The 72,089-nt window shown below is 37.4% G+C and overlaps 1 protein-coding gene across 3 annotated transcripts; it reads left to right on the top strand.

Annotated features, from left to right (window-relative positions):
* The first annotated feature begins 19,648 nt into the window (after positions 1 to 19,648).
* On the top strand, positions 19,649 to 52,663 carry LOC150104785 (uncharacterized). 3 transcript variants are annotated; one of them, XM_090395349.1, is made up of 3 exons: positions 19,649 to 19,943; positions 27,704 to 27,744; positions 47,520 to 52,663. In XM_090395349.1, the coding sequence occupies exon 3, from the start codon at positions 47,525 to 47,527 to the stop codon at positions 52,286 to 52,288; it is 4,764 nt and encodes a 1,587-aa protein (XP_090251475.1). In that variant the 5' UTR covers positions 19,649 to 19,943; positions 27,704 to 27,744; positions 47,520 to 47,524; the 3' UTR covers positions 52,289 to 52,663. The 3 variants fall into 3 exon arrangements, with proteins under 3 accessions (XP_090251475.1, XP_090251476.1, XP_090251477.1); XM_090395351.1 differs by lacking the exon at positions 19,649 to 19,943 and adding an exon at positions 20,070 to 20,138; XM_090395350.1 differs by lacking the exon at positions 27,704 to 27,744.
* Positions 52,664 to 72,089: the final 19,426 nt, after the last annotated feature.

Genomic DNA, 72,089 nt, shown 5'->3' with positions numbered 1-72,089 from the left:
CTTGAAAAATAAACATAGTGTTTTAATTTATTTCGCTATATTGTTTTGACTTTTTTGTAGTATTTTTAGTGTATTGAGAAGGGCGGTAAACTCAGGGACCGCCTCGGGCGGCAACAGCTCTAGCTACGCCACTGTGGTAAAGTACACAACAATAAAGAAGATACTGACATTAATATAATACTCTTATGTAACATGAAAAAATAATGTAATAAATTATTCTTATAATTAAAAAATTATATAAACAAAAAAAATTATTATACAAAAAATTCTGAATAATCTTCATTGTTAACACTAGAAGAAAATGTATTGTAAATGCATAATATAGAGGCAAAAAAATATTATTAAAAATTGTAGTTGAAATCAATGTAGAAAATGCAGCACTCAAGATGTTTATTTTATGTGTAAATATTTTAGCAATCAATGAAAAATATTATCATTATATAAAAAAAAATCATTATTATTATCAAGAAAGCCAATGGCAGAGCGGAATGGAGGAAATTGGAGGAAATTTTATATTTACTGAGCTACCAGTCCCAAGACTGATGCAACTGATTATTATTATTATTATTATTATTATTATTATTATTATTATTATACAGAAAGCACATCACACGTATAGGATCAGCACACAGCAAAGAGGTACATGTAACCTGTGGAGTACCACAAGGAGCTGTCCTATCTCCCATTCTATTTAACATATACACACACGACATAAGCCAACTCCCCCTAAAAAGTAAAATCTTCCAGTATGCAGACGACACTGCCATAGTATCCATTCACAACACTGCAAAAATCGCTTACAAAAATATGCAACACGACATCAATCAAATCACTAACTGGTTAACCGAAAACGGCATATATATAAACCCTGGAAAAACAAAGCTAATGATATTCAAAAACCCCCAAACCCTGCCCATAGAAACTAAATATCTCACTATCAAACATTCATCCTCCTATACACAAAGTGCAGAACCTAAAATCGCTACCTTGGACTTCACTTCGATGCAGATCAAAGTTGGAATAGCCATACAAACTACCTACATACCAAGCTTAGGATAATAGCAAGCAAACTATACAGATTATAAGACATTGCCCCAACCCACATAAAAATACTAATCTATAAAGCATTATGTGAAAACATTTTAAGATATGCAATCACATCATACGCATTCTGCGCAGACTACAGACTTAACAGGCTACAATGGTTGCAAGATAAAATGATAAAACTGATATTCTGGGAACATCCCACTCTCATGCAGGAAGCATGGACAAAACACAAAATATTTAAGGTGAAACACTTACGCCACTACACAGTCATGTTAAAACACTACTACAGCCCAACATATAGAGTAACCAGAACAACATATCAAATAACAAGACCACAGTCAACAAACTACATAACATATAAGTACAACAATCAGCACAGCAAAGCCACCCGAAACTTCTACGTAGCTGACATGATAAACAAACTGCCGTTCGACGACAGAAACCTAGGAACATACAGAGAGCTGAAACAGGCACTATATAAATATTATAGCGAGAATGAAAATTAGAGCAATTCCTGTTTCTCTCTCCCCAACTCACACACACACACACAAACCTACGACAACCCCCCCTCTCAAAAAACTATCACTACAAGAACACAAAGAAGCAAACACACCATGTCTAAATCCAATCCTATTTGCACACAAAAAAAAAGTTAAACTGTAATAGCAAACAGTAAAATCAACATCTGGCTTGTGACCACTATAGGAACACAACCATGAAACCACCACCCTCTGTCATCTATTATCTTCCTCAGATAAGCTCTGCTAAGCTTCGAGGAAGAAAATTACTAACTTGCAAGTATCTGTTATACACACTTGTAATGCGTTATAAATATTATATACATATAATTACTACAGCAACTATGTATGCAATTCATCTGAGACATAAAAAATAAAAATAAAAAATAAAAAATAATAAAAAATTCTGTATAATCCTTATTGTAAATACTGTAAATATTATTATTGTATGTAACTTATACTGAGACATAATAAAATGTAAAAAAAAAAAAAATAAATAAAAATAAAATATTATTATTATTATTGAATTGTGTGTGTATGTTGCATTACTGCATTGTATCGTGAATTGTGTGCACATTGGTGCCAATCCATATTTAGCTAGTTTAAAAAAATGTATATTTATAAAATGTACTCTGCATTTTGTATATCGAATTTTCGTACTGTACAGAAAAGATAATATGTTTTTCATTGTGTGTGTGCAGATACTCTGTGTGATAGTAAACCTTATCATTTTCATTGTAAAAATAAATAACTCATTTATAAAAAAAAATAAAAAAAAATTATTATTATTATTATAATTATATTCTAAATTCAAAAATTCTGTATAAACCTTATTGTAAATATGTAAATATTATTATTGTATGTAATTTATACTGAGACATAATAAAATGTTTAAAAAAAAAATTATTATTTTTATTATTATTATTATTATTAAAACTGCCTCGCCTACTCCCTATATAAGGGAATAAAAAGGCGTTAGCTAATTTATTATTATTATTATTATTATTATTATTATTATTATTATTATTATTATTATTATTATTTATATACCAATATAAAACACTAACTCTTCACATTCTTAAGAACAAGATTAGAAACTACATAATGGAGATCTCAAACATAGGCGAACATATCCAGTCAGACGATATGAACTTCAAAGTCTTTGACTCTTTGAAGAAATGGTCAGACAACATTTCCACCAATACCAACTTCACTATTGTACACAGAAACATAAGAAATATAAAAAAACATTGGCTTACATTGATAACACTGCTCAACTACACCATGACAAACATAGATGCGCTAATATTGACCGAAGTTGCAAATAAACGACACAGAAATCAACGCATACAGCATTAATAATTGCCAAACCTACAACTTATGTAGACAAAAAAAAAAAAAAAAAAGGAGGAGGCATCGCAGCATTTATCAAAGAAAAATACAATGTGACTGAAAAACAATCTCATTTCGAACATGCGGAAACACTAATTTTGGAAATTACAAATAGGCACAAACATAGTATCAAATACACAATAAACATAATATGCAGATCCCCAGATAATAATCCACTCAGCTTTCTTCACGAGTTAGAAGCATGGCTAAGCGGCATCGAACCTCGTACAACACATAAGCTCAATCCTAATAAGAGATTTTAATATAAATACTCTTGACCAAGCTTCTTCAACCCCAGCACATACCTTGATATACTAAGTCAGTACAACATAAACCCTACATTAACTCCCCAACAAGAGAACAAATACTCAATAACTCACTAACACAATCATGCATTGATCATATCAATATACGGGATCCCATCCATACATCTACATCATCAGTAATTAACGTCAAAATTGCCGATCACTAACGAACGACGAATAACATTTCTGGCCAAATGGGTGAAGCAAAATTGCTCTTCATGTTCCCCTTTGTCTGTAATGAAAGAACTTTGAATGGAGTGTTTCTGAGCTATATCCTTGCCCATTGAAATTAGCTATATTCAGCTGAACTTAAGATAGACTTTGGTCTTTTATATTTGTAACTTTACGCTTCATATTCTGAAGCTTCCTTGATTAACGGGTTTAGAAGGTTGCTTGTCTTGGTAAAGAACTTCTCAGGTAGATCTAAGAGAAGGGAAGAGATATAAGGGATATTAACTTCTCTATGGATCTGGGGGTTTCTAATGAACCAAGGGAAATTCAGAATCATCCTCAGTCACTTATTCTGTAATCTCTGACGTTTCAGAATGTTTGTATTCTCGGTGTGGCTCCATGCGGGGGTTGCGTAAGTGATGACCGGTCGAATTACCATCTTGTAAATTATTAATTTTGTTTTTCTGTCCAGTTTACTTTGTCTGTTGATCATAGGGTAGAGCTGTGCTAGGACTTTGGATGTCTTCAAGGTAATGTAACTTATATGTTTGCTGAATAGGAGTTTACTATCAAGAATCACTCCAAGATATTTAACTTCAGTCAGCCATGTAATCTTTACTCCCAATAAATAAATGTCCTCCATGCCATGGATTTTCTTTCTAGTAAACAGTATGGCTGAGCTATTCTGGGGGTTAACTTGGATCCTCCAGTCTGCCATTCACTTTTCTAAAATGTGTATGCTGGTTTGAAGACTTCTAGTTGCCAGTTTTAGGCTCAGAGATCTTGGCATCAGTTTAGTATCATCTGCATATAATGCAGTGAATGTTGTTCTTGGGTTCAGAAGGATGTTCGCTACATAGATTGAGAACAGGAGAGGGGGGGGGGCAGAAGAGATCCCTTAGGTATGCCTGCCGAGACCCAGTGTCTGGTCGAAACCGTTTCACTGACCCCGACCTGCATATATCTGTCTTTCAGGGAAGAGTGAATTATTTTTATTAACTTGATTGGCAAGTTAAATTTTATCAGTTTGTAGAGAAGTCCTTGATGCCATACTTTATCAAACGCCTTCTCTGAGTCGATAAAGATGGCAGCTGTATTGAGTTTCCAGTTAAAAACCTTTAGTAATGATTTCTACCAGCCAGTGCACTTGTTGAGCTGTACTATGGGCCTTACGGAAACCGAACTGTTCATTAGAACATGGTGAAGGTCGAGTGCCTTCCTGTGTTGCCGAATGTGAGGTATTGTGATCTGGGGGCGACCTGTTTCGTTGTTTATGTCATTGCTTGGAGGAGCATGGTTTGTTCTTGTTGATCCACGGTTTTTTGGTTCGGAAAGGCATCCCTTATAATTAGACAGATGTGGTCCTCTACAATTGGCACAGCAGGCAGGCGTGGATCTGGACTTGGTGCAGGAGTTAGTTTGGTGACCCTCACCGCATTTTTGGCATCTGTAGGCAGCTCTGCACAGTTTTTGGCATCTGTGGCACTACCCTGCCGATGCCTTCTTCCTTAGAGGTTCGCTTGTAATTTTTTGCTTACAAATGTGTAATTAACTTCATAGATTCTTTTTTGTGTGTTGGAGATTTCGACCAACACAAGTGGCATTGGTGTTTTATCTGATTTCAATATTCTACTGACTTTGATTGGGGTCAATCCTTGATTGATGAAATCAGTTGTGATCTCATCAGTTGTGATGCCCTCAGCCACTCCTCTTAGTACTACTTTTAAGTTCTTCTCGCTTGCTAGCGCAAAGGTGTGGAAGGGCAATTTAGAGTTGTTCAGCATTTTCGTAATCATGTGATAATCTGTCACAGTGGTAGGGTGAATCTTTACACCCTCTTCAGTATTTCTTGACTAGGAGAAATTGATATTTTTTTCTCCTAGGGATCTTGAGACTGAGGTCCATTTATCTTTATCTCGAAGGATAACTGGAGGGACCTTTTCTTTTCTATCTTGGGTGACCTGATTTTGGTGAGTTATTACATCATCTTCCATTCCACCTTCCGATGTTCTGCGTCTTTTATTAGATTGTTCCGCCTGTGAACAATAGAACTGTCGGGGAGTCTTTGTAGGTGAAACAGGTGTAATGTCCTCTGCGATGTTCAAATCATCATCTTCAGTGTCATTTACTTGAGTGAAGAGATTCAATCAACCAGGATAATCCGTTTCAAATTTCTTTAGGATGAATTTGAGAATGTCAAGTGACATATCTTTGTTTAGTTGTTGAATGGTGTCCTTGATATCTTTTACATTCTCCATCCTTGTGTACAATGAGGGATGATTCCGATGTCTGATTCCTGATGATCTAGGAGGGTGGTCTATTGACAAATCCCTCAGACTCACGCAAGAGTCTACCAGCTAAGCAATGTGTAATCACAAAAAATAGACAAAAGGAAGAAAGCTTACCTCTGAATGCATCATTCAGAAGTTCCAACCATTATAGCATAGAACGTTTACCTCTATATATCATTTCATCTTAACTATTAACTACTCTATAGCAACAAGTATCACTAACCCTAATCAATTTTCAGCATCGAAAAAACACGAAGGTTGACTCTTTATCCCTTCATCTGGATTTTAGATTGTGGGTAATTAATGAGATTATTGTGGGTAATTTACCCGCTCATTGTGATCATTGAGGCTGTATCAGCTATCTCATGCGATGGAGGATTTCGGTCTTTTATGTTTGAAACGATATGAGGACTTGTAGTCCGCTGCCTGTCGAACTAGCTGATTTGGGTGATTATCCGTGATTGTGAAGAATTTCTCCGCAATGCTTTCAGGTGACGTGTTTCAGTTATTGAATACAGATGTATTTTGAAAATGACTCCACTTTTCCTTCATAGGAAAGATATGTTGTACTCTGTTATCGTATACAGAGCTAGTTTAAGAACATAGGCGCACTTAGTGGCGCACTCAGAGGGGGGGGGGGGGGGCTTTGGCACCCCGAAAGAAAAAGGAAAAAAAAAAAAAACTAGAAAATTTTTCAAAAATCTTTTCCTAATTAAAATTCTTTTTTTTTTCTTTATGTTGTGTCATGTCTTCTATTTTTATACTACTTATGAATTAGCGGTCACATAAGGTGGGAATACCCTGTAACTCTCGGGAATCACGGCTGCTGCGAACACAAGGCGAACGAAGTAGTGCTCCTGCGGATAGATCGCTACTCCGTTTGCTCGAGCCCGGCCAGAGGAGATAACGTGTATCATTATCATTATTATTATTGTTATTACTTGATACCTCCAGGGAGTCCAAAGACTCATCGAGGGAGGGCACCTACTCTACAGCTCTGCTTCCATCACTCAATCTACTAACGAACCGTAACTATATCAACGCTATCTATCGCCCACCAGCTACACCACTGGTATTTTCACAGGCAATGACAAACATCCATGCCCACGGCGGGATTCGAACCCGCAGCCTTTTGGCTGGAGAGCGGATATGCTAACCACTCGGCCAGCCAGGTAGGAATGTATTGGCGATCCTAGATGCTCAGTCATGGGTCGTATGCGATGCGTAGTGTGTATTCTCAAATCATCCACTCAACTCGACCCTCCACCAAGATTAAATCCTGGGTGGCCACTGGGTGCATTCTTGAGTAACTAATATTCTTTCATCCTATCATCATTATGTAAATCCCACGATGATACATAAAATTAAATATAAAATATAAAATGTATTAAATAAATAAAACACAAAATAAAATACATAAAAATACATAAAAAACTATATTTTGTGAAATTTATCTGCATTTACATTTCATATATCGGTATCAATGCAATATCGTTTCAGTTTTCTAGCGAATGACATTTGCGGCGAATTTTTTTAAACATGAATCTTCCTGCAATCTCACCGCGATGAGTTTTCCTCGCGTTGAATTGTCCGTGAACACTCTTTAACATAAAAATACTATCGCTTTAACATAATAATACTAATACGTAAAAATACGTATTATAAGACGGTGACGGCTGAACTGAATAAGGGTAATGGGTTTACAATGATTCTACTGAACCTTGCTAAGGCCTTTGTCAGGATACCACATGGAATTCTAATCAGTAAATGCAGCATATGGGGATGGATATAGGGTTGGTGAGATGGATAGGAGGGTGGTTAATGGAGAGATACCAGAGAGTGGTTTATTCAGGAATGGAGTTCAAAAGACTGCTTGTGACTAGTGGTGTGCCTCAGAGTTTTTTTCTTGGACCATTACTTTTCAATTTCTTCATTAACGATATAGGAAAGGATCTGAGAGGAAGTGTTCACTTGTTCGCAGATGATGCAAAGGGTAGGGCAATAGCGAATGCAAATGATGTCAAAATTTTGTAGGATGATTTGTATAGATTGGAGGTGTGGGCTAAGGAGAATGGATGTCAATTTAATGTGGCACAATGTAAGGTTATACATTTTGGGGTAAAAAGATTAGCAGCAGTTTACAGCAGTTTACTACATTGGTGGAACTGTACTCCAGGAAATTCATGAGGCAAGAGATTTAGGAGTGTTTTTGGATAAGGAGTTGAAGTTTGGGGGGGGGGACACATTGCGAAAGTGGCAAAATCAGCTCTTCAAATCACTTAGTTGCTGAAGAATACGTTGACGAGCAGAGACAAGCATATTATTGTTCCTCTGTATCGAGCCTTGATAAGACCCCCATCTCGACTACTGTGCTCAGATTTGGTCACCTAGGTTTCTTCTTGATGGAGATGAGGTTGAGAGAATCCAGAGGCGAGTGACCAAGATGATAGCAGGCCTGTGGAATGAACTTTATGAGAACAGGTTGAGCGTTTATGGGTTGCAAAAATTGGTTGATAGGCAGAGGAGGGGAGATATGATTGAGACATCCAAATTACTGAAGGGTTTCTATAAAATTAATTCAGAAGATATTTTTGAGAACAGGACTGGTTGTAGGAGGACTAGGAGACATCCACGGAAGCTGGGCAAGAGTGTGGTTAGTAAGGGTGTAAGAGCTGGGTTCTTTACTTTTATAGTGGTGAATGAGTAGAATGGACTGCCAGAGTCTTTGGTGGGTGCTGTAACCGTGAATGAGTTTAAGGTGGGGTATGATAGATACTGTGTGAATGTCGAATACTTGTGATAATCATGATTTGGGGCCTAGATGAGTCTAAGGACTCCCTGGAGTTGCTCGTAATAATAATAATAATAATAATAATAATAATAATATCAAAAGACATTGTCAAAAGCTCAAACCATGCTGAACGAAATAATAGACAACGACCAAAGCTTACATATCACAGGACGATTCACCGACGAAAACCTACACCTCAAAGGAGATCTGATAAGCATGACTATCAACAATAGGGAAGCCACGAGTCATGTAACACTAGGCGAAGAAAAAGCTTTCGACTGCATTGAACATTCCTACCTATTCAACTGCCTAAAAGCCTTCGGTTTGGGACCAGGTATTATCAAGATATTAAAACGTTATGTGCTAACGTATTCTTTTGCATGAAGATAAACATCAAACTCACCATATTCATACCATGCAGTAGAGATAATAAACAAGGTTGTCGGCTTTCTGGTTCCCTTTGGATAATCTCCCAAGATCCTTTCCCGCAAGAGAGAACATGTTGCTTAGGGCATCTCGTCCTAGGCTTTCTTACTAGGTCATAACCCAGAACTTGAATACATTGACTAAATTTTTCAAGTAAGTATTAATACTAGGAATGCAGGCTACAATACGAATCGAAGCCTCTAATAAGGAGAACAATAATTGGTAATCAAATCACTGCCTAGCATACATTAAGGATTTTCGCAACACCACTGCAATTTATCAAACAAATACAGTTAACAATCCATCGTTTCGTATGGAACCAAACAAACAAATTGGCTTTCCTACTCCAAGCTAAGTACTTCTCAAATAAGCAGGACAAAACTTGATAGCCATTAACCACAGGCTAACGACATTGCACACTCAGTTTTTCCTTAATAACCAACAATAGAAATTGGCAGACAAACGGACCACTGAATATATTTTCAGTTTCTGCACTAGAGACATCTCTTTCTCGACACCCTTAGGAATGACAACAGCCCATGTGCTAATAAATCTAACAAATTTCTACACAGATACCCGTCGAAGATGGAAGAACTTAAACCACCAGAACACAGTGAAGAGAGCATCCCTTCCTAAAATCCTCTATCTGTAATGGACCCATTACAGATAGAGATTTTCTTTTCTCCATAGCACTGCCAAGGCATGAGGATTTAGGGAACATTCTTTCTTTGAACCTTACCTGCCGCTCTAGAAAATCGCTCATAGACAAGGAATATGGGAATCAGGCGGAGGGATAGATACTGTGAAATTTGCTTTTCAGGAAGCTGTGCATGATAGCATAAAGGAAGAGGGGGAAGCTCAGATCCCTCAAGAAAGAAGATCCATCATTTTGCTAAACACCAGCAATGCATGGTAGAGATTTACACTCCGCAATGTAAACAAAATCTACAGTTTCCTAATACAATAGCCCAACCAAAGCAACCTCATTGGGGAATCCTGTATCCTCCCAGCAAGCATAATTTCACTGGGATCCATCTTAAATCACTAGAGCCACCAAATACTACATCGACATTCATTGGAGAATGTGGCACAATGCCTTCTCCGTAACTGTCTCTTCTTGTACCGAGCAGTAACAGTCCAGCCAAGAATTCCCTGTTAATAGCACATAGTCTAGGGAAATAGCAGCCTTAACTTGTGGTTGTCTTCTTCAGTCAGAAGAGAAATATCTTAATGTTGTACATGCACAGTCAAAAAAATCAATTCGATTCACGACTGTGTCTTCATCTCTGCAAAAGCAGTGATATTCAACTTTTATCTTCAACACACAAAAATCGATAGCACTACACTTTCACTGAGAGAAGCAGATGACTATATGCTTGCTGTGTTTAAACAAAAGATGAGAAGCCGTCTCCTACACGAGCATCATCCCCATAGGTAGAACAACACCCTATGTGTTTTACAGCATGACTGGACCTTTCGGAATCAACTGCTGGCTGAGTAAGGGAGGGGATGCATCACATTCCATTTTTTAACTTAGATGTAATATCATTGCGCAATTCCCCCCCCCCCAAATGTAACAAAGTGATTTTCCTTCCATTTAACAGAGCAATGCGAACATTGATCATATTGTTACTTTCCCATAATTTGCAATATTATCTTATAACAACTGTTATTCTCATGAGACTTGTAATGTTTTCTTATTCAAAAATCAAGAAAGCTATTTCTTTGTAGAAGGAGAGCGGGTACTCTAGGTTCTCAAATGATTGGCTGAGAAGACTTCTCCCGTCCACTTCCAACAAGCTTCTAAACACCCAGCTAAAATATGTTCTGGAGTTGTTTTACATATGGAGGTCAAAGACCACTTCTGCCTGTTGACGGTATGATGAAAGTTACCAATACATCAAATTATTGGAGAAAAGAGTGGTTCTAGAGATTCAGAAAGAAAAAGAACTTATTTTCCAACAGGAGTTTCCTCCTTGACATACTTCAAAAAAAAAAGTGAAAGAGTTCCTCAAAAATCACAACATATACTTGCTTGTGGCCAGTTAACTATCCTGACATTAATCCCATAGAAACGTTATGGGCCATAGTCAAAAAGAAACTTGCTAATTACCATCCATTATAAAAGTATAGTTTCGAGATCCAAAAGCAAAAATATAAGAAAAATATGTTCCACGTTTATAGGATCCATGATTAAGCAAATTAATGAATTTATTAGGAACAGAGGAGTACATTTAATTATTAGATAAAGTTAGATTTTAAAATATGTCCTTATTTTCTTGCGAAATTAAACCATTTCTCTAAAATATGATTGTTCCGATTAACTCACCTTAAAAAAAGTTTATTATATACCTGGCAGAAGAAAAGCGTTTAAAGCGTTAAGAAACGGATAGTGAATGTTGGTATGGCAATTTCAGATATTTTAGAATTCGGTTGAAGAAAATCAGCATTTCAACTAAACAATCGTCGGCTTGCCTTGATGTTGAGTCATGCGAACTTTTGTTAATACCGCACCAATCATATTGGAGACAGGAAACATAGATAGCGAATAGCACATTCTTGGTGAGTGTTATCCATATTCATTTTTTTTAATCAGGTTGATCTTCTGATTTCGAAATAATAAAAGAACAAGCAATAATGAAACTTAATTTACTTACAGAAGCATTGTCCCTAAAGATTCAAATATGTTGTATGATGAAGATGAGCAGACGATTGCATAAATAATGTTGATAATTAAAATTTAAACGCGTTAATTTTATAAATAATGTGAGCAATTAAAGATCATAATGAATACTGAGAATTAAATTATAAAGGTCAATTTAATATTTTTTTCTGAGAAACTTTAGTTTCCGAAAATCTCTGCGTATATCTCGCACCATGATATTTTAACTTGAATTTGGGGGAAATAGGTGCAAATTATAATCGAGGTAATACGGTATATATACATATACACACACACATTTGGTAGTGGGTAGTGGCCCCCTTGCCTTTAATACATACCATCATAAATCTCAAGGAGATGGGCTGTGCATTAAGGGTAAATATAAAGGATAGTGATCAGCGCTTATTCTTCCTTTACCATGAGTTGCCTTGACTTCGAGAGTCAGCTAGACTAGCAATACGTGCAGGCGCAAACTTGACTTGTTTGTCTGTTTGCTTACTTGGGAAATGGAGTAAAACCAGGTTTTTAACCAGGAGTTTAAAATATCTTGGTATCTTTAACATTCATTATACCCATAGTAAAATACTTTCTACATTTATATCTCATCCTGAGAATTTTATTTAATAAGGTTAAAACAACTTATGGTAACTTGTTCTGGTAAAATACTTATAAGCTCTGTATTACTAAAATCTTGGTATTTCTGGCCTGGCTCCCACTGATGAGACGTCATTAAAGGACGAAACCGGTCTGCGCAGTGGCCCCCTTGCCTTTAATACATAGCACCATACATCTCCTCAAGGAGATGGGCTGTGCATTAAGGGTAAATATTAAGAATAGTGATCAGAGCTTCTTCTTCCTTTACCATGAGTTGCCCTGACTTGCACTACTTTGAGGCTCAGCTAGATTCGCAGTACGTGCAAGTGCAAAGTTGATTTGTTTGTCTGTTTACTTACTTGGGAAATGGAGTAAAAACTAGATTTAAAATATCTTGGTATCTTTAACATTTATTATACCCAAGGAAAAATGCTTTCTATATATATATATATATATATATATTAAAATTATATTTATATATATATTAATATATATATTAATTTTTATATATATTTATTTATTTATTTATTATTAGATATATTTATATTATATTTATATTTATATTATTATATATTTATTATTATATATATATATTTTATATATAATTATATATATTTTAATATATATATATATATTAAAATTAACAATCTTATGTACAAGATTAACCAGTTTTTGGTTCTCTGCAGTTAGTTATATGCTTATTGATTGTTCAAGTAAATTACATAACAATAACAGTTGTTATATGATGATATTACACTTTTCATACCAATGAAAATTATTTTGACATGACACTACACCATCCATGAAACCAACAGTTGCTATATACGACAATATTACATATTTACATGAAACTAACAGATGATCATTATTCACACTATTAAGCACAATAATCTCTTTCTTCTCCCTTTCTTTCGGAAGGAAGAGCAATGATGCCACTTCTGAGTTGGAAAGTGGATAGTGATGCAATTACCCTGCTCAGCCAGCAGTTGATTTCATGGATTCCAGTTTGGTGGAAAAGGTCTAGGGTATGAATGGGAAAGGGTATGATGATCGTTCAGGATACGACTTCTCACTTTTTGTTTAAAGGATGGAAGGAGATGGTCAACCGCCTCTTTCTGTGAGACTGTTGTGCTGTCTGGTCTTATCTGTCGAAGATATAAACTTCCCCGAGACGAACGGATTAATTGATGGGGAATTCTATGTAGATATTTCTGACTGTTCCTGCTCTGAAGCAGAACAGGCAGTTATCTGAAACATCCGGGTTGAATTTCCGTAATATGGTTGGAGTGGGTAGTGCATTGTGCCACATTCTCCACTGAATACCTGCATCGGGTTTCGTGGCTCTTGTGCAATATGATGGATCCAAGTGAAATATTATTTGCTGGAATGATACAGGATTTTCCAATGAATTACTTTGGTTTGACTGTTATATTAATGCTGTAGATTTTGTTTTTATCAAAAAGAGAGGACCGGATCTTCTATGTCAGGAAGACTGAACCCTCTTCCGTTATGCTATCGGGCATAGCAGCTTGAAAAGCAGATTTCACAGTGTGTATCTGCTCGACTGGTTCCCATATTTCAAGTTAGCGGGTGATTTGGAAATTACCACCTGAGGCTCGGAGAAAGAATGTCACCCAAGATCCTAGTACCTCGCCTGCTACATTGAGGAAAGGAAATCTCTCCCTGAGTAATGGGTTTCTTACTAATGTGTTGTGGAAGATGGGATCTATGAGGATTTCAGGAAGGGATGCTGTCTTCACTGTGTGCTGGAGATTTTCAGTTCTTCCATCTTCGAAAGGCATCTGTGTAGAAATTTGTTACATTTATTGGCACATGAACTTGTGTCATTCTTAAGAATGTCGATAAAGAGAGGTCTTTAATGCAGAATTGAAAATATATTCGGTGGTTCGTGTGTCTGCCAATTTCTATTGTTGGTTATTAAGGAAAAACTGAGTACGAAATGTCGTTATCCTGTGGTTAATGGCTATTAAGTTTTGTTCTCATTATTTTAGAGAAGTACTTATCTTTGAGTAGGAAAGCCAGTTTGTTTGGTTCCATATGAAACGATGGTTGTTTGACTGTATCAAAAAAAAAATCAGCTAACGCCTTTTTAATCCCTCATAGGGAGTAGGCGACTGTGTTTGTTTGATAAATTGCAGTGGTGGCGCGAAAATCCTTAATGTATGCCAAAGGACAATATTGTTCTCCCGGTTAATCAGGATTCGATTCTTATTGCAACTCACCTTCCCAGCACTTGTTTGAAATGAGAATTGAGTGTTTTCCAATTCTCATCCACGTAAGAGGGTGAGTTTCCCAGGCATTTGTTTCACTCTGCAGACAAGTGATTAGACAGTGGTGGAATCACTTCGGTTTTTACATTTGACACACCACAGTGCCACGATCAACAAGTGCCACGATCTCATGATCCCTAATCCTAACATATTATATTTAATGTCTGAAATAGTTTTGTGGAGAAAAAAATCCCCTTGCCCATGCCAGAGATTGACTAACTCGGAAACCAATTTGAAACCAAGTCTTCTGTCGTGCGGTCAAGCGCTATGGTATGCAAACGCCACATCCACTCAGCTATACATGCTCTCCCAGTTGAACAGTTCCAGAACTGTTTCCAGCAGTGGAAAAATCGTTGAGACAAGTGCATTGACTCACATGGAGAGTACTTTGAAGGAGACTAGAATATAATATTATAAACGTCCATAAAATTTTTACTTTTTTTCACCTGCTTTTTTATACGGGAATAAAAGGGCTAGCTGATAATTAAAAAAATAATTTCGGTTACTTTTGAGTGCCACCTCGTAAGTTATGAATCATTCGGGGTTAGCAAAGTATGGTGGAAGGTGTTATTGAATAAATAAAAAGTCACATGGAGACAGAGAGAGAGAGAGAGAGAGAGAGAGAGAGAGAGAGAGATCAGGCAAGTAGGAAGGATGGGGAACAGCCTATGTTTTTTATCATCAAGAACTGTTGTACAGACAGGGTCGTGTGGGCAGCAAACAGTCTCCATTTCTCTACATATCTGGCCGTTTTCGTCGTAGTCATCTCAAAACGCTGAGATAAAATGTTGGTTCACTGTCTGTCCAGGAGGAAGAAATTCTTTGTGTACAATTCCTTCACATCAGAAAAAATCAACATTGTCTTGAAGTATGATCAAACATTACTTGCTTACCTGGCTCTTGGTTTTTATTAGCTTGATGCTTGTTTTGTTTATGGATCATAACCGTAGCACCAAGACTCATCAACTTTTGAAAGAAAGTTCTGGTCATTAAGAACTTTCTCCATCAATTCTCAGAAAACCTTCATCCATCCATCCGTCTTCAAGGACCACCTTTCCTAATTGGGTTGTGGGGGCAGCAGCTGCAAGAAGGACTTCCAATAGTCATGATCCTCTGATACCAAGCTCAGGTGTTCTGGTGGGACTCCCACCAGATGTGTCCACCCAATGTTTTGGATATATTCTATGCAGCAAGTCCTTAGTCTTCTACATGGCCTCCTACACTGTAGCTTGGCAAAGAGAACCTACTTGGGAAGCCTCTCTTGTGGCATTCTGACCAGGTGCTGGTAGCATCGTAACTGAGATCTCTCAACACGGAAAAGCCCTACATCAGCCCTACATCTCCTCAAAGGACCTCATTTCAGCCACTTGGATTCGTGTCCACATTCTTTCAGTCATTACTCAGCTCTTATGACCATAGGTGAGGATGGGGCCATAGACTATATTGAAGACATACAGCTTTGCCTTCTGGCTTAACTCCTGCTTCAATACTACCAAACGGCCAAGCTCCCGCAATATTATGCTTGAAGAGCCAATTCGAGTATCTAGTTCTACGTCCCATTTTCCATCACTGATGAATATGGACCCAAGGTATTTAAATTTCTCCACCTGCCCCAGTGAACTCCGTGCACTTGGCACGGAGTTCATTGAGAGTGCATGGAGAGCAATCGGGGACTGAAAGGTTTAGACTCTGTGCTGTTTACCCTAACAAAACTCAGGGCATTTATACAGGGACTTGATGACACTAATAGTTGGCCATCCACTCCATACTCCTCTACTACTTTCCAAAGCTTATCCTGAGGAACTCGGTCATATGCCTTCTCCAAGTCCACAAAACATGTGTAGACATTCTTGGAATATTCCCAAGATTTCTCCAATACTTGCCTTAAAGTGAAGATGTGGTCAGTTGTGCTTCTACCAGGACAAACGCCACATTGTTCTACCTGGATCTTTGACTCAAATATGCTCTTGTATATTCTTTCCAAACACCTAGCATATACTTTTCCTAACAGGCTGAGCAGAGAGATGCCACGACCAGAGAGATTGCTGCAATCTCTCTCTCTCTCTCGTATTATTATGCCTGTCTGCCACTGCTTTGGTGCTTTGGTGCTCAGATATCCAAACAGTCTGACACACTCGAGTCAGCCAGAGAACACCGTCTCGATTTAAAGCTTTTAGCATTTCGGGCCTAATTTCATCATCACCACCATTCCTGCCCGATTTTACCGATTTTATTGCTAAATGGGCCACTTCTGCTGTGAGACTAGTCATAGCCCCAATCTGCATCTCTTGGATGTCCTCAGCTGCTGTGCCACCTGGGTTAAGAAGGCTCTCAACCAAGAAGGATATCCCTCCATCTGTGGAGGATATCCTTCTCTGTTGTTAAAAGTGCACCATCAGATGTCTTAATTGCCCTTGCTGCGCACGATTATCTCCCTCAAAGGAGGCGGATAGTCTGTCAGAATATTGTGTTTGCATTTGCATAGGATAAGTCTAATCTTTCTCCAAAGGATTCCCAAGCCTTCTGCTTTGCTGTCTTTACTGCCTCAGCAGCAGCTTTTCGGTCCTCAATGTACTGGAAATGCATCTCAGGTGACCTGACCCTAATCCATCTTAGGTAGACCTCCTTTTTTGCCCAGACAGCTTTCTGGACCTCTTGTTGGTTCCACCAAGGTGTTATTTTCTCACTGCCCGTAGCCACACCGAGCCGCTTTCTGCCACAGCATGAGAGTGCAGAGGCAGTGACAGCTATCTTGAATAGATCACACTCCTCCTCAATATCTGCAGTATGCCTGGAAATCTCTTTGAACCTGGAGGAGATGTTATCTGCAAAATTCTTCCTCACAGCCTCATTTAACCAATGCCTCCCATTTCACGTGGTATAGCTGCTTAAGTCTACCAGCGTTGATGGTAGCATTTGGCTCCTGTAGCCATAGAGTGCAGACAACATAGAGTGTAGTGGTCAGTTGACAGTTCTTCCCCTCTTATCATACACGAACGTCCAGCACTCAGGAAAATAGGTCTGCTTAGAGTATAAAGAAGTCAGTCAGAGACCTTTGCCCAGGTGTATCACTGTACCAGGTATACTTATGGACCTCTCGGTGCTGAAGAAGCTACTCATTTTAGACAAGCTTTTTGTACTGCAGAAGTCCAATAATTTCAACCGATTAGCTTTAAGGTCAGGGTCTTTGTTCCTCCCAACCACATCCCCTCCATGTCTGGTCATCTTTTCCAGCATGTGCATTGAAGTCACCCATTTGTAGGACTGATTGCATGTCTTCCAACCTCTCAAAAGCAGCATCCACTTCCTCTAAGAAGGCAGAATATTCTGACTCCAGATTAGATGCATAGGCTTGTACCACAGCCAAGTTGTGGTTTCTAATCGGAGCCTTAACACACATACCCATCTCCCCAGTGGTATCCACTCAGCAACACAGTGTAACAGCTGGGGGATTGCGAGTATCCCCACAACCGCCTGAGCAGATATTGTCGGCTCACACCAGAGTAGTAGAGCTTCCACCCCTCATCCAGATCGACAGTTCCATTGTCTCTCCTCTTGGTCGAAGAAAGCCCGACTAAATCTAATTGGTAGCGCTTGGCCTCTTCGCCAGGTCCTTCTCCTTCCCTGTCAGGGAAAAGATGTTCCAGTTGCCTTAAGCCATAGACTGGTGCCGTTGTTGTTGCCATTTCCGTCCTTTTACAGAACCGTTACTTTGCGCTTCCCCCTAAACATCTCCCCAAACGGGTAGCGGGTCCATTGATGAAGTTTCCTATAGCAGAATGCTGAGGAATGGTGTTTAACGGAGACTGTAACATATTTTTTGAACGAGTTTCTCTGCCTAAAACCCGAACGGGTTCTTTGGTAACCCGCGGAACGGACGATGGGTATGAACACTGAATGATGACTTGCCCATGTTACAGTGTTTGGTAATGCCCTATTAGCACTACGCCTCGATTTGGGGCTGCTCAGGTTTCCCCGTTTCACTGTCCACCACCTGCAGACCTGCTCAGTAGCTGAGCCTCACCCTAGGAGAAAACATTTATACAATATTTTCTCCATGGTACTCTATTCACCTGACGAGGTCGGCATTTTCGACTTCGGTAGTGAAACCTTATTAAATCTTGTATTTTTTTTTCTCGGTGTTTAAATCAGTTAATAATTATATATATATATATATATATATATATATATATATATTTCAAAAAATAGATGATTTAATGACTCCAAGACCGAGATAACATATAAAGATTTTAATGATAAATACTACTAGTTTCGGCATATAGCAGCCTTCTTCAGGTATTTATAAAGGAAAGGAATACTAATAAACATTGAATTATTTAAACAAACTGGAAATTACAGGTACAAATTGCCTCACATAATCGATACATAAAAACGTTGTATTTTTCAAGTTGTTCCAACTTGCGTGCCATTGTTTGTTGCAATTGTGCGTGCAAGTTTACGTGAACGCCAATATTGAATAACTGCAGCATGGCTATCTGGGATGTTATAACTTATAAATACCTTTATAACTTATAAATACCTTTATTCCTTTATAAATACCTGAAGAAGGCTGCTATATGCCGAAACTAGTAGTATTACCATTAGGTGCTTTGATCTTATTAAATAAAAATCTCAGGATGAAAGATAGATGTAGAAAGTTTTTTACCTTGGGAGTAATATATGTTAAAGATACCAAGCTATTTTAAACCTGGTTTTACTCCATTTCCCAAGTAAGCAAACAGACAAATAAGTCAAGTTTGCGCCTGCACGTAGTGTAAGTCTAAGTGACCCGCAAAGTAGTACAAGTCTAGGCAACTCGTGGTAAAAGGTCAAAGCACCTTATGGTAACTTGTTTTGGTAAAATACTTATAAGCTTTGTATACTTAACCTTGGTATCTCTAAGCCTGGCTCCTTTCTGACTAATTTCACCCTTATGGCTTATCGACAGTCCTCCGGTATGCATTTGTATGTTCATACTTGCTGGTTTATAAAGAAGTTGTTATATAATTCACGATAAAATATCCATTCGTAAGGCATTGAATATATATTTTTTTATTATTCAGTTGGTAGTTTGTACGTGTATTTTGACGAATACAGAGGGAGCTTCAGCTTAATCCTTGTTTATTTCCGCTCTGCTCAAAATGTCAACGAAAGCAAAGAGAACGTGTTTTAACATGACGATTATGGTTAAAGCTATTAAAGAGCTACCGATGAAGCTCTCTTCTGAAACTTGCTGAAAATGTTGTTTATAGTACAAATTTAAGTCATTATGACGTGAATAATGTTAATGGTTTGGTTTTCATTTCGAAGTTAAAAGAAAGTTTATTTTTTTGTTTTTTTTTAAAGTGACAAAAAAAAAAAAAGTACGTAGAAAGTATTGGATATTCGAAATAGAATAATTCGAAATGTACTGATAAGCCCAAATTTTCTTTGGTTGCGCTGTTATAAGTAAAAGGTAAGAGATTGCATGATAATTTGCGTGCAAATTTTAGGTATATTCAATTAATCTGATTCGGAATAGGTGGAGAGGATTCAGAGGCGGGTTACAAAGATTGTTGCAGGTCTGTGGGATGTTACCTATGAGGATAGATTGATGATCTGTGGGCTCCAAAAACTAGCTGATAGACGTAGGAGAGGAGATATGATAGAGGTATTTAAATTGTTAAAGGGATTTTACAGGATTGATACTGATGATATTCTTAAGACCAGTGCAGGATGTGAGAGAACGAGGGGCCATCCCTGGAGATTGTGTAAGAGTGTGGTTAACAAGGGTGTTAGGACTAGATTTTTTACTTGGAGGGTTGTGGATGGGTGGAATGCTTTGCCAGAGGTGGTTGTGAATGCTTTGCCAGAGGTGGTTGTGAATGCTTCAACTGCGAATGAATTTAAGGAGAGGTATGACAGGTATTGTGTAAATAATGGTTAGTGTGTCAATGTCGGGTCTCCCGCGATGAGTCATTTGACTCCATGGAGACACCGTTAAAATAATAATAATAATACTTTAGGGATATGACTGAGGCTGTAAAGTTGCAGAGAGAGAGAGAGATTATTGTAGTTGTAGGGACGAATGATCTAGGTAGTGAAAGATTTTCTTTGAGACAGGATTTGAAAGACTTAATGATAGCAATGAATGAAAAGAGCGAGAGTGGAAAGATCATGAGTGTGCTACTTAGATTTGACAGTAATGAATTAAACTGAAGAGCGATTATAGTAAATGGAATGATGTCAAGATTGTGTAAAAGCTTTTGCAAAGAAATCATTATTATTATATTTATGTGGTATTCCCCAGGGACTTCAATTCGTGTTGAAGGGGAGAAAGAAATAAGGTGATGAACGAATGGTCAACAACACGCGAAATCACTTGCTTTATAGGTAAAATTTTCCAACTATTATACAAGCAAAATAGTTACCACTTTAAAAACTACAATGAGTTAATTTTCCTACATGTAATAATTAACAACTCATCCTACAATACGGATTGATTACCCTATTATCAAAATGGATTCTCCTTCTGTTGACATGCGCAATAGTGTCAAAGCTCGTATCTGTGGGCATCTTCTATAACAACACCATCTACTGCCAACCACCACCATTAGTATTTTCACAGACAATCACAAACATCCATACCCACGGCAGGATTCAAACCCACAGCCTTTTGGCTGGAGAGCAGATACACTAACCACTCAGCCAACTGGCCAGCATGAAAATAAATATTCATTTTATGAATGTCTGGGATGAGTTTGATAAAAGGAAGGAATTTTTTAAAGAGTAATGATTTGCACTTAAATGGATTGGGTGCATGGTATTTAGAACATTTGTTGATAAAAAGATGATTTGATGATAAAAAGAGTAAATGGTCAAAAACAGAGAAATGGGATTTTTCCAGGAAGGCAAATGATAGTCATCTGTTATTAGAACTAAGGTCAATAATTGCTGTGAATATGTGATTAATTGTTTTCAGAAAATAAACTAAAACATAAGCTACAATACTCCCTTCCTCCCATAGATTATGCCTTATTCCAAATAAAGTATTTGGAATAAGTGTGAAGAATTTTTGTAATGCCAACAATTATAGGAATTAGTGAGACTTGTTAGCTAAGAATGATATAATTATAGGGATAGAATGTAAAGGATATAGTATTTTCAGACAAGCCAGAATGGAGAGGAGTTTTGCTAATGATAGACAAAGTATTGAAGCTAAAAAAAGGATAGAAGTGCCTCAAGATGAAAGACATTCAGAGGGTAGTTTATTTGAGGCTGTTTGGTGTGAGATAAAGATCAGTAGGATGAAATATGTGATTGGTTGCTGCTATAATCCAGGGAATATAAGGGAGAATGTAGATAGTATGCATTGGCAAATTTAGCATGAGTGAAGGTCGAGTAATTATTAAGGGGAATTTTAACTATGTACGCATAGATTGGGAGAAGGAATAGGTCACAAGGAAGGAAGGAAATGGAGCTCACACAGTTGTTAAGAGACAACTACCTGAGACAGCATGTAATAGAAGGGACGAGGTTCAAGAGTGTTAGATCTGGTCATAGCATCAGAGAACGTATCAATAACTAAACCAGTTTAGTTACACTGTCTCCACTTGGGGAAAGCAGTCGCGTGGTCTTGACCTGGGAGATTGTAAAATGTGCTGAATATTCTGTTAAGAAGGGGGTATATGTTGAATTACAATTCTGGTGATTATAACAATCTAAGAAGTCAGTTCTCAGCAGTGCTATAGCATGAGAATTTGAAGGTGGAGTGATGGTGTGTGGGAGATTGTTAAAGAATGTTTAAGGAATGCAGTATCAGACTGTATTCTCAGAGTCAGGAGGAGAAATGAAGTAGGAGTAACATGGATGAATAACTGTTGACATGTCTGCAAGAAGATGTGCTCTGCATTATGGGAGATACTAAGACAAGTGATGAGAGCTTAGTCCACCTTTACCACGAGTTGCCTCAGTCCTGAAGATATTTCAGGTGCAAACTTTGTTTGCTTATACTTGCATAAAGGATTAAAGTAAATTTATTACTGTACCATCATGGCTGTGATGTTGCAGTGTCAAACATGTCACTGACTGATGAGAGAGTCTACAGATAAGAAATAGAGGTGCTTAGTATATTAGACAGGTGACTAGTAGTGTACCTTAATGCTAACACTTCCATTGAGTTTGATGGCATATCGGCCCATGTGTTACGAGAATGTGCAAGAGAATTAGCACTGCCTCTAACCATGCTGTTTAGTTTAAGCCTTACTTCTGGTAAAGTTCCAGTAGAGTGGAAAGAGGAGGGAAATAATTCCACTGCCTAAGGGAGGCCCCAAAATAGAAGTCTTGGGGTCTCCCTTAGGCAGCGGAGTCTTGGAGCAAATTATAGACCAATCAGTATATCAGGAGCGGTGGTTGAGGTTTTGGAGAAATTGATAAAAATTAGAATTCAGGACTCGGTTGACAGCAATGCGATACATTATAAAGGGCAACATGGTTTTGTGAAGGATAGGTCTTGCCTTATTTACTTACTTTCTGTAATAAAGTAATGATAGAGTTGGATAAAGGAAATCCTTAGTGATTAAGGATTTCTTTAATCATTACTGATTCTGCTGGACTTTGCAAAGGCATTTGACAGGATTTCATGTGGAACTCTGTTGCATAAATTAGACCAAAGTGTATAGATTAGAGGGTGGCTGATGGACAGATATCAAAGAGTGGTTTATGGAGAAGCTGAGTCCAGGAGAGGGCAAGTGACTAGTGGTGTACCTCAGGGTTCAGTAGTTTGTCCTCTATTGTTTAATTTGTACATTAATGATATTGGAAATAATTTGAAAGGAAATATCCAGTTGTTTACTGATGATGTAAAATTGGGAAGAGTGGTAATCAGTTCAGGTGATGTAAATATCTTGCAGGATGACTTAAATAGGCTGTCAGTATGGGCTATAGTAAATGGCTGTCGATTTAATGTGGCTAAGTGTTAGGTGATGCACTTTGGGAAGATGAGACCTCATGCAGTGTACTATATTAATGGAACTGAACTGGAGGTGGGGAGGGCATAAGGTGTAACTGTGCTCTCTTGCCAGGATCTTGGCTGAGTAGCCATCAATCAGTAGCATGTAGAGCACAGGTAAGCTTGGGATGGATTTCCGTGGTAAGTTGGCAACCCACAGCACGGTCAAAAATTCTAATGGAACTGATATACATGGCAATGCCAGTATTTTGGTGAAATCCGGAGGGCCTTACCCAGGAAGTCTTAGTATCATGCCTCCACGTGGGAAACATGGTATTGTAATGAGCCATGGCTGAGTTGATACTGAGCAAAGAGCTAGCAGAAAGCTATAAAATGCATCTCCCAAGATGTTTAGTGGCTGACATGGGAGATTAAGCCACAACTCCTCCACTACAATGCCTGGAAGAAGAAGAAGAAAGAAAGGCCGTAAAGCCCATGACCAAAGCAAGCAAACACGGAATGTGGCTCAATTTCCCCAACAATATGACTACTCCAATAGAAACAATTTATGGAGGTCAGAGCATGATGCAGTAGAGAATATTTCTCAAATATTAATCAACAGAACAGCCCTTAGAAATCATAAATAGAATACTAATCAAAGCAAACCTCTTTTCCTCTATATAGGAACATTTAATTGTAGAGCACTTAAAGAAGAGCAAGACCTTACCATCTTGCAGCAAGAACTAAAACATATTAAATGAATATCATAGGCTTAAGTGAAGTACGCAGACAAGATGAACATTTAATGAACCTAAAAAATGGAGACTACTTATACTATCATGGAAAAACCAAGGGACAGCTTGGAGTAGGATTTCTGATTAAGAACATAATTACACACCTTATTGAAGAATTTAATTATACAGATGAAAGAATAATAGAAATCACACTTAAAATAAACTCTATCCAAATATATGCTCCTACCCCATCTCACTCTGATGAAGAGATTGAAACCTGTTATGATTCACTGCAGCACACTAGACCAAGAGAGAAATAGCAATCAAAACTTGACTATAGTAATGGGTGATTTTAATGCCAAAGTAGGTTACTCCTCTCACCAGATAGACATGATAGGACCATACATATATGATACAAACAGTAACTCAGGAATGACTCTTACAGAATTCTCTATCAGCAACAAGCTTTATATTATGAACACTTTTTTTTAAGAAAGCTCCAAAAAGAAAACACCATGGAGAAATGAAAAATTAAATAATTTATATGCTGTGTAATAATAAAGAAATAGTCCAATACCTCAGTATTAAATCAAGTAAAAACAGGAAGTAACTACCAACTGGTAAGAGCCAAAATTATAATAACTCCAAATTGAAAAGAATAAAATGGTTAAACAGGAAAAAATCAAAAAGTTTTGATTTAAAAGGAAACCATTCAATTATTGAAAAGAAGAAAAAAGATTATAAAGAAAAGCTTAATCAACAATTAGACTTAATAAACATATTTGAAGAAGACATAAATAAAATGAACAAAAACCTAATGGAAGCAATAATCTCGGCAGCCCTCAACTTCAAAAGCAACAAGCATAGAGACCAAGAACTTTCAGAGGAAACCTTATAAACTACTAAAAAAAAAGAGACAAAATATGAAACAAGACCAAAACTTCTGAAATAGAATATGTAGAACTCTGCAATACAATAAAGAAAAAGATGAGAAATGAAATAAGATCCTATAACACTATAAAAATAAAAGAAACAATTGAAAACAATAAAAAATATCAAAATACGAAGAAAACATTTATCAGTTGGTAATGGTCAAATAACTCCAATAAAAGAAGAATGGAATCACAATAAGGAATCAAGAACAAATCTTAAAAAGACTAGAAAATTTTATAGAGAACTCTATAGTGATCCTTCAATAGATAAATATAAATAACATATCCCCATGAAATATAGAATTCATCCCACCATTCACTTCAGATGAAATAAAACAATCATTAAAACAAATGGAAAATGTCTAGGTGAAGATCTAATGCACATAGAATTAATTAAATGGGGAGGAAACAACAGATTCACCACGTCACAAACTTATTAAATTTATGTTTAGAAGAGGAGAAGATATGAGATAACTGGAAAAATGCTACTCTAATACTGTTATTTAAAAAAGGAGACAAAGAAGTAAACAACGATAGACCAATTAGTATTCTCTCTAATCGATAGAATTCTCACAAAAGAATAACAAACAGGTTTAACCCCTCTTTTAGACTCAAATCAACCAGTAGCAAGATTCTGTAGAGGCTATAACACAATTGATCCTATTCATGCAGTAAAACAAATAATAGAAAAAGCAGAATTAAACCAGTTGCCTCTGTTTATCATTTACTGATTATGAAAAAGCATTTGACTCCATCAAAACCAATGCAATAATAAAAGCACTTCAGAATCAGGACGTTCCTGCAGAATATACACACCTCCTCCAGGAAATATATCACACTGCAACAATCCAACTTCACACAAGTATCCAACAAGGAGACTCTCTATCACCCAAAATCTTCATAGTAGTCCAAGAAATATTTAATATTATAAACTGGACAAACTTTGATATAAAAATTAATAAGAAAAACTTAAGACATCTAAGATATGCAGATGATATAATTTTCGCAAACACTCCAAAAGACCTTAATATAATGATAGAAGATCTATATAATGAAAGCAGAAAAGTTGGTCTAAAAATCAGGTAGTTCCTGATTTTTAGACCAACAGAGAAAAAACTAAAATAATTTTTAATCATTTTGTGGCACCAAAAAACATAATAATAATAGAAAACTGTTTCTTGTACTTCATACACATAATTAGGTCATCTCATTGATTTAAACAGTGAACTCCAAAAAAGAAATAAATAGAAGAGCTCAACTGGTCTGGATTGCATTTGGAAAATTGAAAAGTATTTTTCTAAACAAAGATGTCCCACTCTGTTTAAAGGAAAACATATAACCAGTGTATTCTTCCAGTCATCACACATATGGTTGTGAAACTTGATCTCTGACAAATAAACTAGCAACAACTCGAAGAAAAATGGAAAGGCTGATGCTAGGCATCACATTAAAAGATAAGAAACAAAACACCTGTATAAGAACCCAGACTCGTATCACAGACATCATTCATTACCACAAACGAATAAAATGGAAATTGGTTGGACATCTATCCAGAAGAGAAGATGAGCGATGGACCACCATACTAACAGAGTGGATTCCAAAAGAAGGGAAATGAGGCAGAGGATGTCCTAAAAGAAGATGGGATGATGAACTGTCAAAATTTGTTGGAAAAAAATTGATCAACCATAGCCAAGAACAGCGAAGGATGGAAAGGAGGCCTTCGTACAGCAGTGGACTGAAAAGAAGAAGTGGACGAGGCAAGGTGGGGTAGGGAAAGTGATTGTTCCACTTTATAAGTCATTAATAAGACTGCATTTGCACACAGATCTCGCCACCTAGATTTCTTGGTGATGAAGAAATAGTGGAGAGCATCCAGACACGAGTTACAAAAAGATTGTTGCAGGTCTGTGGAATGTTTCCTACGAGAAAAGATTTGAAGGTCTGCAGACTCCAAAAACTAGCTGTTAGAGTAAGTGAGGAGATATGATAGAGGCATATAAATTATTAAAGGGATTTTATAGGAGTGATACTGATGATTTTTCCTGAACAGTGCACAAAGGGAGAGAACGAGGAGTCATCTCTGGAGATTGTGTAAAAGTGTGGTTTACAAGGGTGTTAGGACTAGATTTTTTGCTTGGAGGGTGGTAAATGTGTGGAATGCATTACCAGAGGTAGTTGTGAATGCTTCGTCTGTTAATGAATTTAAGAATTACCGCATTTACTCAAACATAACTCTTGCCCTTGCATATATCTCGCACCCCTATTTTTGTTTTATGAAAAAAATAAATTAAAAGTTTTGCATATACCTCGCACAAGAAAAAAAAGTTCCGAACTTTAAGAAATAGATAGTAAATGTTATGGCAGTTTCAGATATTTTGGAATTCGGTTGAAAAGAATCGGCATTTTAACTCAATAATCATTGGGTTTCCTTTGTTGTTGAGTCACGCAATCTTTTGTTAATACCACGCCAATCATAAGCATGACAGAACTAGTGATAGCGAATAGTAGATATTCTTGATAAGTCATACCATTTTCAGTATTTTAATCATGGCGATTTTATGATTCTGAAATGATAAAAGAACAAGTAATGATGAAACTGTTTCTTTTAATTTAATTACAGAAATATTGTCGCTAAAGATTCAAATATATTGCAGGATGAAGGTGAGTGGTCGATCGCATAAATAACGTTCATAGTTACAATTTAAATGCATTCATTTTATAAATAATGTGAGCAATTATAAATTATAATGAATACTTAGAATTTAATTATAAAGGTCAATTTAGTTCTTTTCCTAAAAAACGGTAGTTTCTGAAAATCCCTGCATATATCTCGCACCATGATTTTAAATGTAATTTTTGGGAAAAAGTTCAAGTTATATTCGAGTAAATATGGTATGATGATTAGTGTGTCGATGTAGGGTCTCCCGTGATGAGTCTTCTGACTCCATGGAGAAACTATTATAATAATAATAACAATATATGCATTGAGAAATTGAGGCAGTGCGATATGAAGTCAACAGCTTCTATGTGCAAGAGCCTGCCATGAAGATACTTCAAATGCAAATGTTTGTTTTGTTCTTGTTTTAATCCTTTCTTTAAAAAGGATTAAAATCGTCTGCTATACTTTAGACACGTCCGCGTGGTTAGCCTAGTGGCTGTGCGCTTCGCAAACATATGCCTGGAAAGGAGTGTCCCAGGTTCGATTCCCGTCAGTGACGTGAGGTGAGGAGCTGAAGGATCTTCCTCAGCCATAGCCAAGTTAGCCGGTCTTGGGTGTGGACAGTAGGGTTTCCCCCTCGGTTTATCCTTTGGTTTTTCATCTTGCAAGGCAGGCAAACTGGCCTTGAGAACTCAACATTATGAACATAGGATATACTGGGGTGTAGGGCTTGACCACCTTAACCTATGAACGGTTTGAGGTCTGATGATTAATTAACTCTCGATACCGCAAGGTAAAAGAGGGGAAAAGGAAGATGAGATGAGGTACTTTAGATACTAAAGGTGAATGGGAGTGAATCTAACTGCAGTTGATGGTTCTGTTGAGAGTAAGAGATCTGGGTACAGCTTTATGAGAGCTGCTCCTCTGATGAAAGAGGAACAAAACTACATAATCTACATAGGTGTTACCAGATGTGGCACAAATTATGTAACATCATTAATAAAATAAAAATAACAGCAAACAACCAACAAAAAATGCTACCCATAACATAATCACTTACAAAAAAAAAGGGTGAGGGTCACAATCACTTGATGATATCTCTACACAAATTAAGAAACAATGTTAATTGTAAATGCATTGCAAAAGGACTGAAAACACAGGACAAATAACACCCTCAACATCAAGAGGAATCTCGGCATAAATAACAGAAAGAAGAAAATAACATTGAGTACTAGGAGGAGAGCCAGCCTGGTTGGCCGAGTGGTTAGCATATCCACTCTCCAACAAAGAGGCCAGGGTTCAAATTGCACATAGGCATGGATGTTTGTGATTATCCTCTCCCAATATGGACTGGGTCACCATGGGAGTAGTAGACCCAAAACCTCCTGCAATGGGAGAGGCCTTCACCCTGCACAGTGGGTAGAAAAGAAAAAAAAAGCTTGAAACAGAAGAGACATCACCAATGCTTGCAAAGCATAGTTAGAAATAAACAAAGAAAACCTAACATTTCAATGCCAGAAAAAAATAAATAAATAAAAATGGAGAGGGAAAAATGGAATTATTACAAGTCAGTAAATACTTGTACTGTATTCACTGACTTGTAGTAATTCCACAGTTTCAGAAAAGAAAAGAAAAAAAAAATTAGGGAAGAAATAATAGCATTTACAATATTACACTTCCAAATCAAAAAAATTAGTATAATCAAAGAAAATGTGTTGAATGATTTGCAATTCTAATTTCTTGCATAGGAAATAATTATTATCCAAACTCATTAGCATCATCTAAGTTTACGTACTATATAACCATGTAAACACATAAAAATGTAATATAAAGTATAAGAATACTGTTATTTGAAAACATAAACATGACTTCTAAGCAAGTTTCTCTGATTGAAATCATATATCTTTTCTTCTTCTTCTATTCCTGAAAGTTCTGGCTGCATCCATTGCCATTTTTATTTTATTTTTATTCATGTGTATAGAATTTCTTATTTATTTTAAACTGCTGTTTATATATCCAGACCATTCTTTCTTCCATAGAAGTATATGGAACATTCTTGGCAATTTTTTTCTTTTGATTTCAGAAGCATATAAATAAATTTTTCCCTAATTGGCCTCTGCATGTAGTATATCATATCATTATAAAGGTTCCCCTTTCCTTTCTACAGTTTTTTCCCTTGCACTTCAAATGCACAGTGATTAACCCCCCCCCCCCCCTCCTGCCTTTATGTCATGAAATTAGTGTCCTTCTGATTGGATCATAATTGGAGTTCTATGAATTTTGTGCACTGTGTATGTGTATTTCATCAGTGTATTGATGTTATTAATGAAGTATCATAATTTTGAAAGGGGATACTGGTTACAGGTCCTTGCTGTGCTCCTTATTGATACTTGTCCACCTCGTTTGAGAAATTATTTCTATTAGTTTTTAATAAACCTTTTCTCATTCTTGTTCATTTACAATTTCCTCTTCAGTAGTTACCTCGAGAATTGGAAAGTATGTATTGATGTTAATAGTATCCAGAATAGTCTGTTTGTTTTTTGATTTTCCAATTTACGATAGGGAATTGCGGTGTACAAGATGGCAATGTGAGCGGTGATCTAAGAAAGAGTGAGAGCAATTATACAGAAAGAGAAAATGGTTTGAATGATAAAAAAAATGAGGAATTATTTGTAGGAAGTGAGATCGCTAGGCTGCGTGCAGTGATACAAGATGCGCAGCGGAAATTAGAGCACCTGCAAAACTCTTTCCAGAGTGATTCGGCTAACGGAAATAAACAGCGTGGGCGAGTTTCCGAAATGAAGGAGAGAGTATTGTATGGTGACTCGTTATTAAGAGGCGTAATAGATGGGAGTGTAACTAAATCGTACTTGCCGGGTGCGAAATTTAAGGATGTAAGTGAGAGCATTAGAGTGCAAAAACAGAGGGTGAAAGAAATAACAATTGTGGCTGGTACGAATGAATTGAAAGGTGATAAATTTTTTATGAGAGAGGACTTGAAAGTATTGTTAAAGGTAGCGAAAGAAAAGAGTGACAGAGTTAGAATGGTGAGTCTGTTACCGCGGTATGACAGAGAGGAGTTTAGAAGGAGGGCCATAATCGCAAATGATATTATGCGCAGGTTATGCGGACGGTGTGGTGTGGAATTTGTGGACGTGTGGAATGAGTTTGATGGGCGAAAGGACTTATACAAGATGGATGGACTGCATTTGAATGGACTTGGTGTGCGGAGACTGGAAAAAGTGTTACTGAATGAAGTGAAAATGGATGTGCAGAACCAGGGAAACTAGAACTACCAAGGAAGGGGGGAAGTGGATATCCAGACATCAGTGAGACAGTTGAGTGTAAAAATGTATATAATGTACCTGAGCCAGCAATAAGAACAAAAAATGGGAATGGGATATTTAGAATAACGCATCAAGATAGGGGTGGGACAAAGGGAACACTGCAATTCATGTATACTAATGCCAGGAGTATTAGGAACAAGAAGGAAGAATTTTTGGCCTTGATTGGCTCTTCCTGGCCACAGGTTATTGGCATTAGTGAAGATGATATAGTTAGTGGGATAGAATGTGTAGGTTATAGTATGTTTAGGAGGGACAGAGAGAATAAAATTGGGGGAGGGGTGTTATTGATGATAGCTGATGAACTGCAGCCAAGGAGAATTGAAGTATTGCAGGATAGTGAAAGGAGCTCATTTGAGGCTATTTGGTGTGAGATTGATACTGGCAGAATAAAATATACAGTTGGGTGCTGCTATAGACCAGGTGATGGAATAGATGTTGGAGATGGTATGCATAAACAAATTGATGAAATGAGTGGAAGGAGGGTAATTATTATGGGGGATTTCAACTATGGTAACATTGATTGGAAGGAGGAGAGGACACATGTGAGGAAGGAAATGGATTTTATTCAATTATTAAGGGATAACTATCTGAAACAGCATGTAATTGAAAATACTAGGGGTGTGAGAGTGCTTGACCTGGTAATAGTATCTGAGAATTTGACTGTAATGAATATGACCATGTTGCCACCTATTGGTGAGAGTGATCATAAGGTCTTGACCTGGGAGGTGGCTGAAGGTGTGAAATTTGTGATTAAGACAGGGTATATGTGGAATTACCGTGCTGGCAAGTATGACAAGCTTAGGAGATTCCTTGGGTCAGTGCCATGGCATGTACAACTGCAAGGGCTGGACGTCGATAGAGCATGGGAAGTGATCAAAGAGCATTTACAAGAGGTTATGGCTGATTGTATACCTAAGGTCCGAATAGTGAAACAAGGAGGGGTTAAATGGATGAATAACACCATTAAGCTTGAGCTGCAAAAAAAGAAACAACTATGGAGGGAATTTAAAGATAGGAGTGACCTGCAGGCACACGAACGGTATAAAGTACAGGCTAGAAGGGTAACGAGTGTGGTAAAAACAGCAAAAGCCGATTATGAAAGGAAACTAGCTATGCAAGCAAAAGAGAATCCCAAACAGTTCTTTCAATATGCTGCAAGCAAGAAAAAAACTGTACATGGCAAAATGATTTTAAGGAATGACGATGGTAAAGAGTTCAGTGAACCAGTCGATATAGTGGAGTTACTGAGCGCGCACTTTGCAAAAGTATATCATCCAGGTGGTGACGTTGAAAAAATGAAGGAACCATTAGTTTATATGGGAATTGTGATGAATGAAGTGGAGGTGAATAGTCTATTACAGAACCTTAATGTGAATACATCTGTGGGATTGGATGGTATACCGGCACGGGTCTTGCATGAAGCGGCTAATGAATTATCAGTGCCCTTGACCATGTTGTTTAATCTGAGTCTCAGGTCTGGCTTAGTCCCGAAGGCGTGGAAAGAGGGGAAAATAGTTCCACTGCATAAAGGAGGATCCAAGACTATGGTTGCAAATTACCGACCGATCAGCATATCAGGAGTCGTTGTCAAGGTCTTGGAGAAAGTAGTCAAGGGAAAAATACAGGAATGGATTGATGAAAATGAGATACTGTACACAGGACAGCATGGCTTTGTGAAGGGTAGATCATGCCTCAGTAACTTGCTAAAGTTTTATAACAGGGTGACGGCTGAACTGGATAAGGGAAATGGGTTTACAGTGATACTGCTGGACCTGGCAAAGGCGTTTGACAGGATACCACATGGAATTCTAATCCGTAAACTACAACATATGGGAATGGATATAGGGTTGGTGAGATGGATAGCTGGGTGGTTGATGGAGAGATATCAAAGAGTAGTTTATTCAGGAGTCGAGTCCAAAAAACGGCCTGTGACTAGTGGTGTGCCACAGGGTTCTGTTCTTGGACCACTGCTGTTTAATCTGTTCATTAACGATATAGGGAATGGTCTAAGTGGGACAGTTCATTTGTTCGCTGATGATGCAAAGTTGGGTAGGGCGATAGTGAATGCAGAAGATGTCAAAGTCTTGCAAGATGACTTAGATAGATTGGAGTTCTGGACTAAGGAGAATGGATGTCAATTTAATGTGACAAAATGTAAGGTTATGCATTTCGGAGTGAAAAGATTAGCAGCAGTATACCACATTGGTGGAACTGTACTCCAAGAGATTGATGAGGCCAGGGACTTGGGAGTATTGGTGGATAGGGAGATGAAGTTTAGGGGGCACATTGCGAAAGTAGCTAAATCAGCTCATCAACTCACTTGGTTGTTGAAAAATACCTTGACGAGCAGAGAAAAACAAGTTATTGTACCTCTGTACCGAGCCCTGATAAGACCTCATCTCGACTACTGTGCCCAGATTTGGTCACCTCGGTTCCTTCTTGATGGGGAGGAGGTTGAGAGGATCCAGAGGCGAGTGACTAAGATGATAGCAAGTCTATGGAATGCACCATATGAGAACAGGTTGAAGATTTGTGGGTTGCAGAAACTAGTTGATAGGCGAAAAAGGGGAGATATGATTGAGACATTCAAATTGCTAAAAGGATTCTATAGGATTAATTCAGATGATATTTTTGAGATCAGGACTGGTGGTGGGAGAACTAGGGGACACCCATGGAAGCTGGGCAAGAGCGTGGTTAGCAGGGGTGTTAGAGCTGGGTTCTTTACTTTTAGAGTGGTAAGTGAGTGGAATAAGCTGCCAGAGTCTGTTGTGGGTGCTATGACAGTGAGCGAGTTCAAGGCAAGGTATGATAGATACTGTGAGAATGTTGAACAGCTGTGTGAACATGATGTTTAGGGCCTCCCTCGATGAGTCTAAGGACTCCTGGAGTAGCCCGTGGTAATAATAATAATAATAATAATAATAATGTGCATGGCATTGCATTTTTCCATATTTATTTTCTAGTGTTGATATACTTTCATATTTCTGAATAACAGTGAACAATAATATCAACTCTGCTGTAGTCAGCATATGCAAAACTTTGTACTGCTTTTGCCATCTATAAGGAGATGCTTGTTATCTTTCAGTGGTTTGTAATCACTCTAGCAACGGCAAAAATGGATTGTTGTCGCTGTCTCCTTGTCTCACTAGAGCCGCCGTAGCTCACTCAGTATAGACGGAGCCCTTTGGTTGGAAAGACCTGGGTTCGATTTTTGTCCAGTGATGTGAGGAACCTTTATTTGGTCTCTTTTGACAAAAGGTGAATTAGCCAGTCTTCTCATATTGAGGTGGGGGGGGGGGGGCTGTTGTGGCTGTCTCCTTGTCTCACTAGAGCCGCCGTAGCTCACTCAGTATAGACGGAGCCCTTTGGTTGGAAAGACCTGGGTTCAATTTTTGTCCAGTGATGTGAGGAACCTTTATTTGGTCTCTTTTGACAAAAGGTGAATTAGCCAGTCTTCTCATATTGAAGTGGGGGGGGGGGGGGACACCCGGAAAATCGGATTTTTCATCCTCCAGAACAGGCAAACCGGTCCTATGAACACATGGATTACAGTCATTAATACATCCCTGCAATATGCTGGTCCTGGGTTGGGATCAAATGGGGGTGGTGAACTACCCTGTAAAAATCTCACCAGGAATGCTTTGTGGGCAATGCCTGCAAAGTCACCTAGGGTCAGAAACGACTGAAGGGAAAATCCACCACCTTGTCTTACAGAGAATGAATTTAGGAGGCTGATAAAGAGATGAGGGCGACATCCTGACACAAATAGAGATGAAAGGATATGATTTGTTTCGTGAGGATAGAAAAGGTAAAAAGGAAGAGGGAGTGCGCTATTGATGATAGAGAAAGAGTTAAGTCTATACAAAGAAGGAATAGTGCCAGTTGTTTTGAGGCAGTATGGTGTGAGATAGAGGTGAATGGAATGAAATACTTGGTTGGATGATCTTATAGACCAGGTAATGTGGATAGTAGTGATAATGAAATGTATGACCAAATTAGCCAAGCAAATAAGAAAAGAGTGATCATTATATGACGATTTTAATTATGGCAATATAGAATGGAATGATGAGATAGCAACTGGAATTAAAGAAAATGAGTTTTTGAGGGATAACTACCTCAGACAGTATGTAACAGAGGGCATGCGAGGATTGAGGTTGGATTTGGTCTTCTCATCAGAGGATGTAATTATAAATGAGGTGTGAAATCACCTACCAAGTGGTGAAAGTGACCGTGAGGTGAATACCTCGGTGGTTGCTAGCAGTGTGAGGACCTCTGTGAGAAAAGGTTATATATGGAACTACGTGTGTGTGGGGGGGGGGGGTATGAGGAGCTCAGGAGACAGCTTGCAGGTGTAGCATGGAATGAGGAGTTAGCTGGAAAAGAGATCAATGCAGCTTGGGGTTTTCAAAAACTATCTAGTAGCTACAATGTCTGAATGTATTCCAAGGGTGAGAAGGTTAAATAAGGTAGGTGTGAAATGGATGAATAAAGATATTAAGCATGCGATACTGAGAAAAAGGGCATTATGGAGGCAGCATAAGAGAAGTGGAAATAACCAATTCCATGAGGATTACAAAGACCAGGCAAGGCATGTGACTTGGTTGGTGAGGGTAGCTAAAGTGAGGTATGAACAGCAGTTAGCTAGTGAAGCCAAAAAGAATCCTAAGAAGTTCTTTCGATATGTAGCCAGCAAAAGAAAGAATGATTATGGAAGGATGACATTCATTGGAGAAAATAGTGTAAAGACAGCTGTTGCAGAAGGTGTGGTGGAGATACTTAATGAGCAGTTCATAAAGGTCTTTCAGTCTTGTGAATGTGACTTCATGCAGAGATTGAGAGTAGTTAATGATGGGAATGAGACACTAACTATAAGTGAGCAAGAGGTGTTTGGGGAGTTAAGAAAGTAGATGTTAATAAGGCTGTGGGACTGACAAAGGCAAACAATTTGACATTGTCAGAGAGGAAAGTCATTATGAAGTAATTCAATTATATCTGTCAGAGGGATATTTGTAAAGAGTGAGACTATATCAAAACTTACTTGAAGATCTGTGAGTTGTAAGGACAATCTTGAAATTTTATTCTTAAAATCTATTGAATTTTTATGGCAGAAGCAGAGTTTCCTCTTCTGTCATAAATTCAGGAAGATTAGATAGGTATTTTGAGAGTTTATAAGTTGGACATGTGCTGTTAAGACCTATTCAAAATAATGAATAGGTCTTAACAGTACGTTTTCTTTATATAATTTAGGAAGGCCATATAGTCTTAGAGTGAAAACATGATGAACTTTTAGGCTGTATACTGTTTCTTCATCCCAGGGATGAACTCTGTTCCATGAGGCTGTTAAGTTTATTGATTTGTGATTGAGTTGGTTCTCTGTTACTGATTCTGTACATAGCATGATCTTGAAGTAGAAGATTAAGTTTTCTAAAATAATTGTTCTTATCATGAACTACAACTGCATGACCTTGTTGTTGGCCTTAGTAATAACTATGTTCTTATTATGTTTCAAGGAAAATAAGGCTTGAAATTAACCTTATGGAACTATATAAGAGTGATGGCTACATTTGAATGGCTTTGGTATTAGTCATCTGAAAAGGTTGCTGCTGGAAATGAAATGAGATTATTATTTTTTTTTTTTTTCCTACCCTCCATGAAGTCGTAAGACTCATCATAGGAGGACAACACAAAATCTATCATACTACTCCTTAAAATCATTTACAGTTTGCACATTTACCACCCTCTCATACAATGCATTGCATGCTCCTACCACTCGATGCAAAAAACCTCGCATCTTACCCTTTTACTCATCACTTTCTTTTGCAACTTCCAGGGATGGTCCCCTTGTTCTTGCTCCTTTCCCTCATTCTACCATATGCAAAATCTCCTGTGTTAATACGATAACCCACAACAGCTTAAATGTCTTGACTACATTGCATTCTCCCTTTGCATTCTATCCAGAAAAACTCTGCAGTCCATATACCCTCAGTCTATCCTCATAATCAGTGTTGTACGTTCCTGATATCATTTTTGTTATCAGTTCTGCACCCTCTCTAAGGTCACTTCATCCCTTTCAAAATCCTGGTGACAAGATCTGAGCACAGAAATCCTGGTGTGGTCTCATCAAAGCATTATACAATGGCACCAGCACACTTTTATCTTTTGTGAGCAATGTTCTCCTCAACATTACTGCAATTCTCTGAGATGTCTTCACAACATTTGCAATATGTTCTCAGAACTTAAAATCTCTATTCACAATCACCTCAAGATCCCCTTGCTTCTACTTCTTCCAGCATAACTCTACTAAGTGAGTATAAGGCATCCCATCTCTGGATCCCAAATTTTAAAACCTTACATTTAGTTGCATTAAATTGACATCCCCATTCATTTCCCACCTTTCCAGCTTATTCAAATCCTCTTGAAGAGCCAAAGCATCAGCACTTTTACTAATAACCCTCCCAAGCTTTGCAAATGATGTGAAGCTTGGGAGGGTTACTAATAACCCTCCCAAGCTTCACATCATTTGCAAATAACTGAACAGCAATGGTCCCAGGATTGAACCCTGTGGAACTCCACTTGTAACCTTCCTACTCTCTGATACTGTTCTCCAATATAAAACTCTCTGATATCTATCAGAGAGCCAGTCGCCAACCCAATCCACTAACCTGATATCCAAACCCATATGAAGCAACTTAAAAATCAACTTGGCACCCTGTCAAATGCCTTGGGAAAAATCCAAGAAAATGGCAGTGTATATCTTTACATCATCCACTGTTCTTGTTACTCTATTGTAAAAGGTTCTGTATATGAGTTTTTACCAATTTTTCTGAAATGTTGACAACTACAGAAGAAATACAAACAAGACTATAATTTGATACCTCCATTCTATAACCATAGTTATGCAATGGTATTATCCTTCCTTCCACTCTCCAGGAATCTGCCACACTTTCATTAAACAGCCAAGTTAATGGCAGCACATTCTCTTAAAATATGTGGTGAAATTCCATCTATCCCCTTGTTTTATTGACATTTAGCATACTCAGTATTTGGAATACATCCTCTTCATCCTCTTCATTCACTTCTAACACTTCACCACTCATTATCCTTCTAAAAATAAAACCTGTAGTACCAGGATGGAACATTTTAATAAAGTGATAATTTAATAGCTCAACTATGGCATCTGCATGGTCACCCAATTCCCATCTCCACTCAGCAAACAAAATATCAGCAGAAGTCAGTGGTGATGTAAATGATTGCAAGAGAGGACTAGGTGAAAACTGAAGTGATTATGGATAGAGATTATAGACTGATTATAGACCAAGAAATGATTTGCTATGCTTATTCATGAATGCTGAGAGTATCAAAAATAAGGGAGACGAAATTGATGCAATGATTCAATTTATTCACTTGCAAATAGCCAGAATAAGTGAAGCATGGTTGGAAAAGAATGATATGCTGATGTGAGTAGAAATTGAAAGTTTTGTTTTTTGTGAGGATAGGAAGGGCAATGGGCAGGGAGTGTTGCTGATATATAGCAGGAATATTATGTCTGCAGAAGATTGACATACAAGGGTAAAATAGTGACAGTAGTTTGAAGCAGTATGGTGTGAGGTGCAGGTTGATATTATTATTGTACAGGTAGCTCATAGAAGTATGATCAATACAGCATTGATAGACCCAGTCTATCAACACTGTATTGATCATACCTCTCTTGACACCATTAACAGATAAAGCACCTATAACTGATTCAGGCAACCCATTCCATTCATTCACCACTCTCCAAGTGAAAAATCTAGCTCTCATTTCCTTGCTAACCACATTTTTGCCCATCTTCCAGGGTGGCCTGTTATTCTGCTCCCTCTAGCTAAGTGCTGAAGCATTTCCCCTGCATCAATCCTATAAAACCATTTTGGTAACTTCTCTGTCCAATTGGTAAGAACCAACTTTTGCAATCCACAAAAACCTTCAATCATTCTCATAGGGAGCATTCCACAGAAAACTCGCCTCTAGATCCTCTCCACCACTTCCTCATCTTCAGAGAACCTAGTGACCCAGATCTGAGTAGTAATCCAGAAGCGGTTGTATCAAGGTTTTATAAAGAGAAATGATAAGTCCCTTATCTCTGCTTGTTAGTGTGTTCTTCAACAATCAGGGAGTATAATAACCAAGTAATCCTATAAGCTACCCCGGCTACCTTAGCAATATTCCCTCTATCTACTACTATTTCCCAAAAATCCCTGACTTCATCAATTTCCGGGAGTGCAGTTCCCTTGGTGTGATACACAGCTTGTAATCTTTGTATCCTAAAATGCATAACTTGACGCTTTTCCACATTATATTGACATCTATTATGTTTTGCCCATATTGTTAGCCTATTTAAATCATCTTACAAGCTCTTCATATTGCATTGATTTATTATTATTCTGTCCAATTTTGCATTATTTTTTCAAATAACTGAATATTTCCCTTTAATCATCTGAGCACAATAACTGTGATGGGGACACAGCACTAAACCAAGTAATTGTAGAAACTGGTTTAATTGTAACTGATATTTAAATATCCTTGCATGGTTCTCTCTATGGGTCAGATAACGACAAAGTTAATTCAGAGAATTCTGGCTATTAAAATGATAGTCTTCTCAATAGTATGGCATCCTCAAACTCTTACTTACTGAGCCTGGACTATTTGTTCAAATGTGACACAGCCCATGCAACTTTGCAACACCCTTTCAGCCAATGGCTACAGACCATATAAAATATTATATGCACCAACACACAGGATCACAGCAAAACCATTCCCATTCCATATGTCAAGGATACTTCAGAAAAAAATAGCCAAAATTGTTTGCGGATATGATCTCCACACCACTTTCAAAACTTTCGTTCAGCTAGCTACTTTTATATGTTATAAAGATCGACTACATCCTCTTGAACACCCAGGAGTGTGTAATCTTCCCTGTGGCTGCAAATTAGTCTACTTTTGGACAGACTGGTAGATCAGTTAACATATGCCTTAAAATTACATCGAAGATCATCTGTATGGCAAATCAGGATTAACAGACCATGCTCTGGACACTCCTTCACATGGAATCAGATGGAGAAAAAACATCTTTATTATATAGAAGTCATTGCAGAAATGAGAGGCTCTTCTTAGAATCAGCATCAACTATGAAGTACTCTTCCAACCTCTACAAATATAGTTGCATTAATTTACCAAAGATCTGGGAGCCTATCATTTTAAGACCTAATAGCCAGAGTTCTCTGAATTAACTTTGCAGTTATATGACCCATAGAAGGTGACGCATAAGGACATTAGGTGTCAATAATAATTTAAATTGTTTCTACAATTACTTGATTTAGTGCTATGTGCCTGTCATATGCTAGATAGAAGAAAACCAGCGAAATATTAGTGAGTTTAATAAATGTATTTTTTCCTCTTGGTGTTAGTTATACCGTTAAGCTTTATTACATAACACTTCTAGGGAGTCGAAAGACTCATCAAGGGAGGACACCTACTCTACAACTAACCACCACCACTAGTATTTTTACGACAATCACAAAACATCCATGCCCACAGCGGGATTCGAATCCACAGCCTTTTGGCTGGAGGACAGATACACTAACCACTCATAGCTAAGTGGTTATTATGCTTTATGCCATCATACTACTTCAAGCTACCTTCTAAATGTATTATAATCACCTGCCTTGTAGTTCCACATATACCCCTTCTTAACTGAGATTTCCACGTTTTGCTGCCTTCCAAATCAAGACCACAAATCGCTTTACCTAATCGGAAGCAATGTAGCTACCTTTGTATTGGACATCCTGTAATAAGATTCAGCACTCGTGTACCCCGAGTCCTCTTCATCACATTCTCTTTCAAGTAATTATCTCTCACTAAGTGTATAAATTCCATTTCCTTCCTGACATGTGATCTTTCCTTCTCTAGTCTGTCTCTGTAATTGGATTTCCTCATAATAATTACTTAACTAGCAGTCATTGTACTGTCCTGCTGATGCATGTTATCTACATTATCTCTGGTACCCCCCCTGACCTATAGCAGCAACCAATTTAATATTTTGTCCTATTGGCCTCAATTTCACACTAGATCGATTCAAAAGAACTGCCATTTGAATGACTGTCTCCTACTCTTGTTAGTTACAGTTCATCTGCTGTCATCAGCAGTGTCCAACTCCCTATCCTGCTCTATCCTTCCTGAAAATATTAACCCTTCAAATTCTATCCCTGTAACTACATCATCTGCTGTTAGCCAAGTTTCACTAATAGCTATAACGTTTAATGAAGTTGCACTAACCAGTGCCTAAAGCTCCTCCCTCTTATACCTTGGTTCTAGCATTAGTATATAGAAACTGTGTAGCATTTCCTTTGGTTCCCAACCACTTGACTATGCCATTCAATATTGTTGCATGAGAGACTAGATTCCACATTTTTTGTTCATTCATATACACACTTATTCACTTCATCAGTGGCTTCACACACTCTTCTGCATCTGTTTCAATTTCTTTAGTTTTTCTGACTTTGCACTTCCACAGTCTCAATGAACAGAACTCTCTAGACACCTAACTCTGAACCCATTTAAGTGCAGTCCATCGGCATTGTACAAATTTTTAAGTCCATCAAACTCAGGCCATCATCCTTCTGTACAGCCTGTGTATTGATTCATTAGCTATCATCATCCTCCTTCTCAGTTCACCTCTATCATAGCACATATACTTTACCTTCTTGATCTACTTTTTACTTCTTCCAATAACTTTCACATCCTCCCTCACAAAACTTCTCGCCTCTCGGATTATTGGTCCAGCCACAACAATCAATTCTTTCACCTTCCCTTTCTGTATTCATAGCATTAATAAAATTATCTGCTTACACTCTTTCTTTCTCTCTCTCTCATTTGTTCTCACAATTTTCTTATTGGCATCAGATTTCTTTCTTTTTTTCTGTCTCATTTCAACTAATCTCTTGCTTTTTCTATAGCCTTTCAATCTCACACTTTGTCCTGTGAAGGTCTACATGCAGATGAGTTATTTCTTTATTCAGGTCTTCTATGTTCTCTTGAACTTCTGAACTTGAACTATTGCAGAATACATAATTTTAACCACGCACTCCATTCACATCAATACTTTGGGTTTCATGGCTTTCAGTACTAACTTTCGTTGCCCCCCCCAGGCAAGTTTCACATTTCTGGCTTGTAAAACATCTACAACTCTCTCTACTGCCACTCTCAAACCACAATCCATTTTCTCTTGGGATTGAATGCATAGCACACATGCAAGCACACACACATTGCACAAAATCTATCATGTCAGATCCTCTGCGCAATGATGACTTAACTGCCATTGTTCTCATTCTTATCTGCCATGAATAACGCAGCTTATCTATTATATGATATAAATATATCAAAAATACATAAACACAATCACCCATACGGTCATACACAAGAATACTACAATCACTAATTATCAAAACATTAAATCAGTATTAAAACTGAGTTTGCTGTGAGCTCACAATCCCACCCACCATTCTGTGATGAGATATTTAGTTGGAGACACAGAAATGTGTAGGCAACTTGGCTTAGTGAGAAAGAGAAGAGAAGAGTGATTATTATGGGTGGTTTTAATTATGAAAGTATTGATTGGAATGAAGCAATAACATTTCTTGTTCTTAAGGGCAACTATATGTAATGGAGGACACACAAAGGTTGGGAGTTTGGATTTGATCATATCATCAGAGGATGTGCTTGAAAGTGGGGTGTGTAATGTTTCCCATTTGGCAACAATTGCCTTGGTGATCAACTGAATTGTTGGCAATCATATGAGAATTTCTGTGAAGAAGGGATGTATATGAAATTGCAAGGCCAGTGACCTATGAAAAGTTCAGGTGACAACTAGAAGCTATGGCATGAAAAGAGCAGTTGAGTTGGAGAGGAGACAGTTGTTACTTGAGCCTTGATCAGGAGCTGTTTAAAAACAGCACTGTTCTAGTGTATTTGAAAGGTGATGAGGCGAAATAAGCTAGAGGTAAAATGGATGAATGAAGAGATTTAGCATGAAATCTGAGAGAAGGCACTGCAGAGACAACACAAGATGAATGTTGGTAATAATCAGTTGCATGAAGTACAGTTATATGAAGCCTCAGTTGCAAAATGCATGCCAATTGGTTAGTAGAGACAGCAAAAGTGTAGTATGAGCAGAAATTAGCTAGTCAGGCCAGAAACATTCTTGTGAGTTCTTTCAATGTATGGCAAGTAGAAGAAAAAAATGACTGTCAGGATAGCATTAGTGGATGACAATTAGAATGGTAATTGATGCAGAGGATATAGTCAAAGTGGTCAATGAGCAGTTTATCAGGGTATTTCATCCTTGTGAAGGTGAACATCATGAGAAACTGGAGTGTAGAGGGTATGATGGAAGAGAGACAGTGAGTTAGCAGAAAGTATATAAGGAATTAAGTAAAGTGATGTTAATAAGGCTATAGGACTTGACAGTATATTACCATTTGTTTGAAGGAATGCTCCAGGAATTAATGATGCACTTCGCACACCTGCATAATGTGACCTTTGCAAAAGGGAAATCCCAAAAGAGTGGAAAGTGAAAAAAATGGTTCCACTTCACAAAGGGAGGAGGGGGGCAGGACTAAGGCTACAAATTATCGAAGTTGTTAAGGTGTTAGAGAAGTTGGTGAGGATTAGGATTCAGAATTGGATTGATTATAGTAGTATAACTAGGATGATCAGCATGGATTTGTTAGGAGGTCATGTTTCAGCAGTCTGGTTATGTACTACAACAGATTCATCGGATAAGGGAGATGCATATACAGTAGTATACTTAGATTTTTCAAAGATCTTTTATGTTGCCACACATGATAAGTTCGTGATTAAATTGAAATGGATGGGATTAGATACGTGAGCTGGATACATCATTGGCTGTCAGATAGGTATCAGTAGGTTATATGGAGGTGTGGTATCCCAGAAGAGGAAGGTCACTTGGGGGGGGGGGTACCACAGGGATGTGTTTTTGGTTCCATTATTGTTTAACTGATATGTTAATGATATTGAAATCATCTTACTGTGAGATGTGCAACTGTTTGCCAGTGAAGATTTGGGAAGAACTATGAGAAGCGGAGCAGATATTGCAGTCTTGCAGGAGGAGCTAAATAGACTCTGAGTGGGCAAGTCAGTGGAACTGTCAGTTTAATATCACAAAGTGCAAGGTCTTGAAATTTGGTTGACAAGGATAGGATGCAGAGTGTACAATTAATGTAGAAATTTTGAAGGAGGTGGAAGAGATGAGAGATCTGGAAGTGACGGTGGACAGAAATTTGAAGTTTATGGATAACACTGCTAAAAGTGTAAGAACATCACAAGTAGACTATGACTGATGAAGAGGACCTTGACATGTAGAAGCAAAGAGGTTATAGTTCCTTTGTATAAGATCTTGATCAAGCCAAATGTGGACTACTGTGTGCAGTTTTGGTTGCCTGATTATCAGGGGATGAGGATGTATATTAGAGAGGGTTTAGAGAAGGTTCATTAAATCGGTTTGAGGTCTATGGAATGTGGGATTGGAGGACAGACTGAGGGAATGCAGTTTGCATTCATAGAGTAGAAGGAGAAATGGTAAAACAAAAGGCCATCTGTGGAAGCTGTATAAGGAAAGTCTGAGTAAGGGAGTGAGGAGCAAGTTCTTTGCATGGAGAGAGATTGATAAGTGGAATGCACTGCATGAAAGTGTGTGCAGGAATTGTGAATGAGTTTAAGACATGGTTCAATGATCTTTTTGCATGAGAATGTAGACTTTGTGCAGTGAGTCTTTTGACTCTGCGGAGGTCTGATGTTAATAATAATTATTATTGTTGTTGTTTTCATGTTGTCCTAGATCTATTGTGAGAGGCCCACTTACTCTTCACTAAGAACGATACCTGTCATATCTGGCTTTGAACTCATGCACTGACAGACTACTCAAAACCAGCTCCAGCAGCTCATTCCAATCATCCATCACTCTCCAAGCAAAAAATCTAGTCCTCATACTTTTGCTAATCATGCTATTACTCAATTTCCAGAGATGATCCCTACTTTTTCTGTCCAAAGGAAATTTCCTCTGTAATCATTCCTATAAAATCCTTTAAATAGCTTAAATGTCTATCATATTCCTCCTTTTCTGCCTATCAGCCAACTTCTGCAATCCCTCTTCAATCTGTTCTCCTAAGGTACATTCTGTAGACTTGTCATTGCTTCGGTTACTCACCTCTGGATTCTCTACACATTCCCAAAAAAAACCCAGATGACCAGATCAATGCACAGTGGACTAGATAAGGCAGTATCAAAGCATTATAAAGAGGGATGATAATTTCCTTGTCTCTGCTTGTCAGTGTGTTCTTCAATAAACACATAATCCTATGAGCTCATGTTAGAGGTTTAATGGAATATTAACAGCACTGAGAAAGGATTAAAACTAATTTTAATACTTCCAATATTTCATCTCCATCACAGAGACATCTTCGGGGATTGTTGTTACAAAAAACTTTTTGTAAGAACATGCACACAAATAAAATACAAAGTGAAACTAAAGTCCTATCTAGGTGGTGCGCCCTCTATGGGCATTTGCAGGTGGACTGGGATGTAAAGAGGGATCTGATAATTTAAGCCTCAACACACGAATCCTATGAGCTATTGTGGCTACCCTTACACTGTGACCTCTGAACTTCATTCAGTCTACTAGAAATGAATGGATAAGCCAACTGAATGGCGTCGTAATTGCAGTTCCAAGTCTGAGTTAACTATATACTATTGAGAATACAAGGTATACAGTTGACTCTGTGGGAGAATATTTGTGCACTTTGTATAAAGTATAGTAGTGGTTCCCAAACTTTTTCAGTTCGTGACATCCTTAGTGTATCAGGATTTTTCCACAGAGCCCAAAATCAAAACATAGGCCTACCTAACAATCGCAGTGCGCAGTTGGTGCAGTTAGGTTGGTTAAGTTAAAAAAAAAATGAAATAGATATTTCAAATTCACAAACAATTAATGTAAAAAAGTATTAAATAAGTTCGAAACATGTTTCGAACAATCAAATCATTGAATAAATAAATTGCAATTAGTGGGACAGGTGAGCCTGTTGTTCAGTGCACATCTTCTCAAATCTTGAAATCAAACTGGACACAGCCACTCTCCTTTTCGGTTCCATGTTGATTTTTGCATGATACTTGCTTTTTATCACAGCAACTGCCAAAAACTCAGCCTCGCACAAATATGACATCGCAGATGGAATTAAGATTCGCTGAGCATTACAACTTAGCAGTGGTAAAAGCGAAATGATTAGTAGTTTGTACAGTGTTGTCCTTTAGATGTCCTTCCTGTCATCACATCAATGGTCCAGTTCTGAAACCACATGGACTAAGTGTCATTTCAGTGAAAATATTGGAATATTTCAGAGTGCTGCAGTGCACAGTTTGGTAACCACTGGAGTATAGAATACATCTGATGACAGAAATATCCATATCAGTACAATTCATTCTAAAACTAATGTACTAGTAATTATTTCAGCATAGCATATTATTTTGATGAATGTTTAAAGTATTGGTCATTTGAATGAGCCTCTGTAGCTCAGTCGGTATTGATGAAGACCTTTGGTCAGAAAGACCTGGGTTCGATTCCCATCCAAGACATGAGGAATCTTTATCTGGTCTCTTTCGACTAAAGGTGAGTTAGGTGGTCTCATACAGAGGTGGAGGATCTTTTTCACGAAAATCTGGTTTTTTTGTCAGAACAGCCAAACCAATCCTGTGAACACACACAGATATACAGTCATAAAATACATACTTAATCCCTCATTAGGAGGGCTCAACCCATCCTAAGGGGTAGGGAAGGAAAGGGGGAACCCCATACGAAATAAATAAATTTGAATATTTATATGTAAATTTCTCTGTGAACACATGAAATGTAGTTTGATGCCATGTTTAAGCTAAGTTGCATACAGATTTTAGCCTTAAAAATATACATATAACAAGTATATATGAGTGCATTAGTATGCACTAAAGGAAAATCCCATGCTTGGGATATTTTATGAATTATAGTTTACAAAAATGAATTCTGTAAAATGAAAGCCAATCTGGTTGGCTGTGTGGTCAGTGTATCTGCTCTCCATCCAAAAGGCTACGGGTTCAAATCCTGCTGTGGGCATGGATATTTGTGTTTGTATGTGAAAATACTAGTGGTGGTGGGCAGTAGGTGGCATTGGTGTAGATGATGCAGTTGACTGTAGTTAGCGGATTGAGTGGTAGAGACAGATAATTGTATAGTAGGTACCTTCCTTCGATGAGTCTTCGAACTCCTTGAAGGTGTCATGCAATAATAATAATATTAATACAGTTTCACTTCAATTCATTTAATTTTCATTATTTTTTGCTCTCTTTAGGTTGCATGTCTTCCACTGAAAATGATCAGGAATGGTATTTAAAAAGTTTAGGAACCTCTCGAGAACCAATATGCATTCATCTCAACAACGACAAATGTGTAGGTTCAATATTATTTCAGATGACAACGGATAGAAAATGGGTTGTGAAAGATTTAAGTCACAAAAATAGCCTTTTGATCAATGGACAAAAAACTAAGTTTGGACCACTGTATCCTCTTAATGAAGATTATAAGCTCAGTTTTATGGTGCCATTTCTTTGTAAAGATTACTATGAATGTGTTTTTTGTAAAATGGAAACCAGTCATGTGTGTATGGGAGACAGACTTCTTGCAGAAGAAAATAACGTGTCAGATGTGAAATCTTCATTTAGTTCAGTACAACTTGTAAAGCATGTTGAAGGTGATGTTGTAGAGAACAGTGGGGAAAAGAAATATGATAATAATGATGATAGTAATTTTAGAAATGCTAGTAGATTAAGCTGTGAGATTCAGAAATCCAAGAAGATAGAAGAAAGGCCATTGGATGCCATCTGTCCCACTGGTATAAAATTTCATTTTGACAAATGGAAGGAACAGCTAAAAGAATTTGTGCAGCATGTAAATAGTGGCATGGAAGATTCCATCTGTAATTCCAGCACTGCTATCCATTCAAAGAATGTTGAACAGCAGACAAATCATATGTGCATAAGAAATAAAAATCAGGGGATTTCCTCAAACAAGGAGAAATCAGCACAGGATGGTGATAGAAAATTGTGTGATTGTTTTTCTTCTGTTTCAAAAATGGTTAACAGTTGCAAAAATATTGAATCAAAAGATGGAGAGGTTTTGGCTTTTGTTGATAAAGGTGAAGAAACTGATCATATCAAGATCTTGCCAGAAAAATCCACAAAATCTCAAAGAGATTTACCTAAGGATGTAAAATTAAAAGGTATGTGTTCACGTTTTTATCAGTTTTGTACAGATACATTGGATGAAGTTGATAATTGGATAATTGAATTAAATAAATTATCAGCCACTGAACAGCATTCTAGTGAGGAGTCAGAGAAATCTACACAAATCTCTCTTAGCAGTTCAGAAAGCTCAAGTGGTGATTATAAAAATTGTGTTGCCTTCCGCAAAAGAAAGAAACAAATTAAAAGTTATTATTTAAATAAAAAGCAAAGACTAGTATCATCTTCAGATGAAGATGATACAGGTTCCATTTACTTTAAAAAGAATCATTCTCTGTGTGGTAATTATGGAAAAGAAAACATTTCCAGCTTTGAAATTACAAATGAAGATGCAAAGTGCAAAAATGTTCCTGCTATGATATCATCTGAACAGAATACAGATATGGAAATTGACAGTGATGTCTATGTTGATATTATAAAAGAAGATCACCTGCACTCATCAGAGACTGATACATCTCATGATATTAATAGAAATGCAGAAAGCGCTAACTTTCTGAAGACAGTAAAAGGTCAGAATCAGCATTCAGCCAATAGCAGAAGCATTGATACAGAATCCTGTCATAGTGTGCAGTTCCTAAAAAAACAAAAAATCCATCAAGAAAAAATAAGTAATGAATCTTTTAAGGAATGGAATTGTCTGGACATAGATGAAAAAAAAATTGAAATAATTACCATATCCGATGATGAAGAGTTGGTTTGGCAGCAAGGACAAAAAGAAAATAATGAATTGCAAGATATGGAAATGCATACTGAGGAGTATGATGATTTGTTTGATAATCAGAACCATGTTCTTTCAGAGAAAGATCTTATGCAGCGAATTTTCTGGGGAGAAGAGGAAACTTATTATGAAGAACCAGAAAATGATAATTTTGAAACTGTCTATGAAATAGATAAGCAGCAAGACAACCTTAGTTTTTCATCGAAAAAATCCACTGAAGATAATGACAAAAATGCTTTAGAAATGAGTAAATGTTTATTACCAAATTCTTTGTACATAAAGACATCAGAAACTCAGAATGCATCTCAGAGAAATATGCAACACAAAGAACTTTATCTGAATAGTGTTCTTCAAAGTGATTTGAAAGATAATGTGGTAAATGCAATGGACCCTCAGAATTCAGTTACAGATGGAGAAACTATGAAGAGGAATTTAAATGTAAGTTACATTACTAATGGGAGTGTTTGTTCAGTATCAAATATGGTACAGCAAGATTCAGAACAAGATTTAAAAATCTTTCTTCCTAATGATGATACATCATTGAGAAATCATATTTCACCAAATACAGCAACACTTGAAATGACACCAGCTTCTAAAACTGCTTCACAACAACTGAATCACACAGGTAGAAAACTTAATCAAACAACTATTATGATATCTACTGAAAGTTACAACAATCAATTTAACAGTTTGGGAACAAAAAACTTGATAACTCAGGAGGATCAGAATCATTTGCATAAGTTACAAGTGGAATGTGAAGAAGCTTCTCATGCGATATCTGCAATCAATGATCTGATGGTGAAAACATCATTAAAGAAGAAACGACAGGCCTTGAAAACTAAAAGTAATATCAAAAATCAGTTGCTGAAAAAAATGGGTTATCGGATTCCCATTCCAGGTGGTGGTTCGGATTTGCGAATGAAATCAGAATTTCACAATCCACTGCACTTACTTAAAACAATGTTTAAGAAAAATTTAGAACAAAGTTCATTAAAAATACTCCATAAATCTCAAAATTACAATAGTCCAGAGCCGCATGGTAGAGCAGAGAATGCTTTAGAAAATATCTATTACCATAGTTCCATGAATCCATTAAATACTGGAAATGTAGTACAAGAAAAAGAAGAGATTGTCTTGGTAGAACCTGCTGCCAATGCAAATGCCACTGTTCCAAATGCAAACTCTTATGTTGATAACCTTGTTAATATGGAGGCCTCCAAAGATTTAGTAAGAGAAAAGGACTGTAAAGTTCAGCATATGAATCCTTATACAAATTCTCGCTTGGAATTAAGTAATCATAAGAATTCCATTGAAGAGGATTACAGTACTACTCTTCAGACAGTGGTAAGGGAAAATGAGGTGGATTATCATCCTGCTCTCATAATGAATAAAGATGCACAGGATAACATTCCTAATGTAAATATAAGTAACAGCAGCAGCAACACTAGATATTTTGAAACAGAGAATAATGAGCCTGCAGTTGTTACTCAAGATGATATTTTATATAATATGTTATGCTGGAATGTTAGGTGGATAAAAGAGCAACAATTTTCTAATAAACCACCAGAATTGATGGTAACTAAGAAGTTTTCTTCAGATAAAATTTGCACTGTAAAACATTCATACAGCTCATTTTGGGAATATTCATCAGTATATAGGACACTGCTTTTTTATGAAGTATGGGAGACTGTATGTCAGAAAACAGAATATAATTGCAGGAATTTGTGGCTGCATTTAGAGATTGTTGAGAGAAGCCAAAGTGATATGTGCATCTTAAAATGTAAAACTGAAATCTCAAATGATAATATTTCAAGAAAGAAATTACCATCCAAAGGTCATCTTGTAATTATAAGTTTCTGGCAAATTGAATCTACTAAACAGATTTTTGGTTATATAACAGAAAAAAGCTTAAAGCCATTGTTTGGTAGTTCTAGTGACACAACTTCAGGTGGTAAGCATATCTTTTGTAATGGTACACGATCAATTCTCTATCTAAAGATACAATGTCAAAATATTAATATTCACAACTTACATTTTGTGCGCATGTTTGTACAGTGTGATGTGCAACCATTTTTAAGGCAGTTTGATGCAATTGCAAAGCTCAAATTAACACCACTAAAAAAGGAAATTTTGAAACCCTATAAAATTGCAAAAATCCCTTGTGCTACTGACCTAAATTTTTATGCACTTGGAAATTACAATGACCTGCAAAGGAAAGCAATACTTAATATCTCATATTCAGTACTAAGTAAAGATGGGGTGCCTAGAATAATAATGTTGGAAGGTGTGTCTGGGACTGGGAAGACTCATACCATCATAGGAGTAATTCAACAGATTTTATATATGCAAAGTATAGATAAACCAGAAAAGCTTTTAGTTGTTTCCAAGTCAAATACAGCAATCAATGAAATTGGTTGCTTACTTAAGCAAATAAATCAACTTTATAAAGACAGAGGTCAAAAAGAAATGCAGTTTATTCATGTTGCTGAATCAGGATGTGCTGTTTCTGACATAAAAGAGTTCTTATTAGAAGAATTAGTAGATAGAGAGTTCAGTGAAACAAACATGACAAGTTCTGACTGGGATAAAGAAATTAGTGCATACCACCAGGAAATATCAATTATGAAAACACATGGAGCAGACATTGAAGAAATTCTAAGAAAAGAATATGAGCTTAGTAAACTGTATGAAAATGTACAGTCGTATTATGATTTGCAGGAAGCTGAAAAAGATGAGAAGAAGAAAAGGATTAAAAATGATATTTTTGAAAGGTGTGATATTGTTCTTTGTACTCTTAATAACTGCCATCTTATTCCTGCTTTTGTAAAGAAAAAGAACGACTTCTTTACTTGCTGTATTGTTGATGAAGCTACCCAGTGCACTGAACCAGAAGCGTTACAGTCATTAATATATAATATGTCAAATGTAATTTTATCAGGTGATCTTCAGAAACAGCCTAAAACTGTAATATCCAAAACAGCAATTAACAATTACCTAAACAAATCATTGTTTACAAGGTTGTATATGTATTATAAAAGCATGTTTTACTCAGAATGTATTTTTACCTTAACAGAACAGTTTAACTCATTAAAAAACCATTGATGGACTGCCTCAAATGTAAATCCCTTATAAATTCCCCTTCTCCTGCTTTAATTATCCTAATAGTAGGTCATTAGCCAATCTCTCTCTCTCTCTTGTGTGTGTGCATGTGTTCGTTTGTTCCTACAACCCTTTACTTACAGGTAGTAGGTTAAGGGTTAAAGGTTCTAAAGCAAGTGTGACAGCTATAATCAGAAAAAGTTGCATATTTATTTTTAAAAAAAATAAAATGTTGGAAAGAACAAGAAATCAAAAATAAATTGCATGCCATATTGTGTCATGTGAGACTTAAGTGTCATTTACAATTTATTGTTGTAGTGTATGGAGACTCTTACCCTGTAGGAGTAATAACCTTTAAATTAAAATAAATTTGCTGGATGTTTTGACCATCACATCTAGAATATGTGTACACACAAAGGGATGCAAGCTACATTACCAATTTGCTGCCCTCAACCCTAGCTTGACTTCTTGTGGGAAAAAAAAAAAAAAAAAAAAAAAAAAAATATATATATATATATATATATATATATAATTACTTCAACAACTAATTGGCTAGAATTAATTAGTCTATAATTCTGTTATTTTTACATAACCCTTTCTGGTTTAATACTAGCAACATTCCTTGACTGTCATGTATCTGTAATCTGAAGTTGGAGATTGCTTATGGCCTAAGCCTTCATTTATTTCACTTATGAACCAGTTGACCTAGAATCCTTCTATTATTTTTATGGAGAACTGTTTTTATGGATGTTTTGAAACAGCTGATAGATCTTCCTGAATGGTTTTCTTAGGATGTTTTATATGGATTGTAATTTATGTTTTTTGTAATTAATATATAACATACATTGTTAATTTCCTTAAGTAATCCCATTATAGATAACCAATATGTAAGTCTTACCCAGAAAACCTGCTAAGCATTTGACTTAATTACTAGATCCCTGTTAATTTATTTTCATCGTATTGATTACAACACAGAATGATAAGTTAATAAATATTAATTATTTTCTTATTAGCTGATATTTTGCTTGTAATATATCCAGCATCTTCAGAGAACAAGAACAGTTTGTCAAAGTATGCAAAACAACAACAATTTGGTATAACAGTGGGACTAGTTTAAAAAAATTGTAACCAACAATACAAGAAACTAAAGTCCTAATTAGGCACTATCTATGTTGGAAAAACATGTACTGCCAACACATAAGTTTACTAGATATAATACCAACAAAATATCAGCTAATAAGTTAATAAATATTATTTTCTTGTCATTCTGTGTTGTAATCAATGCCGTGAAAATGAATTAACGTGTACTGCCAACACATAAACCTTTTCACAGGTTATTCTTTCTCATTTGTAAAAAATTCTGTTCACTTAAGTATATTAATAAACCATATTCTATAAAGTTCAGAAATAATGATTGGTTCAAAATATTCACTGTTTACTAATGTCCGGTAAGTAATCTATCATTTATCTGACCCTTCAGTTATCAGAATGGCAAGTTCTGATAATTTAAGAACTTATAATTTACTATTTAAGATACTCATCCACAAGCCAGGGAAAGCACCTCAGTTCCCCCAGAATTCCAGAGCTATCAGCCTCTTGTCAGGCCTGGGAAAAATAGCAGAAAAAGTAATACTGAAAAACGAAACGGACAATCTAGAACCTAATCCCAAAAGAACAATTTGGTTTTCGAACAGGTCACTGCACAACTCAACAGGTTAACAGACTTATAGAATACATAACTATCAGATTCGATTGGAAACAACATATAGGGGCAATCTTCCTGGATGTGGCGAAAGCCTTCAATAAAGTGTGGCACAAAGGCCTCATCCACAAATTAATAACAGCAAAATACTCACTAAACCTCATCCAAATCATAGACTCTTATCTGAAAAACCGAAAATTTCAAGTGAAACTGCATGGCCTCAGATCCACTGTAAGAAGTATCATAGCAGGTGTCCTGCAAGGCTCCCTTCTATCGCCACTACTCTTCAATATTTACATCTCAGATGTCCCAAACACTCCATCAACCATCATCGCTTTTTATGCAGATGACATGGCGATACTAGCCAGATCACTCAAGCCACACCTAGCCACATAATGACTACAAAATGCAGCAAGAAATCTTGAAAAATGGTTTCGAAAATGGAGAATAGACATCAATGCAGATAAGGGCACGGCCATACTCTTTACAAGAAAGAAAGCAAACTACCACGGAGTAGTCACAATGTTCAATACTGATGTCCCATGGCAAAAAGAAGTAAAATACCTGGGAATCAAACTAGATAACCGACTCAACTTCAACTACCATATCTCTCATGCCTGCAACAAAGCTAACTCAGCAATAGTTCAACTCTACCCTCTACTCAACCGAAGAAGCAAAGGCAGTCCAGAAAACAAACTAAGAATATACAAAGCAATCCTCAGACCCACATTAACTTATGGTTCACCAACATGGAGCCACCTGTCCTAGCAACATCAAAAGATTACAAATAATGCAAAATAAATGACTCCGAATGAACTTCGATGCCCCATGGTTTGTAAGGAACACTATCCTCCACCAAGACGGAAATCTGCCAGCACGGCCGGTCCGAGAGTATCTGATGCCCCCTAAGCAAAGAAAATTTAGGCGCCCCTATACATTGTCTCTTTATATATATATATTTTGCCATACTCTCACAAGCACATGTGCACCAAAGTCTTTCCGCCCCTAGTCGATTGCTTAGGTTCGCCTAATGATTAAATCGGCCCTCCCTGCCAGACATACCTACGTTTCTCCTCCAGATAGCAGCCAAGTATTTTGCTCAGGCATAACTCCATCCCAACCAACTCATTCGTGAATCATCAGATTACGATGAAAATGACAGATGGAAACACAAACGCCCAAAGGCGGCTCTGATCACAGATTGAAATAATTCTACACAGCTCTAATTAGGGCGAGCCAAGCGCTCAAAAATTTCTCTCATTAAATAATATAATTAAAACGTATCATACGGGATAAAAATCCAAAGGATTGATCTCCATCTTGCCATAAAAGTTAACAGGACAAGATCCCGATATTGATTTTTTTTTTTGTTTGTTTGTTTTAGCTAATAATTTGTTACAGTCTTTAGTTGGGTTTATTTTAGATATAAGAAATGATTTTGCTGCTCTAAATGAAGAAGCGAATTTATTAACAGAGGAGACAAAATTTAAAAATGAGAAGGAAAGAGTTAAAAAAAAACGGGGGGAAAATGTGTGACGAAGTTTCACAATATCTAACGATGAGATTATATTACATTAGAAAGAAAATTTCATTGTTAATACTTTTAATCTCATTTGTGATAAGCTAAGTTTGGAAATTAATGAAAGAGCAAAAAGCGATTTAGACAGATATGTTTTACATTTTTTGAAGAAAGTTAGAGATCAAGAGAAGTATAAGACTAGTATTAACAATATTTTACAAACTTATGGGACTGATATTAACTCAGAAAAATTTATTGACGAAGTTAAGCAATTTTTAATAATGATAAAGGAAGAAGATTCTTCAATTAAAAATATGTACAAATTTATAAAGGATATGCTAAGAGTCTACTTTTTCGAAAGCAGAAACACTTTTAAAAATATTTCTGACGATGCCTATTTCAAATGCAAGTGCGAATCGCTCATTTTAAGTGTTGAAACGAATAAAAAATTATTTAAGAAGCAACTTGCATCAAAATAAAACAAGTGAGATGATCGTCTGTCATGGCGGTTGCCAAGTGCTTATATATGTGATTCGTGATTCTGACATTTGATATAAAATGTGATTCAAGGAATTTAACAAGTATATTTATTGGCAGTGAATAGTCCTATTGGTATAGTCAACCGGTTTGGTTCTCAAACAGGTTCAAATAATCAACTTAAGTAGGTAAGTCAACCTTTTTTCAAAATATGGGCGATACGCTAGGCCTACTGCCATCAGCATCACCATTGTTTCATTGCGTCAGTTACTGCATTAGAAATTGCCTATTATTACAATACTGTGGAAAAGGAAAGTCATGTCCTGTTCCACAGAACAAAACGTGTGTCCAACCATAGATGCACCGTATGAGGAACTTAATTTCAAGCAGCTCCTGGCAATTTTCAAGCATATAGGAAATCTGCTTCACACAAAATGACCAGATAAGGTAGTAGTACACGAAATACAAGAAGTTGATACAGACGACGCTCAACTTTTAGAACTACTTCAAGACAGCGCTACCGAAAAAGCAACAACAGCTGAAGATCATTCCCTTACTGACCACACTGATTAACAGGAGGTTCGCGCGCGCAAAACTGCAACCTCCGAACCACCAAATGTGGATGTAATGGAAGAAGATGGCTCTGTCCCAGACTCTCCTACCTCCTCAAGTAAAAAGATCCCCCCGATTACTGCCTGAAAAGAATAAATGGATGCCACTAAGGAATACAATGAACAACTTAAAGATCTCTTAATATCATCTGTGACATTCTTTCCATTGTGGTAAAATTCACCCCAAGACTGTTATGGACTATCGTCGGTTAACATCCGAATTAAATACCAGAGGAATTCAGTATCATACATTCTCACTTGGTTCTGAAAAAAATCTCAAGGTAGTGATCACAGGTGTATCTGAGGATGTCTCCACAGACGAAATCACTACACATCTGCACCTGAATGATTTACCACAAATAAAGGATCAGGCGGGACAAGACCCCAATGCCACTAGTGTTGATTGAGATCAGTCAAACCTACAAACTCATATATGACTTGACGACCATCTGTGGATTGAAAATCTCGGTAGAACCGTTAAGGAAGAGAGCTTCAACTGGGCAATGCCATAGATGTCAAAAGTTTGGGCATGCCCAGAAAATGTGTAGGGCCGAATTTAAATACTTGAAGTGTGTGGTCGGTCACCCAACGAACACATGCTCTAGGTCAAAATCTACCCCAGCCAACTGTGGCGGTCTTCACACTGCCAACTACAGAGGATGTTTGCATAATCCACATAATAGAAAATCTGAAGAAGGAACATTCTCTTCTATTAGCTCACCTACATCAACGGCTACTTCACAGCCTCCTAAAGTTCAGAATAAAGACTCAGAAGCCCATCTGCTGAAAACTGAGGGCCCCAAAAAAACAACTCAAAAACAGCAGTCTAGGACATGCGGATGTAACCTGCCCTAAACAGACATTCCTAGAAGTCAGCATCACACCCAAATTTGACAGCTATCATTACCGCTTCCATGGCAAATATACTATTAGATTTTAGCAGATCTAATCCTTCACAAAGTTCTACCAACAGATTTCTAACAGACGCCCAAGGCATCATTTCAGCGCTCACTAATGAACGGTAAAAAATTAAAACCAGAATCCCTAGAGATCATAGCCTGGAATGCAAACGGCTTGAGAAATAAGATCCTAGAACTTCAAAATATTGTCCACAGACATCAGCCAGATGTCCTTTTACTAATTGAAACGTACCTAAGACCTGCAGACAATCCCAAAATTTATGGATATCAATCTTACAGAACAGACAGATCAACCCACAGAGGTGCACGCACGGCAATTTTCATCAAGAATTTTATCTCTCATCACTCCACAAACATCCCTCCTACCTCCAATCTTGGTCACTGGCATTGAGATTCTCACGAGTTCTGTCGGCAAATTAAAAATTTTTGCAGCATACTATTCCCCACAGAAATCATTATTATTTTCGGATTTGAACGCCTTATTTGATACTGGAGAGCCTACCATTGTGGCAGGTGATTTAAATGCCAAGCATTCTACCTGGAATAGCCATTCCACCAACAAAAATGGACAGATACTACAGAACTATGCTGATTTCAACAACCTTCATGTAATAGGTCCTGCTGATCCCACCCATCACAACACTTATGGTAGGGCTGATATATTGGACATAGCCATACTGCAGCACATCAGACTCCTATACAATTTAATGGCAATCAATGATCTATCATCAGATCATAACCCAATACGGTTAAAATTAGGAAATCTTGAAAAATTATCCTCCCCCTCACTCATTTATTCCTTGGCAAAGGCTCTCCAAGGTGCTTCCAAAATATATTGGTCCTGTTCCCATCATAAAATCAGAAGAGGAAATTGAAACAGCTGTCAAAAATCTAACAGAACAGATTACAGCAGCCTGTGCAGCAGTTACCACCCCTGCAACTGTCCACAAATCCAACCACTTGCCTGAAGATATGAATCTGATTAGGGAAAAAAATAAGGCTAGAAAAAGATACCACAATACCAGGGTGCCACAAGACAAACAGATCTTAAACAGGTTCAATTCTACAGTGAGAGATGCACTCGCAGCTCATAGAACTCAACTCTGGGAAGAAAACCTGACCTCCATCTCCACTGACAATCACTATGAAATCTTATCCGAAAGATTAAAAATAGAAATAAACCTCTTCCCATTCTTCAAACAGATTCAGGTCTCATCCACACTGATGCTGATAAAGCTGAGGCAATAGCAAATCATCTTGAAAAACAATGCAAACCCGCATACGACCACCTTGATATTAGTCATATCTACAAGATCCACCATAGCTTCAGATATTCACTCAATTAGCTCTCACACATTCCACTCAAATTGCACCCACCTCACCAGTAGTGCAACTAGAGGGGGGGAAAGGGGTCTGGGCACCCCCAAAGAAAAGGAAAAATCACTAGAAAAATTTCCAAAAATCTTTTCCTAATTAGAATTCTTTTTTTTTATTTATGTTGTGTGCTACTTATGAATTAGCGATCACTGCAGATGCTTAGTTATAGGTCGTATGCAATGTGTAGTGTGTATTCGCAAAAGGTCTACTCAACTCAGCCCTCCCCCCAAAGATTAAATCCTGAGCGCTCGGTCCCCTGCAAGATTAAATCCTGAGTGTGCCACTGCACCTCCCCTGCTGAAATATATGCTATTATTCAGAAATTCAAGAATAAAAAGGCTCCTGGACCCAATGGTATATCCAACAAAGTTATAAAACTTCTACCACATAAAGCTATTGTTCATTTAGCAAATATAATCAACTCCATCCTTCACTATAAATATTTTCTTCCTACTGGAAATTGGCGTACATAATACCAATTCATAAACCAGGAAAAGATTCCACTTTGCCTCAAAATTACAGACCAATCAGTCTCCTCTAATCTCGGAAAAATTGCCGAGAAGGTAATTCTTACTAGGCTTCAAGATTCAGTACTCCGATTAAATATCCTGCCTGAGGAGCAGTTTGGCTTCCGACAGTTGCATAGCACCACACAACAAATACATAGATTGGTGGAGCATATCATCACAGGTTTTAACTGGCATCAATGCACTGGGGCTGTTTTCCTAGACTTAGCCAGTGCATTTGACAAAGTTTGGCATCATGGTTTGCTATACAAACTAATATCCGGTGTACCAATCGGAATCATTACTCATCAAGGCACACCTCTATGATAGGCGCATGCAAGTGAGATTAAGTGGAGTAGTCTCTACACAGAAATACATCTTGGCTGGAGTTCCACAAGGGGCCTTACTAGCACCAATCCTATTCTCCTTATACTTGCATGATATACCACACAGCCCATTATCTTCGATTAAAGCTCTTTATGCTGATGACAGCGATACTGGCCAGATCATTAAAGCCTCGCCTAGCCATCAAGAAATTGCAAGAAAACCTACTGCAAATTGAACAATATTTTGACAAATGGCGACTACTGGTGAATCCTCTGAAGAGTGTAGCCGTCGTATTCTCTAGAAGATCAGTGCTTCCTAAAGAAGATATTCTCCTATTTAACACAAAAATTCAGTGAAAAACAGAGATCAAATATCTTGGTGTAGTACTGGACAGAAAACTGACTTTCAACTCCCATATCAAGACTCTGTGCAAACACATCAAAAACCATAGCCTAGCTCTACCCGTTAATTAACAGAAACAGTAAACTGAGCACCAGAATCAAACTTCTCATATACAAACTGATGGTTCGTCCAATACTCACCTACGCCTCACCAGCCTGGAGCCATACTTCAAACTCGAATATTATCAAATTACAACGCATTCAGAACAAGCGTCTTAGAATGATCCTGGGCGCCCCATGGTTCATCCGAACTGTCCAATTGCACCGAGACACGGAGGTCCTCTATATTTATACTTTCATGCAGACTATAGCAACCAAATTCTTCTCAAAAGCAACTGTGCACCCTAACAGATATCCAACTGGCTGCTGACTATGATGCAATGGACTATTCTAAGCACAAAAGACCTAAAGCCATCCTCAACACCAACACTGAGGATTAATCTCCTAGCCCACTCAGGGCGAGCAATTAACTCATAAGCTCTCTCAACTCACAGTCTCTATTAAGATAGCCGGGAATATGAAAAGCTTTTGCTTCACCCGTTAAGCCAATAATGTTACTAGTTACTATAAATCAAGTGACCTGTCGTTATTATGCATTGAATCAAATGTAATGGACTCGATTAATTATGATGGCATTATAGATATATTTGCTAAACCCAAAGCTAGAAAAAAAAATTTAGTGAGTAATTATTTTTTATATCTAAATTTGAACTGATTTATTTTTATACTTTATTTAAATGCAAATATATGTATACCAATGTTGTGTTGTGTTATTAAAATGAGTCATTATGGAAATGTCGAATTTTATTTTTGATAAACTAAAAAAAAATACTTATTTTTTATTCCTCATAATGATGTTGCGCCTAGGGTCTCCAAAAGTATAAATGCGGCCCTGCTCCAATTGCTATTTTGTTGTTATTACAAGAGAAACATTAATGCAAAACGATTACATAATAAAGTTTAAACTGTTTATAAACTCTTCTAAATTTAAATTATAAGCTATGTCTGTCTCTATCAATATAGTTGCTAGACCAAGCAATCTTTCTTGGGTCATTGCTGTTCGGAAATAAATTTTAATCAGTTTAAGCTTGGAAAAACCTTCCCGCACTTGCTATGCTAACAATTCCTGTTTGCGTAGCGATGGCGCCGACCACAATTAAGCTGCGCCGTGCGGCCGGCCGCCTCTATACTATACTCTGTCGACGGTATTGCTCTGCATACCGAATTTAGGGGGATATATCGGGTAGGAGTTGGATGAGAAGTATGATTAAGCATGAACAGAAAAAAAAAAAAGAAAGAAAAAGAAACTGTTGTGGTGTAAAAGGAGAGATGTGACCAGCTAACTCATGAACAGTACAAGGATCAGGTAAGGAAGATTACAGTCATGATGAGGAAAGAAAATTAAGATTATGAAAAGAAATTAGCAGGGTAGACGAAATGAAATCACAAAGAGTTTTTCGTTATGTAACAACTCGGAGGGAAGACTGTGAATGTGATGGTAAATAAAACTGTAGTACAGATGGAACAGAAGCAGATGCAATTGTTGAGCTACTACTAAGTTACATTTTGCAAACGTATATCATCCACTTGAAGATATTATTTTGGTTGTCGTTGCATGCATTGATTTGAGAACAGAGACTGATTAATTAGAGGTAGTTGGAATATTGAAGAATTTGAATGCAGACACAGCTGTGGGATTGAATGAGATATCTGCTCGCGTTTTAGGAAAATGAGTAGAGGAATTGGCGACGCCTTGACTAGACTATTTAATTCAACTTTCAACTTGGGCAAGGTCCTAAGAGAGAGAGAGAGAGAGAGGGCAAAGTAATTTTTGCAAAAAGGAAGATCTAAGTACTTCGCGGCAAAGTACAGACCAATCAGTATCTCAAGATTGATGCCAAAGTAATGGAAAGGTTGGTCAGAAACCTTGTGGTTGGTCAGAAAGAAAATTCAGAAATTGGTGGATAAGAATTTGATACTCTATGAGAGGTAGCATGACTTTGTAAAGGGCTGGTCATGCCTAAGTAATCTACTAACTTTTTTTATAATAGAGTGACAGCTGACTTGAATAAAGGGAATTGCAACACGATGATTCTGCTGGATTTTGCAAAGACATTTGACAGAATACTACAGGGGAACTCTGTTGCTTAGTTTAGAACAATATCCATATTTTCTCTTATTTAAACTTTATTTAACTTTATTTAAAACTCATTACAGCATTTTGTAATTTAGCACTATCAAATTTCTATCAATTAAAAATATGATTTTTCGAATACATAACTGCACAGATCATATTAAGTGATGGACTGAGCTAATTTCAGCATCTATTTTATTTCGGTCTAATAACATTTTCCTGCACTTTTGGCTGATGGTAATGTGATCTATTTCAGGGGTGTTCAACCCGTCGATCGCGGAGCGATTTTTGGTCGATCTCTTGTGTATTCCTCCTCGCTTACAAATTTAATTAAATCTGAAAGCATAATATTTATTTATCATTATTTTGTATTATATTTAATTCGCTTTAAGTGTATTGCTATTCTTTATTTATTTTTCATTAAAATTGTCAAATCAGTAATTTTCTTATTAGTCCGGGTAAATGAATTAATTTGGATCAGTGGAAGTCAAACAGCCAGCCGAGTGAATACGATTATAAGCAAAGTGTAAAAACTCGATTGTAGGTTAAATATTAAATATTCCAAAACACATTACGTCGATTTTTTACTTAGGTTAAGTCTCATGTGAATATTGTAAAAAAATAAAGTGGGACAAAAGCTGTTCCCCCTACTTAGAGGAAGATTACCATTCAAGAATGTTCAAAGAAGCAGCCACAGTCGCCCGTTCTACTGTGAACCTTAACAGAAATCAAGGCCTAATACTGCCAGAGATATGGAAAACCCTAATCAGAGCCTTAAAAACGGAAGAAATGAACTTTAATACAAACTACAGAAGGTTCCTCAGCAACAGCTAGTTGATCTTGTACACGCGATACGTGTTTCACTCACGTTCGATACTATTTCATTTGTAATTATTCTTGTCAGTTTTGCAGTTACGCATAATTGTGAGAGTGTTTAAACCTATATGTTAGTGCCCTGAAGAAGCCAACGGATAAGTGTGGCGAAACTAGTTGGTCCAGTTAATTAATTAAATATTGATCAACACTTGATCGGTTAACCAAATATTATTATTTATTTATTCATAAACTTTGTTTGTCTCGGTATAGTTTGTATTAGGTGTTTTTGCAAATAACTCTTTTGAAGTTAACTGTATATACTGCTTTAATAAGAATATGTTAACGTGTTAAAAACAAAGGCAATGTTTTTGTCACCGAAGCTGTACATGGCGGCATTAGAAACCGATGGCCGGCAACTTACAATCAAAAGAAAGCGGATGAGAACAAAAGACGTACCGAACTTGAAACTTAAGATGAAAGACTCATATCGATTCTTTGGGGGTGGGGGGTTGACAAACTTCATGCGAGGTCTCAGAGGAGGCCTAATAAAAAGGGACTGAAGCAAGCAGGAGGGGTCCCGGTTCCAGAATTGCTGTCAGAGAGGAGGCCGCCAGGTCCAGAGTCGCCATCAGAGAGACTGCCTAGATCCCCTTTGCTTGAGAGAGGAGCTTCCCACTTCCAGAAAGGAGCTTCGTGGTTCGAGACGTCGCTAGAGAGAGACTACTTCTAGGCAGCAGACAAGGTTTCAAATTGCCGAAAGGAAGAGTTCCAATTGCCGGAGAAAAGTTTCCAGGCCAGGGTAATGTCAAACATTCATCAGTGTGTTGCGTTTTCATTACAACTGGATGAATCAAAAGACCTAACCGATATTGCTCAGTTAATGGTATTTATTAGCGTCGTATTTCAAGATTATTCAAGTAAAGAAGAATTTTTGAAAATTATACCATTATTGGGAAGGACTAAGGGAGAAGACATTTTTTTGGCATTTGATGAATTTGTGAAACAACATAAACTTCCGCTTTTTAAACTTGTGTCTATTACTACTGATGGTGCTCTGAAATGATAGTTAATAAATCAGGCTTCATTTCATTATGTAAAAACGATGACAAATATCCAGATTTTTTAAAGTACCACTGTATTATTCACCAACAAGTACTGTGTAGTAAAAGATTAAACACAAAATATGTTTTGGATATTACATTTAAAATTGTAAATTCTGTTCTAGGAAAAGCCCTGCAAGGTCAGTTATTTAAAATAGGCAGATGATGATAGGGAACTTCTGTTGTACAATAAGGTTCGCTGGCTCAGCAGAAGTCAATTTTTAGAAAGATTTCTTGTATTAATTAACGATATAAAAATTTTCTTGATGAAAAAGGAGATATTTATCCACAATTGAGTGATAAAAGATGGTTGTTACACTTATCATTTTTAGTGGATTTCTGTACGAAATTAAGCAATTTAAATTTAGAGTTACAAGGAGGAGCCTGTGTAGCTCAGTGGATGTGGCGTTTGCACACCACCGCGCTTGGCCGCACGAAGGAAGACTTGGTTTCGAGTCTAGTCGGCGACTAGAGGAAATTTTTCTAAGCCTTTTTTCGACCGGTTCCCGAGTTAGTCGATCTCTGGCACGGGCAAGCAGCTTTTTCCTCCCGGAAACTCGGGTTTTTCGTCCTGTAAACTCAAGAAAATCGACAGTAGAACCCACATTATTTCAGACATTAAATATATTGTGTTAGGGTTAGGGACCACGAGATGGCGGCACATTTGAGCCGTCTCTCTTCACTGCGTACCGCTTAATTAGTGATAGCTTTGGGCCATCTGTCTCTGATTGGGTACCAGTGGAGATTAAACTGCCCACTCAGTCTCCAAAAGTTAGATAGGGCTAAATGGCCTCGCCTACTCCCGTTATACGGGAATAAAAAGGCGTTAGCTGATATTTTGATTTTTTTAGGTAGAGATAAAAATTTAATTGACATGTGAAGTTCAATAAAATCTTTTCAACAATACTTACTTTTATTAAGAAAAATATAAATGACTGCGAATTTAGACATCTCCCATATTTATTAAAATTTTTTGAACAAAATCAAGAAATGCTTTGGTATGATTTAAAAGAATTTATTCGTGAAATAGAATTAGTGAGGAAGAAATAAATTCAAGATTTAAAGATTTTAATAAAACTGAAATGATTGCATCTTTTATCAACAATCCATTTGAAGAAAACTTGAACATCACAGAAATTTCAAATAAAATTAGTGGGTTGTTTGATATAAACCAAGCTGAAGTAGAACTTGAGATAATAAACATTCAGAATAGTTTACATTTTAAAAAAATCAGCTAACGCCTTTATATTCACGTATGCGGGGAGTAGGCGAGGCCATTTAGCCCTATCTAACTTTTGGAGACTGAGTGGGCAGTTCAATCTCCACTGGTACCAATCAGAAATAGATAGCCCAAGGCTACCACTAATTAAGCGGTACACAGTGAAGAGAGATGGCTCAAATGTGCCGCCATCTCGTGGTTCCTAACCCTAACACAATATATTTAATGTCTGAAATAATGTGGGTTCTACGGTCGATTTTCTTGAGTTTACAGGACGAAAAACCCGAGTTTCCGGGAGCAAAAATCTGCTTGCCCGTGCCAGAGATCGACTAACTCGGGAACCGGTCGAAAAAAGGCTTAGAAAAATTTCCTCTAGTCTCCGACAAGACTCGAAACCAAGTCTTCCTTAGTGCGGCCAAGCGCTGTGGTATGCAAACGCCACAATGAAGTCATTTGGAAGTATGCACATGAAATATTCCCAATATTAACTGATATTGCGCGAAAAATTCTGTCGTGTTTCGGATCGACCATACTTGTCAGAATCCGCTTTTTCAAATATGACCGTCATAAAAAATCAATTAAGTAACCAAATTACAGATGGTCATTTGGATGATTGTCTGCGATTGTCCACTTCTTCATATCAACTTGACTATGAAAATATTGCGAGGTCCAAACAATGCCAAATTTCACATTAACTTTTTTCATTTTTTTTTAATCAACTAGCATTTCCTGTAACTTGTGAGTTTGTAATCAATCTGTTGTTTTTTTCTAACTTTGGTTTTCCAAAATAGAGAAATAAATATTTTATTGCAATATATTTTTTGTTGTTATTGTATTAAAATAATTAAATGTGATAAATTTTTAAATACACAAATAAAGTTTTTGGTTGTGTATTTTTTTTTAGTTGTTTATTTGTTGGTAATCAGATATCAGGTTGGGGAACGTGATCTATATAAGAGAGTAGATCGCCGAATAACTTTTTATAGAAAAGTAACTCTCGTAGCAAAAAAAGTTTAACACCACTGATGTATTGTTTCCACGCTTTGCCATCTGGTGACACCCAGGTTACGTTATGTATTCTCTTATGCTGAAATATTGGAGTATTAGAGTAGACCTTCCTTATCCGCAGGGAATGCGTTCCAGCTACCCGCGGATAGTACCGAACTTATACATACTATTAATAGAAAGGGGGATGGTAAATCCCTTTATGTTTTTATAGCCAGGTACGAAACTCGGATCGAAATCCATCATTAAACATAAAGGGATTTACCATTCCCCTTTCTATTAACATATTCGCCGATAAAATAGCCTTTCGGCTTATTAAATTAGTAACTATATATACCATGTTCTCTCCTATGATTTAATTTAATTTAAAGTTTGATTTATAAATTAGGTGTAGTAAGAGATTAACAACAATAACTAATAATAAAATAGGCCAATTCTAACAACATACCAGCCTGGTTGACCGAGTGGTTAGCTTATTCGCTCTCTGCGGTCAAAAGGCTGCGAGTTCGAATCCTGCCGTAGGCATGGATGGTTGTGCTTGTCTGTGAAAATACTAGTGACGGCGGTAGATGGCGTTGGTGTAGATGATGAAAGTAGTAGGTTAGTGCATTGAGTTGGTGGAGAATTGTAGAGTAGGTGCCCTCCCTCGATAACCTTTGAACCCCCCCCTGGAGGCGTAATGTAATAATAATAATGTAATAAGAGTTATCTAAATGGAATCTTAGTAGCCTCAGCATACGGTTTTTTTTATTATTTATTTATTTATTTTATGAAGTCGACTTTCACCTCTTTTCACTTAAAAGGAAGCACTTTACAGATTTTCTTTGGCATATCCGAATTACCAGGATTACTACTCTTGCGTTTAGAGGCCATTATTAATGAAATAAAGGTTGCTTGAACACAAGCACTGCGATACAGCGGCAGTCGATCTGACAACCGAGAAGCACTCAGAACGGGGCACAATTTAAAACTTATGATTTGTCTATTACAAAAAAAAAGAAAAGAAAAGAAAAGAAAGCCATACGGCATCATTTCGGCGATGTAAAGTTTAGATATTAGATCCAACATTATTTCAAAGCCGAAGATTTGTAGAAACTATGAAGGTTTTTACAAATTCTATGAGAGAATACAATACTCGGCATTCCCGCGTTCCTTTAGCTGCTATGCCAAGTAGTCATTTGTACAAGCTAAAGCCGATGTAATAATAAATTGTTTATTTCTGGAATTTTCGATTTTATATCTTCGGACCGGGGTAGACTGCGGATAACTGAAACCGCGGATAGCGAACCCGCGGATAAGGGAGGACTACGGTACTAAATTATATTTATCGTACACTTGCACCAATAATTCACCATTTACATTTCTCTCTCCCAAACCATGCTCACACATTACAGTCTATAGCCTCTCATCATCTGTGCCAACGCTAGCGTTGAAGTCACCCACAAGAAGTATGTACTGGTTACCATGTGTCATTATCAAGGTCATATCAAGTAGACTGTAAATCAGTTAAAAAAATCAGCTAACGCCTTTTATATTCCCGTATACGGGAGTAGGCGAGGCCATTTAGCCCTATCTAACTTTTGGAGACTGAGTGGGCAGTTCAATCTCCACTGGTACCCAATCAGAGACAGATGGCCCAAGGCTATCACTAATTAAGCGGTACACAGTGAAGAGAGACGGCTCAAATGTGCCGCCATCTCGTGGTCCCTAACCCAATATATTTAATGTCTGAAAAAATAATGTGGGTTCTACGGTCGATTTTCTTGAGTTTACAGGACGAAAAACCTGCTTGCCCGTGCCAGAGATCGACTAACTCGGGAACCGGTCGAAAAAAGGCTTAGAAAAATTTCCTCTAGTCGCCGACTAGACTCGAAACCAAGCCTTCCTTCGTGCGGCCAAGCGCTGTGGTGTGCAAACGCCACATCCAGTGAGCTACACAGGCTCGTCAAGTAGACTGTAAAAATTTTATTTTTCTCCTCAGAGGATGCATTTTCAGTTGGGGTATATATTCCCGTATACGGGAGTAGGCGAGGCCATTTAGCCCTATCTAACTTTTGGAGACTGAGTGGGCAGTTCAATCTCCACTGGTACCCAATCAGAGACAGATGGCCCTAGGCTATCACTAATTAAGCGGTACACAGTGAAGAGAGACGGCTCAAATGTGCCGCCATCTCGTGGTCCCTAACCCAATATATTTAATGTCTGAAAAAATAATGTGGGTTCTACGGTCGATTTTCTTGAGTTTACAGGACGAAAAACCTGCTTGCCCGTGCCAGAGATCGACTAACTCGGGAACCGGTCGAAAAAAGGCTTAGAAAAATTTCCTCTAGTCGCCGACTAGACTCGAAACCAAGCCTTCCTTCGTGCGGCCAAGCGCTGTGGTGTGCAAACGCCACATCCAGTGAGCTACACAGGCTCGTCAAGTAGACTGTAAAAATTTTATTTTTCTCCTCAGAGGATGCATTTTCAGTTGGGGTATAGCACTGAACAACTCTTAGCTATTCAGATGTAGTTTTAAGATTTACTGTTATTGAGTTCTGAAATTGGTTCCCACCCAATCATTGTTTGACTAAATGTCTTGCTCATGAACATTCCAACTCCATATTGATACATATTAGTTATATTAGACATCCCTTAATAAAGAAACACATTCCCATTGGGAAAATGTATTCTACCAATAAAACCATGGTACTTTGCTCAATAATCCATAACTTACGCGGGGCACATAAAAATAACCGGAATTATTATTATTATTTTTAAAAAAAAAATCATCTAACGCCTTTTTATTCCCGTATACGGGGAGTAGGCGAGGCCATTTAGCCCTATCTAACTTTTGGAGACTGAGTGGGCAGTTCAATCTCCACTGGTACCAATCAGAGATAGATGGCCCAAGGCTATCACTAATTAAGCGGTAGACAGTGAAGTGAGACGGCTCAAATGTGCCGCCATCTCATGGTCCTTACCCCTAACAATGTATTTAATGTCTGAAATAATGTGGGTTCTACGGTCAATTTTCTTGAGTTTATGGGACGAAAACCCCGAGTTTCCGGGAGGAAAAACCCGCTTGCCCGTGCCAGAGATCGATTAACTCGGGAACCGGTCGAAAAAAAGGCTTAGAAAAATTTCCTCTAGTCGCCGACTAGACTCGAAACCAAGTCTTCCTTCGTGCGGCCAAGCGCCGTGGTGTGTATTTTTTTTTAATTATCAGCAAATCAGCTAATGCTTTTTATTCCACTATAAGCAGTAAGTGAAAAAAAGAAAAAATTCTATTAAAGTTTATAATACAATATTCTAGTCTCCTTCAAAGTACTCTCCATGTGAGTCAATACATTTGTCTCAAAGATTTTTCCACTACTGGAAACAGTTCTGGAACTGTTCAACTGGTGGAAGAGCCTGTGTAAAACAGTGGTAGTGGTGTTTGCACTCCCCAGTGCAAGAAGCGCCAGAAGCCAGACTTAAATTCAAGTCTGGTTGCCAACTAGTGGAACTTTTTCTAATCCTTTTTTCGTCTGGGTCCAGAATTAGTCGATTTCTGGTATGGGAAAACGAGTTTTCTTCTCCCAGAAACTCAAGAAAATCGACCGTAGGACCCACACTATTTCAGACATTAAAAATATTGTGTTAGGGTTAGGGACCACCATATGGTGCCACTTGTTGAGCCATCTCTTCACTGCAGGCTGCTAAAATTAGTGATAGCCTTGAGCCAGCTAACTCTGATTGGCTACCAGTGGAGACTGAACTGCCGAATCACCAAAACTTGGACAGGGGTAAAAACAGCCTCGCCTACTCCCTACACAGGAATAAAAGGCTTCGGTTGATTTTGTCTTGTTAAAGTCACATTGGAGAAAGAAACATTGACCTGATTTTTTTAATCATCTGTGAGCAAACGAGGCACAAAATTAGTGGACGTTTCCTTTGCAAATCTTCTGGTAAAATTCGCTGTACGAACTCTATGACAAATTTGTCTCTCTTCAGAAACTTGCTCAATGGTTTTTCGAAGATTTTCGTCGATTGCCTGGCAAACGTTTTCAATGGTTACATGATTTCTGCTTGTCGAAGTTCGGCCAGATAGTTGTGGGTCTTCAACTGACATGTCCTCATTTTTGAAACGTGAAACCCACTCATAGACCTCGCTTTACACAAAGGGTTGTCCTTAACAGCTTGCTGAAGCATAACAATAGTTTCTGCTGCAGTTTATTCAAAAGAAAGCAAACTTTTACTCCCACTCTCTGTTCCTTGCGGCCAGCCATAACAAAATTGTCAAAGTTGCTTGTAAGCATTAACACAAAAGCAACCAGGCAATGGAACAGATCGCATAGGATGACGCCACTTGCCAGACTGGTGCGTAAAACGCGCACCAGTCTGGCAAGTGGCATCAGGGGATACCCAAAAATAACCGGAAGTTAAGATTTCGGTTATTTTGGGGTGTCTCCTTGTATATTTTTCCATTACCTTTCTTAGTTGTGTTACTTTTCTGGTTTGACAGAGTGTTTTAACATTCCATTGGCGACTTTGTGTCCTAATTTTCCAGGATTTAGTCGATACCAAGCAGTCCATCGGATTTCTGCATTTATCGGATTGAAAATAATATTTAAAATTTCGGAGACTTGAGGAGTTGTTAGCCCACATACTTCCTATATTCTGGTGGTGGGGCTGCTACTTCAGCAACCAACATGCATTTTGTAAAAAAGCATTTACTCTCGGGCAAATGTTTCAGTTATACTGCCGATTCCTAGTCACCAGAGCCTCGTTTGTGATAATAAGTTCTTCCATGTGGTATTTGAGTGGGAGAGGCTATATATTATATATGAAAGACTTCAGAATATTATGCAATAACAACCCCCTTAGAACCCTACAAGAATGTGAGGAGTAAGTTTTTCTCTTCGAGAATAGTGACGGAATGGAATGAGTTGCCTGTTTGTCAGTTTTTGCTTGTGTTTTATCTGTTCATGGTTTTAAAGAGAGCTACGAGAAATATTGTGTTGATGATAGCTTCGGTCTTCCATGATGAGTCTTAGGACTCCATAAAGGTACTCCTGCAATACTACTACTAATAATGATGATAATATTTGATTCTTTCTGGTCAAATGTCATCTGCTCCAGCTGCCTTTCCATATTTCATGTTTTTGATGAATTTTTCTACATAAATTATTGATACGTACTTCTGTTTGGATTCTCTTCAAAATTTTCTACTACTATTCTCTCACTACTTGTTTCATTTGACAGTATCTCAAAGTGTGTGCTAGGGCAATGGGAATAATGACAGTACATTGTGATCTTCGATTGGAAAAGACCAGTTCAATTTTCGTCGTGACGATAGGAATCTTTATATGGGAGTTTATTTAATTGAAGGTGAGTTAGCCGATGTCATTCGGCTAACTCACCTTCAATTAAATTCGAGTTTTTCTTTACATTCCACATACAAACATATCGGCCATGAAAACATAAATCACAGTAAAAAAAAAAGTGGTGATGGTGGGAAGTGGATGCCAATGTTTGTTTCCAATGACAGCGTGATCTGGTAACCAGGAAGAGAAATATTTAACACCCTCTACCTTCGTATTTATTTAACTGTCTGCTGCTGTTATTAAGGTATTAACAACTGGCCTCCAGAAAATGAACACCGTTTTATTCTTATTTGATTCATTTTGGAAGTTTCGTTTTCACGCTAATTTCACCACGCTAGCCCA

This window comes from Typopeltis vanoorti, chromosome 7, assembly GCF_054136105.1.
Source record: "Typopeltis vanoorti isolate ZY-2024b chromosome 7, IOZ_Tvanoo_1.0, whole genome shotgun sequence".
Lineage (NCBI taxonomy): Eukaryota > Metazoa > Arthropoda > Arachnida > Uropygi > Thelyphonidae > Typopeltis > Typopeltis vanoorti.
This window is presented reverse-complemented; position numbering and strand designations above follow the sequence as displayed.

Coding starts and splice junctions, on each gene's coding strand:
- LOC150104785 (XM_090395350.1), top strand. CDS start 47,525: ATGTCTTCCACTGAAAATGATCAGGAATGGTATTTAAAAAGTTTAGGA.